General features: G+C 43.6%; 3 protein-coding genes across 3 annotated transcripts; all 3 read left to right on the forward strand.

Annotated features, from left to right (window-relative positions):
• The first annotated feature begins 13,442 nt into the window (after positions 1 to 13,442).
• On the forward strand, positions 13,443 to 37,711 carry pdcd4a (programmed cell death 4a). The gene is made up of 11 exons (XM_083634466.1): positions 13,443 to 13,880; positions 19,813 to 20,112; positions 20,227 to 20,324; positions 23,206 to 23,319; positions 23,604 to 23,825; positions 24,847 to 24,944; positions 25,390 to 25,504; positions 32,514 to 32,621; positions 33,469 to 33,579; positions 33,711 to 33,850; positions 35,476 to 37,711. Exons 1-11 carry the CDS (start codon positions 13,835 to 13,837, stop codon positions 35,525 to 35,527), a joined length of 1,404 nt encoding a protein of 467 aa, XP_083490592.1. The 5' UTR covers positions 13,443 to 13,834; the 3' UTR covers positions 35,528 to 37,711.
• Positions 37,712 to 37,953: 242 nt separating this feature from the next.
• Positions 37,954 to 44,701, forward strand: mogs (mannosyl-oligosaccharide glucosidase). The gene is made up of 5 exons (XM_083634920.1): positions 37,954 to 38,039; positions 38,632 to 38,994; positions 39,894 to 40,117; positions 40,439 to 40,632; positions 41,925 to 44,701. Exons 2-5 carry the CDS (start codon positions 38,646 to 38,648, stop codon positions 43,693 to 43,695), a joined length of 2,538 nt encoding a protein of 845 aa, XP_083491046.1. The 5' UTR covers positions 37,954 to 38,039; positions 38,632 to 38,645; the 3' UTR covers positions 43,696 to 44,701.
• Positions 44,702 to 57,089: 12,388 nt separating this feature from the next.
• LOC310774619 (uncharacterized protein) lies at positions 57,090 to 58,786 on the forward strand (the record flags this gene model as incomplete). Its single annotated transcript, XM_083634715.1, has 2 exons — positions 57,090 to 57,246; positions 57,492 to 58,786. 2 exons carry the CDS (start codon positions 57,090 to 57,092, stop codon positions 58,784 to 58,786), a joined length of 1,452 nt encoding a protein of 483 aa, XP_083490841.1.
• Positions 58,787 to 62,500: the final 3,714 nt, after the last annotated feature.

A 62,500-nucleotide genomic window follows, 5' to 3' on the forward strand; every position in this document is an offset into this window, starting at 1 on the left:
ATCAGTTGATGGTTATTATTATGCATGGCATTGATGAGGCAGGACCCCCTGCCTGTGTAGCTCATGTGTTTCCTGGCCAAACGGTGCTGCCGGCCACCGGATCACTTTTTGGCAGGAAAGTGAGGTGTCCCATGCCCTGCACGCTGCAGTGTCCTGCTTAACCTGTAGCCCTGGGCTGCAGATTGCTTCTTTCACCTAAAATATCATGTGTTATGCAATACTAATAAACACAAGGATACACTGGGTGCGAGGTGTAATAAACACATGGATACACTGGGTGCGAGGTGTATACTATGCACACTGCTATGTCAGGAATATGCTAAACCTAAGTGTCAACTAACAAAGCAGTTATTACTGCTACTACAAGCACACTGAGTGGTGTGTAGAGTGACTCAAAGCTATAGATATGCCCACAAAGTTTTACTATGGCTGGTGCGCCCCCTCCCCCCCCATATATCTCAATGGGCTGACTCACCAAAGGACGGTGCTGTGGCTCTACACTACAGGATTGGGGATTCTAGAGCAGGTACATAGACGTCTGTTCAGACGTGCGTTTACTGCGGTGGTTGAATCACCGATCCTGTCTGCCTGGGCTGGGCTAGCAGCAGCTAAATGCTAACGATGCCGAATGGAGAGAACGGGGAGGGTTTACCCCACCCTGACCACGCCCCCAGCCAGCTACCCCAGCGAGACATAGAGACTGTATCTATGCTCATTTTAGCATTTGAGTAATGGTTTTATTTGTTAGTTTGTAAAGAGGCGGTAGCTGTTGTGATTAGGAACCTGTATGTGTTTGTTTGTTTGTGCGTGTGTGTTCACGTGTGTACACGCTGCAGTGTCGTGGCATGCTGACTACATAGCCACCAGCCTGGAGTTGAACAAAAGAGTGGTGTTTTGCATGGCTGCCTGCTGGGGGCCGGCCCCCCACAGTCTCTGTGCCAGTTATTGTCTCTGACAGCGGCCCCTGCCCTGCCAGCACACAGATAGGCATTTTCTTTTGACTGCGTGACATTTACACAGGCGGGACTGACACTGAGGTTTGGGGTGAAATCGGTACAACAGGGGGGATGGTATTTGGGGGGGCGTTCGTTGACATGCATACAGTACTGATTGCCACTGCAGATATTTGGGCATAGTGGTGGCTCTCTACAATGGTCATTCACTTATGTGGGAGTGCTGGTATTGATCTTTATAGGTAGGCCTGTGTGATGGTTGTTGGTTGCCACAGATGTATATTTGTGTGTGTGTGTGTGTGTGTGTGTGTGTGTGTGTGTGTGTGTGTGTGTGTGTGAGACGTGTGTGTGAAAGAGAGAAAGAGAGAGAGAGAGAGAGAAAGCGCACACACACACACACAAGCTTTCTGCGGCGGTAGTGGAGTGTCTGGGTTTTTGTGCCCTCTGTCTGCGTCTCTCTCTAAAGACCCACAGGGGAGACATAGGCTTTGTTAAAAAGTCATTGACCTCTGAGTGTCCTTGAAGAGCCGGGCGTAGCGTAGAGGAGCACTGTCTGTGTCTACAGGTTGGAGAATGGGCTTGCGATGACCTTTTGACGTGCCCGATTAGGCGTACGAGATTACAGCATGCAAATCTGAACAGGAGACAACAAACGCATGCTTTTGACACAAGTGTCTCTGGCAGTAAATATCCCGATGGAAAATAATAGTTTCAGCGTGATTCGAAAAAGGAGGAAGTCGAATTTGTTGCTCAAGCATTTTTGAAGCGCATTGAAAAATCGGCGGTCCATTTCCATCATCTCACTTCTCTCTCCACTTTACCGCTCCCTCTCCCTCTCTGTCTCTCTCTCTCTCTCTGGTATTGACCTATGACCTTTACCCCCCTCTCAAATGTCAGATGTATTAACTCCTGCTTTTGTGTGTGTCTGCCAGATGACCATGTCCCTGCTGGACGGGCTGGACGGCACCGAGGCTTCTACGGTTACGGTAGGCAGCTCAACCTTTACGCACAATCTAACATTACACACTATCGGATAATGTCAAGTGTGAACTCGTTGACTAGCAAGCCTGCAAGCTAAAGCGCACCCGCCGCTTTGGCATCATCTGATCGTTTGTGAGCACAGATCACTGTCATGTGTGCGGTTAGTTAGTTAGTTAGTATTGTAATGCACGTAATAGTCAGACCTAGCAACCTCTTTGGCTTATTTGCGTCAAGTGCCTGAGCTCATCTGGTCCCTTCTCTGCAGGCACGGATGTTTTCTGTTGTTGTATTATCTGTCAATTAAATGTAATAAGTGTGTTTCAATTTTCACTTGCTTCACTTGCTTGCAATGACTCCCTAATGACTAAGGTGTAACTGTAAAATTCATAGTCTTTTCATTTGGCATTTGACTGTAGGTGACGGTTTCTCAGAAGGACGCTCTGACAGTTTCTCAGAAGGCCGCTGACATGGGCACAGTTAATAAGGTGTGAGATTTGCTTTGATTTCACTTTAAGGTGTAGCTGCCATAAAACATGCTCTCAACTGTCAAAGGGAAATGGCAACTTTCCCCAACAAATGACTGCTAATGTTGTAGTGTGATTATTATTTTGTAATGTGGTGTTTTGTCCACTAGGTGGTGAAGTTCCATGGGGGCTCTGGCAGGCAGCCTATAGTCAGCCCCAAGTACTGTCCTGGAATAAACAACAACCCAGGTTACCTGTGTGAAACGGGCCACTGCTGCGGCGAGACGGGCTGCTGTACCTACTACTATGAACTCTGGTGTGAGTCAACTGATCAGGTCTCCACTGTGTCACTGTGTAGACAGAGACAGAGACCAGAGGCTATTACTTGTCATTTCAATGGGACTTTAGTCACACAAAGGTTTGGGCCACAGCACTGGACAATGGACAACCATTAAGAAGATCAGAGGTTTACTAAGTGCTTGTATTCATGGCACAATTAGCAAGTTCCTATGAGATGACTTCAGAAGGAAGTAGAAAGCAATGCACGACCAAAACAAGCATGTTGTTTCCTTCATCATGTTGACAGTTGGGTTCCTGTGTGTTCTCTGCAGGGTTCTGGCTGCTGTGGACGGTGCTGATCCTCTTCAGTTTTTTCTGTGCCTACCGCCACCGCCGGGCCAAGCTGCGGATCCAGCAGCAGCAGAGACAGAGGGAGATCAACCTGATCGCCTACAACGGGGCCTGCAACTACCCTGCCTCAATGCTGGACCTCAGTAGGTTTACATCACTATCTTTGAAACACAAGCCGTTTTCACACATGCGTACAGGAACATTGCCTGTAAATCAATATCGGCCATTTCCCGGAATTTCCCTTCACACCTCACATGTGTTAATATAGCAGTCAAATTACCTGTATTTGAGGGGGGTCGGGGGGGGGGGCACTGCAGAGCGGGTGGGGAGTGACGTGTCCTTATTTTGGGGGTCGGCAAAACTCCGATGGTGAAATAAGTTTGCTTGTCACACAATAAATCACACTCGTTTGACTTAAGAGGGCATGTATGTTGTATCCTTCACATTCGCTAACCAGTCTTTGAACTGAAATATTTGAAGAAGTTGGGATCCGTGTCTGAGAGAAATAGCCTGGATGGTTCGATGTTTATCCGTTCACCTGTACGTAAGCAAAATACTTCCACATTTCGCTTCGTGCATTTGCTTTCTCAACAAGCGTTGGGCGGCTTGCAAGACTCTCAGCACAAGCCGCTGCCGTTTTCGCTGTCTGTGTCCCTGTTGGGCTGCTGACTGGAGGAGGACTGAAGGACTCTGGCCAGAGCGAGCAGAGAGGGGAGGGGGGAAATCTGCACGCCCACACATGAAGCAGACTTCTTATGACAACCTCCAAACTGGTGATATGTCCGCGATGACGCTTATACCGGAAAACAACTTTCACACATGAAGGCATTACACTGCTTTCTGGTCATTTACCGGTATAAAGTGCGTGTGTGAAAACGGCTATATTGAAAGAGTGCTCTGTATCTCAAATGTTTTTCCATTTCTGAGGGGGAAAAATAGGGGTATCTATCTGGGCAGTGCAGAGATAGAGATAGAGGCAGCGGTATACTTCTGGCTTGGTCAGACATTCCTACAGACACAATTGGCCATGTCTGCAGGTGGGAAGCCGGTGGGGTATGAGTCCTGCACTCGCGCCTCCTGTGATCGGTCGGGGCGCCTGTTTGGGGGGAGGGGAACTGGGGGGATTGCATGATCCTTCCACATGCTATGTCCTGCCGGTGAAACTCCTCGCTGTCAGGTGAAAAGCAGCGGCTGGTGACTTCACATGTATTGGGGGAAGCATGTGGTAGTCTACGGCTCTCCCCAAATCAGCAAAGGGGGTGGAGCAATGACTGGGACAGCAAGGGGAATTGGCAATTGTAGGAGAAAATGGAAGAAAATCTGAATCAATCAATCTATGAATCAGTCTAACTTTAGGGTGTCTCCAGGCCCTAAAAAGTCTGTCTACTTTCCAACTGTCTAAGTGAATATACTCTCTAATCATATGATCTCAACTTATAAGGAATTGAATACAGTTAAGTACAACAGTTCTTGTCTCAAATTCAATTAATTTTCAGAGATCTTACAGTCTTACAAACACGTTCTAGTTTACTTTGTTTTGTGCACTGTTCACTAGCACTAGGTCCACAGTTTTTATTTTCATCTTTATTTCAATTGTAGCTGGCGTTAAAAATATAATTTGAAACTTAGAGACACCCTGAATTGTGTGAAGCAGCTGTACGGTAAATCAGTTGAGTGCAAGACATAACAGACTCCACCTTCTGAGCCGATATTTCCTGCGCCATAGGTTTCCTGGCTTCCTTCAAGCTGCCGTCCTACGAGGAGGTGGCGGCCCAGCCCAGCACCCCTCCTCCGCCTTACAGCTCTGTCTTCGCCCTGCGGGGAGGCGCCATGGGGGGTCCGAGCTCCTCCTACCCGCATCACTACCATCACCACCACCACCCCTGCCCCCCCTACCTGGGGCCCGGCCCGGGTCCCAGCGGCCTCACCTCCTCCCAGAGCTCCGACAACTACACCAGCTGCTGCTCCTGCGAGTCCTGCTCCCTCACCTCCCCCTCCAGCACCTCCTTCTCCGTCCAGGTGACGGACGAGACGTACGACAGCAGCCGTCGCTCCACCCCCAGCGAGGCGGGGGGCGACCGGGCCGTCTTACCCAGGGTTGGGACTCCGTTAGACAGGGCCACCTTTATGCCCACACCCTCCCCACAAGCTCCACCTGATCTCATCCCCGCCACCACCGCCGCTCCAGATGTCATCCCCGTACAGAGATGCTCTTCTAACGAAGGAGTCTCGCCTTCCGCTTCATCCCTCTTTCTTCCTTTACACTCTCTCAATCCCTCCCGTCCTCTGCACCCTCCTCGCCTGACGCTCTCCCCCCTCATCCTCTCCCCTTCTCCCCTCCCTTCCGCTCAAGTCCGTCATGGCGTCCTGTCCGACCCGCTCGGCGCCACGGCTGTCCAGAGAGAGGAAGCGGCCTCCTTGTGCGATCGAAGGCAGTCTCCCCCTAAACAGGCTCTCGTCTCCTTCAACGTGGACGCCTTTGGTGGCCGTCACCGCGACGAGGAGAACAAGGAGGAGGAGGGGGGGCGAGAAGATGAAGAGGAGGAAGAAGAGGAGGAGGAGGACCACTTCCGCCATCGCCGGCTGACGGGCGACTCGGGCATCGAGGTGTGTCGCTGCCACGTGAAGAGAGCGGTGCAGGAGGGCGAGGAACTGCAGAAGGGCCACTCGGATGACGGGGGGAAAGGGGCGGTCGGAGAGGGGGTGGACTCGCTGCACGACAGCCTGGACTGCTCCCTCCGAGCGCAGGCCGCCGGCCCGTCCCCGCTCCCGGAGGAGCGAGGCCACGTCTCCCCGTCTGCCCCCGCCGTGGTCCCGAAGGCGGGCGAGGCCATCATCACTGTGGAATCCTCGTGAGCCAATGAGATGTCATCCAACGAGGGAAGCGGTCAAAACCTCAGCTGAGTAAAAGTCAGAGTGGAGGTGTTTACGGTTGCTTAACGGCATCCTCTGTGGATCGAGACTAGCAGCCGGTGAGCGGCCACATCACCTAACAGAAGCCTGGGCGGTTGTATGTATAGTTTCTAGCAAGTGGTGGAAATATGTAGATCCTCTTGTTGATTTCTATCTCGTTCTGTTTCTAATTAGGAACTAGAAGAGAACACAACGTTGTCAGTTAGTTTTGTTCCTGGCTTGAGAGAAGACAGATTTATTTCAGACCAGAGTGTGTGGTGGGGAAAAGGCTCATGGATCGCTCTGGCTCTCTCTGTCTCCCTCCTCTCCTTCCCTTTGCTGAAGTCACTGTAAGAAGCAACAGCTTCATGTGAAGTCAGCTTGCAAGTGCACACTCAAACACACACACACGCACGCACACGCACACGCACTCGCACACGCACACACACACACACACACACACACACACACACACACACACACACACACACACACACACACACACACACACACACACACACACTTACCTAACCCAGCTGTGTCTTTGGCACAGTGTCAACATCCCAACATCCCTGTTTCATTTTGCTCTTCACCTCTCTTTATGAGGTAACATTTTTGTCAAAATGGCTGTATAGCATTTTGGAGCGAGACCTTATGAGTGACACACACACACACACACACACACACACACACACACACACACACACACACACACATATATATATATATATACCGGTATATACACACACACACACACACACACACACACACACACACACACACACACACGCATATATACGCATATATATACGCGTATATACGCATGTATATATATATGTGTGTGTGTGTGTGTGTGTGTGTGTGTGTGTGTGAGTGTGTATATATATATATGTGTATGTATATGTGTATGTATATATATATATATATATATATATATATATATATATATATATATATATATATATATATATATGCTATCAATGTCTATTACTGTAACATAAACAAGAGAGTGATAAACAAGAGAGTGTGTCATCATCATCTGACATTTTCTTCAGTTGCTACACTGAAGAGAGGTATTTTGTAGACTGTAACATAATTGTTCGAGTCCTTGTCACTGCTCCCTTTACTGTAAAAGCTTGGAGGGGGGATCTTTGAGTGTATTGAATTCAAGATAAAGTTAGTGATCAATTCATTGTGAAAGGAGCAGCTCCAGAAAGTGTCTCTCGATCACATCACATTATTAGAGTCATGTTCTGTGGAGTGGATTCTAACTTTTCGAAAAAGTTTGCGCTTAGAAATATTGAACCGACGGTCCGAGATCACGGTAATAACGAGTGAAGAATTCCGTTGTTGGGTGTATTTTTACTTTCACCAGCCTAGTCCCCTCTGACTGTCAGGTGCAATAATGAAAGCATCAATGAGAGAGGGGAAAAAAACGACTATATGACTACATAATTCAAATTGTGTGTTTTTTTATACTTTGTATCTTCTGTTTCTCCCTCAATGAGAGGGAATGCAAACTGATGACATGTGTGTGCGGGTGACAAAGCTTTATGATGGTATTGATGATTGTCAATTGTTTTTCCAGACTGTTAAATGCATTTATTGTATGATTAAAGACTGACTTTGGATAGGGGTTCTTTGTTGCCCTTTTGCGGCACGATCTAAATCAGATTCCTTCTATGACTGTTGAGTTTTTATGAGGCAGGAACTTTACACCTAATCTTCATCACTGATATTGAATGTAAAGGTTATGCATCGCAACAAAAAACCCAAATTGTTTACGAACAAGAACTTGTATAGCATGACCCTTAACAGAAACCTCTGGAAAAGCTTCCGAAACCGCGGGAAGGCAACGCAATCCGTCAGGTGTGGGCTTTGACCGATAAAAGCATACAACGAAGATATCATTTGATATCTGTCTGGGTCCAGTTCTGCAATCATCTGATATTAAATGTGCAAGTGTATGTGCTTTAAAAGGAGAGCCATGACAATGATTTCTTTAGTCCTATGCGATTATTACTGTGGCTCGACACGCGGTCACTTCTTAGAGATGGACTGTTTTTCTCAAAGATCTTGTGTATTATGGTTCATTCTGTTTTTCTATGTGAAATAGTCTACCAATCTATGCCCCGTTGTACAGTATCCATCACTGAGTTGTCTCTGCCTCACTTCTGCTCTCAGTACTTACTGGGAATAAAACACACATACTGTAGTTTCTGCACATTACTCCCCATGCAGCGAATTGGCTCAAACAAACTTTGGCATAGAACAAGGTTAAGAAAGAGAGAAAGTCGAAAATCTCATTTGAAATGTTTGTCTCGCTTTTTCTCTTGTAATTACTAGAAATATCGTGTGCGCTCGATTTCTAGGCTGGAGACTCTGGAGATGATGTGCCATGGGCGCAGTTATTGTCTGTTATTCCCTCCTCATCACCTTCAATAAGTACTTTCACGCTGCTGGCTCGCTTTCCCCTGGAGAAGGCTGTGTAGAGCTGGCCATGAGCAAACACTGGCTGAGGTAGGTAGATGCCAACTCAGTCATTCTCTTGCCCTTTGACCTTTGTTGATGGTAAAGGAGAAAGCCAATCTGATTGGGAACTGCCGTCTGACAAAGGTGAAGGGAAGCTCATCATGTCTGTCATGGTGAGGAATTCTTGGCAGGAACATCCTTTCACCTTGTTTGTCCCTACATAATTCAACCACCCTGTCCATCATCTGCACCACCACTGGGTGCCGTTCTTGAGAGTATGGTCAGGACCTGCTTGTAGGTTCCTTAGCAGCGGTGAGGCAGTGGTAGCGCTGTCGCCTCACAGCTAGAAGGTCCTGGGTTCGATTCCCTCCTGGGACGCTGTGGGCACTGAGGATGCCCCCCCCCCATCCTCCCCATTTCTTCAGTGCCTACTGTCCAGGTGGGCTATCTCATCAAAAGGGCCTTTCTGTGTGGAGTTTGCATGTTCTACCTGTGCTCCCCTGGGGTTCCTCCATACAACATTGGCATGAACCCCCACTAAAAACATGCAGAAGATCATCACCTGACCAGTGACAACAACGTTTGAAGATGGTCCCAGGGCGCAAAAACGTAAAATATCGCTGTACTGCCCCCCCCATGTGTGGATTTTCTTCAAGTTCTTTTTGCGCCAGATTCATTCCAGACCCCTGAAAAGTGTTTTGCCAACTTTTGGGGGGCGATCGGAGCAACAGTGTTCCAACAAACAGACAGCTCTCCAATTATAGTAGTGTGACAATAAAGACGGGCTGCCGTCTGAAATCGTGTTTTTTAGTAAGACATTGTAAGACAAAGGTCTGCTATTCACTGAGCAGACTAGAGGCTACTTGATAGAGACTGTTGCTATGAGGACTTCCTTGTTTCCTTGGCTCGGTGCAAACCCTGTCCAAGTGTTCAGAGGTATAATGTCTAAAGCCCAAGCCTTCAGCTCATTTATAATGTCTAAAGCCCAAGCCTTCAGCTCATTTATAATGTCTAAAGCCCAAGCCTTCAGCTCATTTACAATTAGGTGGACAGAAAGTGTTGCCTCCGTTCATCTTTATATCGTTATTTGTCAAAAACAGATTGTGTGTGTGTGTGTGTGTGTGTGGGGGGGGGTTCTCGGTTGTACAAGCAGGTGTGTGTTGCAGTTTGGTTAGGTTATGAATGTCACTTTGACATCCTCAGACCAGATTTGACATTCAGAGGTCTTGTGCACTGCAGTGGCATATTTTAAAGGTGACAGAGTGTTCTGACGGAGCCTTCTCAGTAGAGGATGACTGGAGGGAAACTATCGTTTACTGCTGCTATGTGTGTGTGTTTTCTGTCAGTTGTGTATAGTTGTATACCAAATGGGCAAAGATTTTCTGGCAGTACTTCAGAAGTCTCTTTATAAAATATACACAGTACATGTGAGACTTGCAAAAATGATATTTAGCAATAGCATATTATTCACACTTTTTCCTTAACGCTGGTTGATAGGAAATGACACGTTGTGAAAATGACTTTTACCTCTTAATACTGATCCATAACCTGTGCTGGGCAAAGGCCCTTGATTGTACACAACACAGCATTTGAAAGGCCTTTCGGGCTCAAGGTTGCTCCCAAGTGCAAAGTCAGATGATCTGATCTGGTCTTACCCCAACTCTGATTTCAACTTGTGAGGATAGAAACCAAACTGGTCTCTGATCTGATTTGATCTGGTCTGGTCTGGTCCTAGCCCAACTCTGATTTCACCTTGTGGGGATAGAAACCAAACTGGTCTCTGATTTGATCTGATCTGATCTGGTCTTAGCCCAACTCTGATTTCACCTTGTGAGGATAGAAACCAAACTGGTCTCTGATCTGATCTGATCTTAGCCCAACTCTGATTTCACCTTGTGAGGATAGAAACCAAACTGGTCTCTGATCTGATCTGGTCTTAGCCCAACTCTGATTTCACCTTGTGAGGATAGAAACCAAACTGGTCTCTGATCTGATCTGATCTGGTCTTAGCCCAACTCTGATTTCACCTTGTGAGGATAGAAACCAAACTGGTCTCTGATCTGATCTGATCTTAGCCCAACTCTGATTTCACCTTGTGAGGATAGAAGCCAAACTGATCTGAGGTGTGTGGAACTAATTTAATCTCTCTTGCCTTGTCAGCAACTTGTGTGTGTATATACTCCCAATCTCCGCCTTCATTTACATTATAGACCAAGGCCCGATATAAGACTGTTACCTCGCTGAGTTATGACTGGAAAGGACTGTTTACTTCTCCTTATCAAGATAGTATTTAATCTATATTTGTACTGACTTTATTTTGTAATGCCAAGAGATGCGTTGAAGAATTGAAAAACAGAGATAGAGCCCACATCAGTTTAGGATAGCTCATGACTGGTCTCAAAATGTTCTCCTTTTACTCCTGCACCGGCCGTTGAAAGACGGCAGAATCTATAGCAGTATCTATATGTGATTGTAAGTGGAGTAGATCAGATGAGTATTATTACAACATATATAGTGTTCTTTGGGGGGATCTTATTGTACAATTCGAATTGCAGCTCTTATCTGTGTAGTACGCATGTGTGAGAGTCAACCGTATTGTCGTGCTGTTAAATCATTGAAGCTTATTAAGAGGCCAAAGTTGATTGTTGTTGATATTTGTTAACATGATGATATTTCTCAATATTAATATCCAAACATTTTTAAGATGATCTCATAATGAATTTCACATTCATTTTGTATCCCTGTGTATTGCATAGTAATTTCTAATGGAAATCCTCATAATGAGATGCTCTCACATCTTGTAAGTACTTGTTTGGTTGCATAACTTAGTGCTTTTTCAGAACGCTTTGTATTCGCTTCAGTTTTGCCAATTCTTATTTCTTTTCACAATCTTTCATTGTTGTTTTCTACCATGTTGGATATGGACATCTGCCTCAATTTATTCAACAAAAACTGTGGATGTTGTGTCAAAATAAATGTTACCGAGTGCTACACAGTTAAATGTCTATGTTTTTGTATAGAAACATGCATTTATTTGACAATTACAATCTATCAGTATCCTAGTATGTCAATACGTCTCAAGTATGTTTTGTTGTGACATTATACAAATCTAGACAATATTCTGGTTTGAAACACTCATTTTTAGGCAGTGAATGATATTAACACACCTACTCATGGGTTTGTGTCACTGAGACATGGAATGAATCATGCTGGGGTCACTCTGAAAGCTTCATGTTAATTTTTTCAGAGTAAACATTAAAACACGAGTTGAAATCAGTGTCAACATCCAACTGACTGCACTGTGTATCTGCAATGACAATATTTGACAACATTTGAGTCATTCTCTTAGCAGTCTTCCACACTAGCACTGTTACCTAGGCTACAGTCATACATGTGTCATACATCTGTCATACCCAAACATTATCTGACTTTGACATGAATCTCGTGATTCTACAGACTAGGAACAATTTATTGTCCCGTCTCCCGTGATAGTTAGCACAAGGCTGGTAGCCTTGTATGTGTTACCTATGTGTTACATGTACAGTATGTGTTATGGTCCTGTGGTGCAAATAATGCAGTAGAGAAAACCCAAGAGGAAAAGAATGGAAAGACCCCAATATTGAAGTTTCTAAATCTGTAGCCATTTTAGTGGAGTGAATGGATAGTTAGCTGATATTGGTAAATACCAAGGGCAATGGATCACTGATCATACCCGTCACCAAGCAAACACACAGTGGTAGGCTTTCAACACCATCTGGTGGTGTGAATCTGGACAACCAAAATATGTAGTGTATTTTCTCTGCATGCACAATACAAATGTACTTCTCCGTCCACAGGACATAGACTCATGAAGAACATTTTGAAATCATCAAAATTCACCTGGGTTTATAGTGGGTAAGGGCCATATCCATCTTGACACCAACACACAATTTTAAAATGGAGAAGGCTGATGAGATGATGCTCCATGATGGATTCAGGGGGAAACACAAACATCTAAAACCAGCAACAGTTTTCCATCCATCCATTGGCCAATCGACATGGACCTCGCTCTTAATCCAAAAAACAATAGACAGCTGTGGAAATAAACACTTTAATATGGGAAAGTTAACAGAGGCCTTGTGTCTTCAAATACATATTTGAGACAAATACATCAAATGTAAAACGTTTCTATCAGAGTAAGTGGTGCACTGGGTCACAACAACAACACATGGCCAGACTGGACCCAGGGTCTGTGCTGCTAATCCTCAAGGTCTAAAGAGGTTATAGGACTGTACGGGTCACTGTTTTGACCCCTGACCCCGACGAAACCCAAGCTGTCTCTCTCTCTCTTTTCTCTCTCTCTCTCTCTCTCTCTCTCTCACACACACACACACACACACACACACACACACACACACACACACACACACACACACACACACACACACACACACACACTAGAGATCCATGATACATTTTAAAGGATCACAGCCTGCTAAACAAACGTTGCTGTAAACCTAGTCCCTGAAGACATGTTATAGTAATATCAGAGTGATTTATTTAACGTTGGGGTAGAAAATATATGAATAATTCACATACTCATATGATATTCTGTTTTTATTGTTTTTAGTTGCTAGCTAGTTAGCTAACACAGTTAGGCCTACAGTTTTGTCTCTATAAATGTAAAACATAAAATAAAATAATGCTGCTGCTACTAAATGATAAGAGATTATGAGAGGGTTGGGGTAGTGAGTGTCTGGGAATTCTGATATGGTTTTGATTTTTTTTTTTTTTTTTGGGGGGTTTACATTATTATTACTTTAGTATTCTATAGTATATTGTGTTTCTATATTATGCTCATATCTATACAAATTTGAGGCACTGTATGACTGTGTACACTTTGTTGTTTCACAAAGTTGTGCTGGCAATGTTGTTTTTTGTTCCTGCTCTGTGATTGGTCAGACACGACCAGTACCCACCCCCTCTTCTGACCACTCCCCATGCGCGTTTTCTCCACGTGACTGTCTGCTCGCTCCTTCCAAAGTTAAAAACAGACTTTGTTTATCTTGCAGCAGGCTGCTCGTTGAAATGCTCTCTGACTAGTTAGCGAATTTCCACCAAGCTTGTCTTCTCTTTTCAGAAAACCTTCTGAGAAGAGTGCGATAGTCTTCAGTTACTCTTTACATTGCTTGTTTTCTATTCATTCGTATTTGCATTTCATCAGTCTGTGTTTTCCTCTAGAGCTGAACACATTCTGCACGAGATATTAGGCTAACAGAGGGGAAAAGGCAAGGGGGACTCGAGGTATTTTCCAGCACGTGCTGTTTGTCAAACGACAAGGTAACAGTAGAAACGCTGTTTGATTGACGCCCACTCTGCTGCACGCTTTTGAGGATTTGCGGCCACCTCGGGAGAGCGCACGGCGACGATTTTAATCGGTAAAACAAGCATTTCCAGAGCGCCATGGCGACCGAAGTGGAGACATGGGCCACCGCTCCGAAACACGACGGTGAGTGGATTCAGGAAGTGCGCCAATTGCCAGATGTTGTGTTGCATTTGAGCAAGCAACTGGGGGGGCAAACTGTGGCTTGAATGTGTGGAATTGGCTCTCCTGTGTGTGTGCCCTCCGTGATCCATTGTCCCTGCCTGCACGGGGCTGGGCTGCAGTAGCAGCCATGCTCCACCATGTGCTCCGGACGAGCAAAGGACCCCAACAAACACTCGTGCAACGTCACACTCGCATTTCAGAGACACACACAGCTCGTCAAATTCGACGTGCAAAACGAGCACCGACCTAAACATCGTGCACATTTTTGCTTGAGCGCTTTGATACGTGTTGTTTGTCTGAATCTGCTCAGCGTTTTAACCCTTTCGCGCTTCTGATTGGTCGAAGCCACCCTGCTCACTTCCGCTTTGGCAAGTGTTTGGGTACACTGCATGGTACACTGTCGGTCGCAGCTGCAAGCACGCACGATAGACTTAATTTGCAATGTGATTTATTCATTTATTCCCCTATATCGTAGTTATCAAGACTTTGTGACAGCCTTGTCTGTAAATGTAGGCTTTAGCTTTACATGTCGTGCATTCTGTGTACCACGCCCCCACCCCCCCCAGCACACTTTTTTTTATAACGTTAAGCCAGAAGCTTTCAGTATATCTCCTCGGCCAGTTTTAACATTGTGAGAAGATGGAAGATGCATTGCACTCAGTATGCAACTATGCATCCAGTCAGTCCATCTCGCAGTGCTCCTGTTTGCATCCAGCTAACGTTGCACCGTGCACAGTGCTATTATTGTTTACTGTGGCCATTCAGCCTGGCGATGACGTCGACATGTATAGCTTACTAAGAACCAATAGAAATGCCTTACATAATCTTAACGTGCTTCTGTATTTAAAGGTTACATAAGTATTAGCCATAATAGTGCAGTAACCACCCAGCCATTCAGCATGAGCTGAGGTTTTGGTTGCATTTACGGTTTCATAACTGTAATAGCATGCTAATATGTGTTTTTGCTGATATTTGTTTACTCTGAAAATATGCATAAATAAGTGCATGCTGCATGCAGACAATGATAGTGTGTGTGAGATGCCATGCTCTGCCCCCCTAGAATATGATTAATAGTACAGTTCTACAGGTTTATTGTTGGTACGCCAAAACATCTGACTGTGCTGATTTATCATAATAAAGGAAAGGCTTGTCAAGTGAATACATTATGAACTTCACAGGCCTTTTCTCAAGAAGGGTCAGCCACGCTCAATCAAGCAGCGCTGTTGATGTGGTGATCGCACACTGTCAAAGCCTCCATTGTGTGAGTTGGAAAAAAGGGGGAAACAACAACACGTTACATTATTGACTAGCTAGTCCACTGAGCTCGCACAGCAGCGTGGAATGGATAACTAAAACCCTTATAATACTGTAGCTGAAGTGGCCGATGCATTGCAAGCAAATGTAATAGTTTTATTGGGTGTGTGGATATTAGCTAATCAATTATCCACATGCTTCGAAGACTGAAATGTCCATCTGTTGCTTCACACTGATCCATTTGGCTTCAGGGGTGGCTGAGGTTTTGAGTGGCACAGCTCTCTCTGATGGGTGTTCTGTTGCAGTAATTGAGGAATACATGCTAATACCAGCGTAGGGTTCTACCTGTTTGTCTTAGTCTTTATATCACTCCTTGGATAAATATAGGCATAAGAGCATCACGGAGTGCACCCATGATAGCCATACATGTCAAGCCTGATCACGTCATGGCCTGCTGAGTGCACATAATGTAACGTTATGGTCTTTTGTTAAACGCACCCCCCACCCCTCTCAAATCCATGCACAACATCCACTAAGGAACCAAACAAACCATACTTGGATACACTAGTAGTGCTTCACAATACATCAGTGAATACCGTATATGGGTCAATTTTTATCTGGGTGGAAAAAAGCGTATCAGACCATTGACCAACTGGCTCATACATCAGCTCTAATCTTTTATATACAACTACCCTTGCACTCTATCTGTGTTGTTGGACTGCAGCTGTTGCACAGGGGGAGTCAAGCAGAACAGTCAGCAGCACATCTACATGCCCCTCTGTCGACCCAAGTTATTAATTTTATGCGGCTCAACACATGAAGCAAAGCTAGGTAGGCCTAACTTTTGTGTCAACCCCCCAGTCCACTTTCTGTTGTTGCTGTTGTATTTTTAAACACACACATCCATTTATGCACACAGGTTAGGGCTATTTTATGCACAGATTTAAAAAAGAAGAAGCTTAGCTTAGCTTGGTCACTTTAGTTGGAAATCGTGGAGCATGTCCCAAGCCTGTTTCAAATTGTACTCCCATGCCACGTGTAATTTTGCCCCGGGTCTCTTTGCATTATAAGAAATGACAGTTGAACCCCTGGGTACAGTCACACCCACCACACCCCTTCCTCCCCTCATTAGCTAATCACCACACCATGCATGCCCCCCCCCCCCTTTCATATCATTATGTAGCCTGCCTCTTCTTTGGCTGTTTGTTTAGGACATCACACATGTCTTTACTTAAAAATTATGACATTTTGTGTGTGTATGTGAAGAGAGAGAGAGAGACTGATCCCTCCAGTAGATTGTCACCTGAGTGACCACCATTTTCAACGGGTCAGTCCCTCGGGAGCTCTGTTGAAAGTTTGCTCTACTGACCCCCTTCTGTTCACTCATAGCAATCTTCTATCTGCACCTAGACTGAACGTCTTCATACTGTTACTCAGGTTTGCTGGCTGTGGTCAACTGCAAAGGTCATCTACACACAAACTGTGGGAGCATGTGGCTCCTGTGTTTGTGTGGGGGAGGTTAGGAGATCCATTATGATAGTGTTTTAACGTTGTGGGCTTCGGTAAGCCTTTGGGTCTGTGTTTTGGTGGGATTTCAGGCTTAAAGACAGAGCAGAAGGGGACAGCGGTGATGGCTTCAGCTGCACAATGAGAACTGCACAGACACACAGACCTAACCATTCTAGAACAAATCTTTAACGAGGGTGAAGAGCAGAAAAGTCTTTCAGAAGTTTCAGTTCCTCCTCCACGTGCTTACAATGAGCCCACGTCCCTCAGCGAGCGCTGTGTTACGGAGGTGGCGAGGCACACGGCGTCACCGGGGTTAAAGAGTTGTGTTCGCTCGTTGGCAAAGGTAGGCTGCATTTTTGTTGTGCTCCTTTTGCAACCCTTGCGCTGGCGAGCCGCCCCAACTTTTCCTGCCCTCTCCTTTTCTGCCGTTTCCAATTGGCCGCTTGTGTGTTTGGCTCGCTGCCATTGGTTAGTTCCTGATTTACTGCCTGTGGCGGGGCCTGTAGCCTACATGAGGGAAAGAGGAGGGGCTGAAGGAGGAGGTGACACGTGGGGCTGGTGTTTACCGATTTTGCAGGACATGGGCGTGGTGCTGCCGTTACAGCAGTTTAAAGTGAGCGAGTTGTGCTTACCTTCCTCACATACCTCACATACATGTACAGTACAGGAGGCCCTTCTGTTTGTTCCATTAAACATTTTGTAATCCAGTATTTCTGCCTTTTTTAGTGTAACTTGAAAGTGGGTCACGGATTGTTTTTGCTGTGCCAGAGAGGTGTGATATTTACACAGGATAACCAGTTTTGATTATCTGATCGTTTACAGGGCCAGTGTTTTTCAGGCACTCTTTCCCAGAGAGCCAGGCCTGTCAGGTTGGCAACTTGGCTCTGCGGCTTGGACATTTTCCCCCCGTCCTCCCACTCCACCATGTCTGCATGTCCTGTAATCTATAGGGCCATAACTTCTCACACTGGCATTTAGGCGTTGCAGAAGCCACCCTGAGTATTCATTACACCCTCAGAGATTCCTACTCTGCCTTCCAAATCTCCTCCGGTCCCGCTCATGTGACCGCCCGAGCGGGCGCGGCCCCCCAACACTGCCATATGTAGTCAGGTCTACTGTGGCTCGTACGGAGCGCGAGAGGGAGGAGGGAGAAAACAAACTGCTGTCAGCGTTTCTCCACCATGTGTTCCCCTCCGCTGCCCTCCGCCTCCCATGTACAGTTACACGCCACTCCCCTTTGTTGTTGTTGTTGTTGTTGTTGTGTCTCTTCCTCCATACCTAGAAGAAGCAAGATGAACTTTGCGGGCAATTTGCTTTCCTAGACATTTCTCTTAACACAGAATAATATAGCATTACGTTGTGTTACGTGTTGTGTTGGGTGGTTGTGTGACCTTTGGCTTCACATGCAGAAATTGATATTATATAGTCTCGGCTGTCATACATTGGGGAGTGCCGTTTGGGCTACTGTATATACACTATATGGAGTAACTTACCACAGTGCAACTAAATCTAGGCTGCACAGTCTTAAGAGAGAAGACTCAAACTGCTGCGACACCTCCACTATATTGTTGCCACCATCTGTGAATGACCACGTCTTCTTGTCATATCTTTTCAGATCAGGTATCAACAGAAACATTGTAAGGGCTGTCTTATCAGTATCACCACAATGCATCCCCTTTCAAAGGCAGATAAACGAACCCTATTCACCAGCTGCTGTTGTTCACACATTTTCTGACGTGGTGTAATAAGCTTGTCCTACATAATACAACATTTACCTTGTTAGACGTATGGCTCCAGCTCTGTGCTCAATTAGCAGTCGAATCTGCATAAAGATTCAGCCCACTGCAGTTTTGAGACATTGTGTAGGAGTTTCTAAAAATTGCGTAATTCTGAAAACGGTACACCAATAGATGAGAAGGTATGAATTCCTCTGACACCATCTGGGGTTATTTTTTCCTCAAGATTTCAGTTTATTTGGATATGGAATCAACATTCATCTTTAATGGAGATTTATCTATTTCTACTTTATCCAATTAATATATATATTTTTTTAGATCGTTTGTAATATTGTTTCTATGTATACATATTTTTTGAGCTGTATTCCTACACAGTGTAGGAAATTTAAAACATATTTTGGAGGCAACTTTTTCCCCCACTGTCACAAAAAAATGGGGGCATTTACAAAATCTTGAGGCACTTTTAAAACTAGTGTATAAAGTTCATGGTTGCCACATGTCTGGAAAGTAACTGTGGCAACCCTGAAGTTGCTAAAGCGTAGTGTGAACAACACAGCTGTTTGTGTGAGTGTGTTCTTCATCATCTTCTGGCAACCAGCTTGCGTTAGAGATGGAAATGGAAATTAAATTAATTGAAGGAAAGTAAAATGACTAAAATCTTTTGGGTTACTGGGCTGGGTGCTGGATCAAAAAATATACCTTAAGAGATTGAAATGGTGTGCGTCCTGGTAGCTCACCTGGTAGCACGCATACCACGGCGAAGGCTCGGGCCCTTCGCACGGCCGACCCGAGTTCGAATCCGACCTGCGGTCCTTTGCCGCAGGTCATCCCCTCTCTCTCTCCCCACCTTTCCTGTCTGCCTACTGTCCTATATAAAAAATAAATGAAGGCGAAATGCCCAAAAAATAATCTTTAAGAGATGGAAATTAAATTAATAGAATGAAAATAAAATGACAATCTTTTGGGGTAAATTTTTGCCCCTAGATCACGGTTTTTGTTGGCATTCTGAGATTTCTTGTTGCATTTTTGCCCTGGCCCCTGGCTTCTTTCCTACACTGTTCCGACAGAATGTACAGTAATGTCTCATCACCACAAGAAAGAAAAATAGTAAAGGCACGCACATCACATTGCTCACTGGGCTGCGTGCTGGATCCAAAAAAATATACCTTAAGTCTTAAGGTATATTTTTTCTCTTAAGGCTTAAGAGATCCGCACACCAAAAGAGCTCCCGTTTGAAGTTTTATTTGCGTGACGTTTCGAGCATCAGCTCTTATACATATATATTTTTGAAAGTACAATAGCAAAGGAGGTAAAGGAGACGAATAATTTTCCGTATCCACGTAACTGGACACATCATGAACTGTGATCAACCTTTTCCATTTGTCCGATCACAGGGACGTTCTCCTTTGACGGCAGCCAGGCCAATGACGAGCGTCCCTATAGTGACGAGGACGGGCTGCTGGAGGCGGAGGTCAACGGCAACTGGACGCCCCAGGAGAAAGCCCTCCACGAGGCACGGCTCAAAGCGAAAGCTAAGCGTCGCCTGCGCAGGACCTCGTCCCGCAATTCCACCAGCGACTCGATTTCCGAATCGGGGGAGTTGGCGGGGGGCGATCCACACAGTCCCAAGGGGAAAGTCAACGCCAACGACCGCAAGTCCAGGACTGGCAAAGGCCGGGGCCTACCCAAAAAAGGTGGGTTTTGGAGCTACGTCAGTGTTGGTCCAGCAAAGACCAAGCTTTGTGCTCTTTGTTTGCCCATGTCCCTCACGCGTGGCCTCACATTTTGTGTCACTTTGTGTCTCCCAGGTGGGGCGGGTGGTAAGGGAGTGTGGGGGGCTGCGGGGATGGTCTACGAGGTCGAGGAGCCAGACTTAAAGGACCCCAACTATGATGAATCTTCTCAGGTGAGTGAGTGTGGGAGACTGTGCATTTAAAACTGGTTGCACATGAGTATGTGTCTGTTTACATGTTTATCTGGATGACTTGGGACACACCCCTTACAATAACCCAGCTCATTGAGATCAGTTCATTAAATCTTTCTTGCAAAGTGGTTTTACACATGCTGCCAGGAATTGAACCCGGGTCTCCACGGCGGTAGGCGAGTGCTTTTACCTCGACACTACCCAGACGCCCCTGGGATATAATTTTTTTTTAAATTGTCATTATGTTAAAGAGAGAAAATTCTTAGGGTAAAAATTATGAACACAACGGTGATCGCAGTTATACACAATAAATTGCGGTTGGCTCATACAATCGCAGTCACACAATTATTCAGTGATGGCAGTCTCGTGTGGCTAACAGACACACGGATGGTGGAGGAGCTGTGGCCGCGACACGCTGGATGTAACAGAGGCTTTACCCTCTGAACAAGCTGATTGTCTGCGTACAGACAACAAGCATATGTCTGCCCGTTCTTCTGATGAATCACACAATGCATTGTCCACTGTGTTGAATTCAATGGTAGTGTGTTGGATAAAACAATTGTCCTCCACTATCGAAGAATTGCTCATGGACAGTTCAATTTAATGCTGTATATTTGATTAGAGCACTGGGAACAAATAGTTTTTAGAGCTTGTATTGAATTAGCCGTGTAATCATGTTATCCGTTTGGAGATCCTAGATTCGATTCTCTTGTGCCAAAGTCCATAGGAATTGGCCAAAGCACATTTACAGCAGGTGTGTCAGATTCTCTTTTGATCCAGGTGGCTCCGTCCCATCACAATCGACAGTATTTTCAACCTTTAACCCTGTTATCAAGCAAGCGCTTGGTGCGTGACACTGACGCAGACTGGGGCAATGGGAATGGCGCTTCTGTCGAGGCAACTGTCCCAGTTGATAAGGGATTGGGGGAAACTCAGACAAGCCAGTGTCATTTGGCCTTGAGGACCGGTGTAGAAACGCCACTGAATGGGAATGATAGCAGTGTGGTGGAGAGTAACTAGGGACAAGTTGCCACAGAAAAAGACACACTCTGACTGCACGTGTCCAGACAGTAGCATATTGAATCAGTGCAGGGCTTCCACAGAGTGCTCTGGGTGGTGAAATGGTAACAGCCAATCTTCTTCTTGGGGAAATTACAAAACCTTTTTTCCACTTTTTATATCAAGTCTTTCCCCCCGTATTTTTCTCCCCAATTGTACGGTCGTTGCTCCACCCCCCCCCTCTGCCGATCTGGGGAGAGTTGTAGTTTAGCCCATGCTTCCTCCAATACATGTGCAGTCGCCAGCCACTTCTTTTCAACTGACAGCGAGGAGTTTCACCAGCAAGAGTAGCACATGGGAGGATCATGCTATTCCCCCCAGTACATCTCCCCCCCCGAACAGGCGCCCCCCCGACCTACTAGAGGAGGCGCTAGTGCAGTGACCAGAACACATATCCCACCAGCTTCCCACCTGCAATTGCTGCCGGGAATTGAACCCGGGTCTCTGCGGTGGTAGGCGAGAGCCTTTACCTCGACACACTACACAGAGGCCTGGGACCAAAAGACCAAACTTCAAAATAAAACTTAAATTTAAAGGTCACTAGCACTGCATATGGAACTATAGCATCCTTACAAACCCCTCCCTTTCCTTCTCTTTGACCCCTTGAGAGAATGTGTGCAGAAGTGTTTCTTGGTACAGGTGATTGATATTGTGCCATGTCTTTGGACTGCTGGCCTAAATCCTTCTCTATACTCATATTTTCCCTGTTCTATGAACTTGGGCTCGAACTCTTTTGAGTTCTCTATGGAGAACTCTATGGTCCTCCTATGGAGGAAACCAGCTCTTCTCTCAAATGAGCCAAAACACTCCTTCTCCTATTATAGTTTGTAGGATCTCCAAAGTGTTGTGTGTTCAATCAGTTCCAAGGCTATTCTTCCATCCGTGCTTGCTATTGTTCTTTCCAGGTCTGGCAAAAACCTCACCTGAAAAGTGAGTTGGACCAGTTTGGGCTGGCACTGTTGACATTGAGAGATGCAGACAGGAAACGTATGATCTTGAATCGGCCATCATTTGACATTCACAAATATATAGGGGACATACAATGGTACAGTTGTTGATCAGCGCTATTAACTATTTCTGAAGCGATTCGGAGTAAAATGTATTTGTGCTTGTTCACTCTGTATTCGATTCTGTTATTTGGCCAAAATATTTTTAGTAGGGATGCACCGATATATCGACGGTATATCGGTATCGGCCCTGTTGACTGCAATCGGCTGTTTGCAAAAAAGTGGGCTGTTCACCAATTACAGTGGCCGATATTTAGTATATCAGTTGGGTCACATGATTTGTTGTTTGTTTCATAATTACGTTGCAATATGATTGAATTTGTGCTCATTCAAAGATAGTGTGATGAAGGGCTCAAAAGACTAAAACAGGTCAGTTATTTGTTTATAATGAAGATTTATGTTTCCCTCTCAAAAAAGGCGTCCGCTATCGCCCCAAATTGTTATTTTAAACAAATGTTGCTTGCGTATTTATTTGAGAGCTTTGACGATGTAAATTGAGTTTTCTGGTCATACGATGATGGTCGGCAGCTCTAATCGAAATATTGATGATTCAATCACGAAGCTCTTGGTAAGGGATGATGAACATGATGATGATGGTGGTGATGATTAAAATTCAATTGACGGTGTGGAAGTGAAGATGACGTGAGAAATGTTAAATATTTGTGTGAAGTTGAGGAATGTATAAGATTATTGGATAACTTTCAGGATGTGTGTGTGTGTGTGTGTGTGTGATCATGATCGTTCATGTGCATTGTCTGTAGATGTTCCTTGAATGTTCTACATGTGTTCTTTCTAAGGGGGACACAGTTTATGCAACAGTTGTACCAGAGCTGGATGAGAAGGAACTGGAAAAAACGGTCAACCCAATTGTACAGGAGTACTTTGAGCATGGAGACACAAAAGAGGTCCAGGTAAATGAATCTGCATGAAGGAAGTAATGGAGAAGTCACATGTACAGTACAGATCACTGGGAAAGTGTGGATATTTGTAGGACCCAGTGGTTGTAGGCTCAGTACTTCTGTACACATTTGTCAAGCTTGTACACAGTCCCTTACAAATAAATAAAACATTCCATATCCTTATGTAAGGTAAGGAAATGCACCATGCATTTCCAGGTCAACATCCGTTAAATCGCCTTCACAACTGCCTGGTGGAAAAAAGAATCCTTAATCTTCATTCCGTGGTCATTTTTCAGATGTTGCTGAAGGAGCTGAACCTGGGTGCCAATAAGTATGAGTTCTCCTCCTGTGCCGTGTCGCTGTCCCTGGAAGGCAAGGCCAGCCACAGAGAGCTGACTTCCCGCCTGCTGTCCGACCTGTCGGTCAAGGTGATGTCACAAGCAGACATGGCCCGCGCCTTCGACAAGATGCTCAAAGAGCTGCCAGACCTCATACTGGACACGCCCGAGGCTCCACAGGTACACCCCATCAGCAGAGGGGAAATTAGTGTTTATTAGACACCAGATTAAATTTATGACTTGTGTTGTACACATAAGTAGGGATGGGTATAGTTTTCTCAATACCGGTGCTAAAATGATGTTTTTAAAACGGTACCAGTGCCTGAACCCATGACTTTTTATTTATTTAAAGTAGTGGATTTTTTTTAATTTAAAGAGATTTCAAGCGGCGCGCTCCAAATGATAATGTTAGTGAAGGTGCGTGCAGCGGCGGTTTCAGAACACCAGAGGGCGGCTATTTCACTCAGCAGCTCGGGCATGGCACCTAAATGAGGCACCTAATTCTGCGTTGCAATTTGGTCCCGGTCTAGTATTGGTTGTAAAGGTACCGGCACCAAAGTGGTACTGGATTTTGCTACCCAACCCTATACATAAGGCTGGCTACAGGACTGAACAGTCTCATTAGCCATTGTCATTGACCCGCTTGTACTACAGGAGTGGAGGGTCTAGAATGGACTTGGTCTGATCTTAGCACTCAGTCTGGATGGCCAAATCGTGGCTATAGCATAATTGGTCTAAAAGTTGTGAAATGTGTCTCCGGCCTTAGATGTAACTCAAATTCAAAGAGTGCTTTCACATATTTAGAGCAGTTCCTTGAAACGTTCCTGTAATAGACCTAAGAAAAGGGCGATCAAAGGATACATTACTTATTTGTGTCATAAATATATATTCTTGTCATCTTAAGGACTGCAAAATATGCATCAGCGGGATCATATGTAATGGTTGGCTCAGAAATGAAAGTGCTCTTAAAGGAAGTAATTTAACAAACGGCGTATGATTTTCAGTGTTCATTGAAAGGGCGCGCCATTTAAAATATGGATTTCTGTGATCAGTGGATTAGACTAGAGGATGAAGTAAAGGACAGCCAAATCCAAATGCACCAAACCTGCCTGTTGGCATATTGCTTTATACATTGCCGTTAAAAAGAAGTGTGAACACGCGCACGTTTTAAGGATATAATCAGTTTTCTTTCGTGTCTCAGATGTTGGGCCAGTTTATAGCCAGAGCAATAGCAGACCATGTCCTCTCCATGGCTTTCCTGGACCGCTACAAGGGCAAAGTGGACTGTGACCATGCCAGGTGAGCCCAGACTCAAAGTTAAACATGTCAATAAGATGGCTGCTGATTGATGAAGAATAATTGAGAAAACAGCCTTAAATGCAATTGCTATGTCATTTGGTTTAGGTTATGTTTCTTTAGGCTAAGGCAAGCCCAAAATCTCCTCGTTGATTTTACAATCAGGTAATCATTTTCAGAATCTCCAGATAAGGAAGCGAGCATTTGTCCCTGTTAGCAGGGCCAGCTGTTGCCTTTCAGTGGCGCTTGTCAAATGGCTGTTCCTTCTCCAGACCTGTTTACCTGACCAGCACTACAGGGAGGCTCTTCAGTTTCCTCTCCTCGCTTTGAATTGAAGAAGCATCTCTTTCAAGATGAATAGCTTACTTCATCACCCATGCATCACGCTGCGGGTTAACAGATACCGTTGAAATGGTCAAAGTGTTTGTGCTTCTGCTTCTTTCTCCAGGGCGGCTTTAGACCGCGCTGCAGTGCTGCTGACCATGAAGAAAGAGATAGTTCGACTAGATAATGTGTGGGGCGTGGGCGGAGGCCTTCGACCTGTCAAACATCTCATTAAAGAGGTAAGCTCTGGCCATTCAACTACAATAAACTATGATAAATAATTGAATGCACACTTGCTTGTTTTGTGCCTTTGCATATGCAAGAAACCATGTTCATGTTGTAATGCGCAACTTATATTTGGAGAATACAACACCTGAGATCGAACTGTTTGTATTGACTAGCTCTGCTGCTCTTATGTAACGTAAACAGAAGGCAGAAATGCATGCTGGGTGAAGAGCCACAGGCCAGCCCTCTGCTCGCTTGCTGTGTCAGCAGAACCCTTTTCTCCCTCATCCAAAACCCAGGGCAGAGGAGGGGCCGACACACACACACACACACACACACACACACACACACACCTCAAACTGAAACGCGCATTGCAAACACACCCCACAAGCCCCCCTCTTTCTCTGTGTATATTTGCAATTATTGTTCCTCGATCTAGCAGGATTCTCTGGCATTTGCATGTTAATGTGGGCGTGCATACAGTAGGTGCGTAGGAGTTTCCAAGTGAACATGTTGTAAAATTGCAAGTTATGCAACATTTAAAGGAACACTGTGATGATTTTCAACCAGTTGTGTATCATTACAAAATCAGTAGTAGATCCAAAAACTGCAAACTGTTTTGGGGTCATTCATTTAGTTTGACAGTTATTGAGACTTGATTTGAGTCAAGTTGTGGACCAGTGATGTCATTTGTTCATGAATTAGATCACTGGTCCACAACTTAAGTTAAATCAACTCTCAATAACTGTCAAACTAAATGAATGACTGCAAAGCAAAGCTGTTTACAGTTTTCTGATATACTACTGATTTTGTAATGATACAAAGCTGGTTGAAAATTGACAGTGTTCCTTTAAGCAATTGTGTGCGAGTGAGTTTAGGAACGCGAGTGTGATGTATCACTCCGCCCTCGGCCCTAGAGTGTTGCATAAGCCTCAGTAGCCCTGAGACCCTTGTCCAGTTTGGATTTCCTGCTTTCCCATCCACTCCTTTATCCTCTCGTTTGTCCTCTTCTTCTAATCCTCTGACACCGTCTTCTGTCTCCGCTCTGCTTCCCCCGCCGGTCTCTGTTGTTCTGGGTTCAGTGCATTCGGTTAATGCGCTGAATGGCATGTTAGTCGACTCTAAGCTGTTGGTATCAGCATGGTTTTGATTTTGTTCATCATATCATACTACGTTCGAAGTGCAAGTGGCATAAGTGCCATAAATAATTTTATGGCGAAACGTTGGCTGTTGGTGTCCACTCCACTCAGCAGTGGGGGGGACATAACCAAGTAGTTGCACCAAATTAGACCAATTGTGTACAAGGCTGCAATGCGGGGGGGGGGGTGGGGGATCCACATTTTTTAGGGGTCAAACGGTTCACAAAATTCACTTTTCAGTTCGATACGACGCAGTGGTGTCACCGTTCGGTACGTTTTCGTTGCAGCAAAAAAGTAGAAATGCCAGAGAAATGTTGTTGATTTTAATTTGTTTTATTATGCCTCCAGCTAGGCCGGAGGCATTATGGATTCGGGTTGTCCCTCCATCTGTCCGTACGTCCGTCCGATGTTCATTAACGCGATATCTGAGGAGCACGTTGACGGAATTTCATCAAATTTGCCTCAAACGTCGACTTGGACTCAAGGATGAACTGATTCGATTTTGGTGGTCAGAGGTCAAAGTTCAAGGTCACTGTGACCTCATGAACGTCATTCCCAAGTTCGTTAACGCGATATCTCAGGAACGGCTTGCCGGGAATTCTTCCAATTTGGCTCAAACGTCGACTTGGATGCAAGGATGAACTGATTCGATTTTGGTGATCAAAGGTCAAGGTCACTGTGACCTCACAAATGCAATTTTCAAGCTCGGTAACACCATATCTCAATAACACCATGACGAAATTTCTTCACATTTGGCTCAAACGTCAAAGTCTGTCTGGACAGACATGCATGTCGACTGCTCACTTGTTGGCGGAGGCATATGTCCGCGGTGCGGTTGTTCTAGTTTATTTTATTGTATTATTTTCACACCTACAATTTTCTCGCATTCCCAGAAAACATGGGTGTGATCTTTATCTTTATCTTTATCGTTTATTGAAGCAGGGACAGTACACAATAAATATATTGCACCAGAGATAGCTAAAAGCTAATTTGCATCTGTAGTCCCTGGGCACACAGAGTCCTGAGCGCACACAGTACATATCAAATACAGCAATTAAAGGAAAATCTTAATGTCTAAACAATCAAGATACATGACAAAAAATGATACTTACTATTAGCAAGATACAACATATACAATGCGCATAACAGTAAAAATAGAACATAGAGGTAGATAGCAATCCACTAAAATCACACATTGGCAAATGGTAAAAAATAAATAACAGCACAGAAAGAAACAGTATATGAGGCCACACCAATGACTATAGGTGGCCGCAGGACTGACCCTCTCTCAGCCACTTCTTAATGGAGGATCTACATTTCTCTCCCCATATAGTCTGAAAATGTACTTTTTGGCTTGGGAGTAATAAAGAATCTATATGTTTTTCCAGCAAAACACTTCCTGGAGCTGGGGGTTGTTTGTTGTATTTTACAAATATTATACCACTCTTCTTCAGTTAAATTGCATGTTGCTTTCTTTTACTCATCTATCTCTAATATCCACCTTATTTTTGAATGCCCCACTGTAAAAAATAATTGTGCGTACAAGGTCCGGTTTAACGTGACTCATTGTTGCAGCTTGCCATTTCCTAATGTATTCTACTTGATTTGAAAAGATGGCTGCCTACACTCAGTCTCTTGTACCCTGGCTGAATTGAACATAACTTGGCCAATAAGTATGTAACATACCAAATAAAACAACCCGTAATATCTTAATTTTATGTAGAATGCAGAGGACATGTAACTGTTAAGTTAAACTCGCGTTCCAGGAATATTGTATTTACTGCGCTGCTCTAAAATAACGTTAGTGGCGCGAGGCTCAGAGAGCCTGTTCGTCCTAGAAGCCACTCGCTTTGCACCAGAAGACAATCGATTTGGCGGTGGAACACGCCAGGATTGGCCAACGCCAGAGCCGTATAATAGAAGAGTTCTGACATCTCCATTCACTCCAATGGACCAGTTTTTTTCCAGGAAGTAGAAAGTGGAACTCTTCAGTAAAAAAAGCAGCACTGTCGAGTTGCATCAAAATAGACAGTGTTGTACTTTGAAAGGGTTTTTCATCCCTTGAAATGAATCAAACTGTACATTATCTGCTTTATTTTAGCATGCAAAAGTAGCGCGAGACCCATTCCTGGCTGTTCATTGGCTAATGATTCTTGCATTTTGGTCCTCCGCTGACGCCACTCTCTTACTAGAGGACACTAGCCAACGCCAACGCCAGTGCCCAGAACTGTCGAATCAAATCATCGACAGAGATGCTATGGCCCGCCTCCCAGTATTCTCAGTGTGCAGAGATAGATAGAACGTTAGAAATATAGCCAACCACGTTATAAACAACTAACCAACGCTGATGGGTCCGTATGGAAACGGTTGTGCCCGAAATGGTTAAAAGTTATATCAATTTGGTCATTCAGTGGCGTTTTACTGCCATGTAACATAACTAACTAGCGGCTAATATTAGCCACGATTACCCATGAATCAATGCACTGCGCTCTTAAAGAGATATTTATCGACGAGATTTTTGCCAAGCTGGACCTGATTAGTGATTTGCTCCGTTCGCCCAGACGGGTGTCAAGCTGTCAGCAACAAGGCTGGGAGGATCACACCGGAAGAAGCACCCATCAGCTAGATCAGGCAAAAATGGCCGCCAAAAATAAGGTGGATACAATGTGGAGATTCCTCTGCTCATCACTAGGCCATGTTACAGCACCGATATCTCTGTGTTGTTCTTATAAGCATTACACAGTAACCCAATCACTCTGATTGTCTCATCAGGAATATCTGGGTTTATTTCTTTATTGAAGAAGTCTCTGACCTGCAAATACCTAAATTAATCTTGGTTCTCCATGTCAAATTCACTCTTCAATTCTTGAAAATCTTTAATTCACCCCCTTTGTCGATTACTGCTGTATTATTGCTGTAGTGCCCTTGTTTGCCCAGTGCACAAATCTGTTATCGAGGGTCCCAGGTTTAAATTTGGAGTCATAAGCTTATGTGTATTCAATAGTAACCAAAGGATCGCTCCTCATGCAAATAAAATGTAAATTTTCTGTACATCATTTCTAATAAAAGTTTTGATAAAAAAAAGTACTGTATGCATATTTTTCACATTACTTTAAAACAAGCGCATGCCAGGCAGCATGTGTGTTACTGATGACATCATCCGTCATCTAACCTTGCAAGCCAGCTGGCTCCCGGGCCAGCCACTGAATAATGATGAAATAAATCTGGCTTCTTTGTGGTCATAAATGTATGGTTTGATATCATTCATATTGGACAATTTTACACAAAGTTGATCCCCAAAATAGTTTATCCGGGCCAGAAAAATGGCGGCCATCGTGGAAAAATCTTGGTTTTTGCGTGACTACGGTAATAGCTTTTATCAAAAGAACAATCTCCAAGGAGTATTTGTGGCAATTTTGGTGCTTCTTTCCACTTGTGAATGATTTTTCTCTAATCTGCTCCACTATCAGTATCAGCAGTGAAAGAGTCTAAAGCCTCGTACCTAAACGGTTCAGTACGAATATGCATATTATTACACCCATAATATTCTCATTACTGCCTGCAACTTGTCAGGTACGGCTCGCCAGGTTTTGTTTCTTCCCAAGGAAATCTGGTTAGAGCCAGCGAGAATCTTTTATTGAGTTAATTGAAATTATACCCTGGCTTTGCCTCAAAGCATACAAATTGTATTGGTATTATTAATATTGACAGCTTGATGAGATTCTCATGAGGGAAGGATGCTTTGAGCCATTATGGACCTCTGTATGTTCAACTCTTCCCACCTTCAAAAAAAAAGCTACAATGTAAGCTGCTGTCTTCACCAGTAAAAAATATTTGATATAATATAATGTGTGACACTGATGCATACAGGTTAGTTTGCAGTGCCTTGCTCAAGGGCATGCTAATGGTAATCATTTGAAGGAGGGGATTTGTGAAACTTCCCTTTTTTAGTATTGGATGATGGGCATCTGGTAAAAAAAAATGCATTATATATTTTACAATAAGCTCTATTAGTTTATACAGTCTATATATTATGGAAGAATTGAACTTTGTTTTGTACAAATGACAAATCTGTATGTACAGTATGCATGTTTCCTGACCCTCACACCCCCTGTAGAGTCATATGTAGCAGCAGAGCCTGTTTCTTGCAAAGTAAATACATCTTCCTGTTTTATCGACCCCCAGTTGTGTGTTTGTGTGTGTGTGTGTGTGTGCTCGTGTGTGCGCGACAGACAGGCGCACCTGTGCCTGTCTGTACATCCTGTACATTGCTCCTAGCAAATTCCAGAGGAGATTGAATTTGACAGGCTTTATAAGCAGCCAACACCCCCCCCCCCACACACACACACACACACACACACACACGCACACAGACACACACACAACAGCCTTGTTTTGCTCCAACTTACAGTGTGTTTTGTGCAAGGTTGCACACATCAGAGTTAATGTTAAAGGTCCCAATTCGTGTAGCTGTAACCTCTTAAAAACGTGTGTCTCTGGTCCATAAAACATGATTCTGGATTAATTTGTCGAAAATATAGCAACCCCGTTCATTCTGACGGAGTTCTCACTTCCTCATCTCGTCGCTTCCCAGGAATGGTCTGTTTCTATAATATATTCAGAACTAACAGTTCCCATTGGCCGCTGGGGAAGAGCCCAATCAGATTAGCGTCCGTGGACCAGCACGCGAGGTTGTGTCCACAACTAACGTTAGCAACGAGCTATCGCTAACTTAACGGTTGCTACGCTAAACAGGACATCTCAAAATGCCTAGACTTACCGAATGCACCTCCGCAGTTGCTGGATCACGTACAGGTGGCGTCGCTCCAGCTAGAAGTGTTAATTTTGTGGCTAAACCTTGATTGTACTGCCCCAGATTGTTGAAACATTCTGGGCTGAAATGGTTAGCACAGACCAACAGGCCATGATGATTCTCGCGCTGAAACAGCTTGCTATGGCAAACAATAGACAAAATGGCGCAGATAGCTTGTGTGAGAGAGATCGCGCGCAGTGTGCTAAAGGCGCGGTGTGACGTAACACGAAACCCTCTGGGAGAACAGAGTGTAAGGGGGCGTGGCTTGAAGGAGACCGCAGGAGAGAGCTGGATAGGGACAAATCTAACTCTGGCAGTTCTGAGGTTGTGAGCACTCATTACAGCATGCATTTCGAAGTAAAAACAGCTTTTGCACGGAATGGGACCTTTAATTTGTAAACACTTGAACATCCCATATTTAAAAAAGGAATACTGTAGAATTAAGGGTCCTGATCTCATCAGTTTATCCAGTGACTGAATTGAAGGCAAGATTCCCACAGGTTCTTGAAATCCTTGAAAGTTTGTGAATTTGAGAGAGAGAGAAATCAAGGCCTCAAGTTTTTGAAAATAGACATAAATAGACACGGGTCATCGAAAGTGTTTGAATTTATATATTTTGTGCAAGAAGAGAAATTGAAGATTTAATTTATTTAATTATTTGTTTGTTAACGTTGGTATGTTTAACAGCACAGTTGAGAAAGCGCTCACACATTCAAGCCTCTCTCTTTTTAATTGTCTGTGAGATTCTGTAACCCTGCTAGTTCTCATTATAAATAATCGGTGTTATAACTGTAATTAACATCGATCCCTGTCTCAAACTATGCCGTGTTGGGTCCTTGAATTTGAGGGAATTGGGCCTGGAAAGTCCTTGAATTGGATGTTTAAGAAGGTGTGAGAAGTTGAACCCTGTGAAAGATACGGTGTGATTTACTGCAAGTGTCACTTTGAATGGCCCTAGGGGCTAAAGTCAGATGTCTTAACGTTTGTCAAAGCCAAATGTCAAGTCCGCTTCCTTCCTCACATGTCAGGATGTCTCCATCATGTGACCGTGTTTGTTTGTCTTTGTTCCAGATGAACCTCCTGCTGAAGGAGTACCTGTTATCAGGAGAGGTGTCCGAGGCAGAGCACTGTCTGCGGGACCTAGAAGTCCCCCACTTCCACCATGAGCTGGTCTATGAGGTATACGAACCTGAAGAGAGTCAACGAGATTTATAAAATATTTATTTAAAGAAGGTCAAATCTTTGATATATCTTAAAATGGCTGCTGTTACTGTGAGAAGGGTTTTGTTTCATGCAAAGGTGTGTGTGTGTGTGTGTGTGTGTGTGTGTGTGTGTGTGTGTGTGTGTGTGTGTGTGTGTGCGCGTGCGTGCGTGCGTGCGTGCGTGCGTGCGTGCGCGACTGCGTGTGTCATGGATGCAAACTAGTCACCTTTTTGATCCTCAAATAGGGCACTTATTTGTGAGTGGGTTTTGTGCCTGCCCTGGTATCGGTCACCTTTTTCACACTATGAGTCTGCTGTGTGTGTTTGAGATAACTCTTGTTGTTGATGCATGTTGATTTGGCGCTATATAAATATAAAATTGAATGTTTTGCATAACATGTATTGAGAAAGTTTGCAGTCATGAATCATGATCAATTCCAAAAAACAGAGGCACATTATGTAACATGAGCTTGTCACTAGTGCTCCATAAAAAACAAGTTGAATTCCTCAGTGAGATTTCTTTACCTTATGTTGTCCCTTCAGTATTACAGCTCTATTCTGCCATCATGTCTGATGCAAACAGCTCTCAGGAAATGGCAAACACTGCCACCATGTGGCGGAATGGACATCTTATGCATGTCTAAAAAGTCACATTTCGATCGGGGCCTTAATCACTTAGCTTCACTCTAAAATAGCAAATGAATATGAGCTTTTCTGTAAGAGGAAAACTTATGGTGGTATGGATATTGGACATGTTAATTAGATGATGGCACATGGTGCAGCACCTCTCCTCTCTCTTCTCATACATCCCTGTGGTTCTCCAGGCTGTCGTGATGGTGCTGGAGTCCAAAGGAGACACGGCCATCCAGATGATGGTGAAGCTGCTGCAGGCCTTCTGGAAGACAGGCCTCATCACTGTGGATCAGATGAACCGGGTCAGTCCCTTTATGTCAAGTACTAGTTGCTATGAATTAATGACTTGTCCCGTGTCGGTTTATTCTAAAAATGAATATGTGTTTAGCCTGTGATGACATCTGTTTTTGTGTGTGCACCGTTTCTCCTGCAGGGTTTCCAGCGTGTGTACGATGAACTCCCTGAAATCAACCTGGATGTTCCACATGCCCACTCCATCATGGAGACCTTTGTGGATCTGTGCTACCAGGAGTCTGTCATCACCAAACAGCTGAGGGATGCATGCCCCTCCAGGTTAGTTGTGAAGCGGATGCTGAAAGTGGCACATCATAACTGTTGATGGTGAACAGATATTCATGTGTTTTTATTAGACGATAGCAAGTGGAGTACGGCAGAATAGACCCGCCTGTTGTCAAAATGGACTGTTGCATTTTAGTGCATTTGGCCCTTTGTGTGTAGTAGTAGGATAGTTAATAAAAGTAGCAGCCCGTTTGCTTGTTTTGCTTATTTCCCAGAGTGACTTGTCTGTCTTACATAATCCCTCTAAGTTTCTACATCCGTCATCACAGAAATGGTCATGTACCATTTGTTCCCTGCTTTCCTGGAGCCAATCACTACTGTTAAAACAACCGTTGTTTAGGGAAACTGCACCGCGTGCATGTTTTCTTCCAGCTTTCCTTCATAAGGCTGATGTGAAGGCCAGTTTCAATGATAAAGTAATTCTCTTATTATGAAGTCCAGTCTTTTCAAAATGATGTGCACATTCACAAATCCCTATTGGGAGGAGAGGTGCAGATATCATTTCCTGAGATGACTTGCTCTCATGTTTTCACTTTTTGGCTAACATCCGTTTAAAGTCACATCCAAAATGGTCAACCGTGACATATTTCAAGTCTTCCACAAGGAACAGTGCCTTTCCACCAGAAATGCCCAAATGATCGCATATAATAAATAAATGTATCTAATGTATTAAATGTACACCAGGTTCACAATTCTGTTCCACATAACTGATGGTATCTCTAGACTAATCTTTCTTAAAATTGTCAGTGTGTAAAAAAAGGAAGGTAAACTAAGGGGCATCTTCCAAATGCTTGCCTTGCATGGGGAAATGGTCAAATGAAATATAACACTATTTAAAGCAGCTACGAGCAACTTTTTCGATTGTTATTAAACAGTATAAATTTAATATCAATGCATCACATCTTACCTCTAATAGTCGACGATACCAACGCAGAGTAGTCTCGCTTGAACCCCGAGTGAATCGGCCAGTGTTAGTGTGTCTGTAGCCAGGGCAGATCAGGAATTGAAATGAAACGGTTTGCAGCAGCCACTTCGGCCATAACCACAAAATAACTTCCAAAAAACCTGTTAGAATATAACGAGAGATGTTCCCGCGAGTATGCGTGGCGTTCACATTGTTTATGTTATGTTGCTAGGCAGCGCAAACGGCGTAAAAAGGCAGCTGCGTTTCACTTCCTGGTTTCACTTCCGCGTTTCACTTCCGGGTTACCCGGTCCGGTCGCTCTAGAGAGCCCCCTGTTGGCGCGAGTTTAGACAGACTATAGACTTAATAATCACCTAAGGGAGCAATCTCAGATACACACGGCTTTGGTCTCGTCGACTATTAGAGGTAAGATGTGATGCATTGATATTAAATTTATACTGTTTAATAACAATCGAAAAAGTTGCTCGTAGCTGCTTTAACACAAACACAATTTATTCGAAGGATAAACCCCTTGAGATGAACCATCTCGTTTTCGAGGGGGTCCTTAACGTATGTGGGCGTTGTGATTACAGGGCCGAACACCCCAACATAGCGGTGTTTTCTTTCACTACTACCTGCCATGTTTACCTCTCTTGATACATTGCAGTATAATTCTTGTAATTCCTCTCAAACTCTTCTGTTTTTTCTCCACTAGAGGGCGAAAGCGTTTTGTGAGTGAGGGAGATGGAGGCGTGATCAAGAACTAATCCAGAGGAGGAGGAGGAGAGGGGGGGGGGGCTCTACAGGTTCTTACACCCTTTCTCTGCTCCAGCCTGTGGTCCTCAACTTCCCTTGCTCTTCTCCTGATTACGTCGTCATTAAACACACACCAACGTTGACGTTCGGTGAAAGTAGACTGAAGAGAGGCCCAGGCGCTCAGTTCCCTTCACGTGGTTTTCACTTCTTCTCTTTTTTTTGACATTTTTGTAAGAAAATTCTTTATTTCTGGGGTTGATCGCCGTCTTGCCTCAGTCTTTGTACTTATCAAGAATGATTGGAGTCGAAGCTGGCGAAGAAAAGCAGGCGGTCATTGGGTTCTATGGGAGATGAATCGGGGTGTTACATGCTTTTGCTTCCTGCTGTGCTATGCCTTTCGCACTGTCCCTCTGTCTTGTTTTGTTATCCTCCCATATATTGCGCTATGAGATAAGCACTTGTCAAAAGAAAAGACACAGCATACTGTAATGTTAGCAAGCGCTTAGAAAACTAGATCAATAACCAGGATCTATGCATTTATTTTCTGCCACAAATGTTTTTTGTAATTGTCCATTTCAAGGGGGGGAGGGGGGGGGCGTATCCTTCAATAGGTCCGTTTTGATGTACAGTTTGTTTTCTGCCCTCTTTTTTTTCCCTTTTGCAAATTGTTCACTTTGTGAAGCACTGCAGTCAAAGCAGGAGAAGTTTTGGTACTGTTTGGGTGTTCATATGAAACGTTGATTAAGGCATGTTTGTTTTGAAAGCCCGCTCTCTTCTCTCAGAATAAGAATTAATTGGGGTTAGTGCTTCTAAAAAAAAATATATATCTCAGGCATTTGGATTTTGCTTGAATCCTTAGCAGGCACATTAGTGGAAACACTGCCACACGCTCGTCAATGGAATCTGCGTAACGCAACCTTAAACTACGATAAACCCAAACGTGGTGTAGAAAGCAGAATCAATCCAGAAATGAATAGTCTCTAAACAAGGAGTGTGTCTGAAATTGCTACCCCAATTCTTATCATACATCAAGAGAAAATGTTAATGATCTATGTTGAGAGTTTTCTGCCACTGTTATGGTGAGTTTTACATATTGACCAAAGTAAGGGATGTTGGTTAAGAACATATTGCATTGATTAAAAAAAAGGCAACAAAAGTAAGTGTCTGTTCTTTGTCCATGCCAGCAGTATTGGAAATGGGGGCGTGGAAGGGAACCGGGAAGGCACCGTGGAGATGCATGCCATCAATCACAGCTGTTGGTTTAAAGCAGGGTTTTCAAAGTCAGACTCCCACACACAAAGCTTGGAAAAAGGAGCCCCTCAATTCCTGGATGCTTATGGGACCATGATTATTGATCTCATAGGCACTCAACAATTGAGCCAAGATGGCTTGATATTGCTGTTTGACATAAAAAGGTATGTCTGAAGGCATTTATTTGTTTTTGACTGGGAAAGGGGGAAAACTGTCAAATTCCCGTACTGTATCTCTGAACTATCTTTACCAAATCACTCACATTTAGGCTCATGAGATCTCCTTTTAATAACAAATGTAATGTTTTGTTGCCACTTGCATTCACTGGGCCTCCCTTGAAACTGCTTGGACCCCCACCCTCACACACTCTGAAAACCTCTGGTTTAAATTCAGGTGTAATCCTTCATGCATGTTTCTCTATCATTCGCCTTCACCTGTACCTCCTCAGTTTCTCTCATCTCCCATATTTATCTGGCTTTTTATAGTCTGAGCAGGTGTGGAAATGTCATGTTGTTGACAATTGATGCCTGTAAAAATGAGAAGCAGCTTGAGGCCAAAGTGTCACTGTTGTAATTTTTCTCAAGAATATATTAGGCCCTGACCCAATTTTATGGTACATTGGCTATATTTGTCTTAATAGCACAGCCGTATTATGCCTGTAAATAACTAGTGTACGGAAATTTGGTTAAAACACTTGAGTTTTGTAACATTGTATGTTTCAGAACAGGTATAACCACACAGGACACATCCATACATGCATGCAACTGTCATCTGGATACATCTTAAATAGAGGCAAATGTATTTTTTTTGGTACATATATTCATAGTCATCTTTTTACTATCGACAGATCAGTGAAACACATTTATTTTTGATTAGCAAACTGTTCACATCTCCCTGCCTTGCACAAGAATCTCATCTTGACAATATTTCAATAAAATTCCATATTTCCCTCTGCAGTGTTTGCATTTTTCCCATCTTGCACATTCATAACAGGGTGCTTTTTAGCTTGCAAAAAAATCTCATATATATATATACCGGTATATAATGTGTGTGTATATATATATATATATATATATATATATATAATATAAGTTAACTCCTGTTAATTCTGTGCGTGTGTGTGATGCCCATACGCAGAGCAACCCATACGTAATGACACATACTCGCGAGCATTCTCGGGAGTACACGTCAGTGCAAATGGGTAGTAACCAGGAAGTGGCTAGTAAAGCTAGCAACGGATAATGAGCAGCTGAGATTCTGGTATTTTGACAGGTTAGTAGCCACCTCTCGCAAAATAAGATTTTTCAATGAACATGTATTAACTGTAACTTCGCCCAACAGTATTGTAGCTGTAGACCACTTTAACTCACATTACACATTGTAACAGCCAGTCGGTTTAGCAAAAAAAAAACTAGCATGACAGCACCACTAGCGTGCAGGCAACGTTGCATTGCCGCCGGGGCGTAACGTTATAGTAGTAGCGAATGAACTAACGTGTAGTAAAACCGATGTATTTTTTTTTGTTGTATTTAAGGGAGTTGTATTTTGGTGAGACATTACACATAGGATGAAATTGAGTTTTAAATATGGGCACATTAATCGCGATCACAAGGCAGCCAACCTGTCTTACCATGCAACATTAGCTGGACAGTGGACTGCCTCCCTGCTCTGTCAGGAGGACACGCCACCTGCCGTTTTGGTCTAATCTCCTACAACACAAGTGAATAGTGGATTGAAAGTGTGTGGTTTATACCGTTTGAAGCAAACGACACCTTTGCCATTTCGTTCCATTGATATTAACGCACAGAAGCTAGACTATTTGGCTTGACTTAAACATACAACCCCAACCATCTCTTCCTCTCAGCTCAGCAGGGCAGGATGGGCAGGCAGAGGAAGAGGGTGGTGACCGGTGAAGCTGCTCCCCCTCCAAGGAAAGATGAGAAGCCTGCTGCATTTCACCGCAAGGAGAAGAAGAAGAAAGTAGACATTGGCAGAGTCTTCATCAACATTTCCATCGGCCTTTGCATATTCAGCCTCATTTGGTTCTTTTATGCCCTGTACATGCGCTCCAGCCTTGCCAAACGGGTGGTGACTCTGCACCCTTCACCCAGTGTCCTTGATGCCAACAGCACTGATGCCAAGGTGTCGCCTGAGAGGTTCTGGGGTTCATACAGGCCTCAGGTCTACTTTGGCATGAAGACCAGGAGTCCCAGATCACTTGTGACAGGTAGCCTGGCGCTATTCTTTCTCCCTTCCTTTGCAGTCAGACATGTGGTGCTAGCAAATCTGTCCTGGGAGGGTTAACATTTCATTGATTACATTGGGAAGTACAGGAATTAGCTAGTCAAATGTTACCGCTAATGTGTGCACAGTTGACATGAAATTCACACCTCTGCCTGTGCAGGGGAAGCAGGAGACTTAATTAGTTTCGGATGGGAGACTATAACACCTCCCTTCATATGCGTTTTAGGAAATGTAATGGGGTATCGGTATAGCAAATAATTAGAGCTAGGAAAGAATGGCATAACGGCGGCCTAGGCTACTACAGAGTTGACAATATGAAAATACTCATAAAACGCACAACGTCGGCCACACAAGTACAGTCATATGCATCACATCAACAGCTGCAAAGCTATGTCAATCGAACAATGCCAAACTACTGAAAGCGCAGTGCATGTCAGCCAGACATAACGATATCCAATATCACTGCTAAAATATGACAAAAGTAGAAACAACTGAAGGAATAACCTTACTTTTTTTGGACAATGTTTCTTCTATATTTACATACATTGCATTGTATGTTTTCTTATTCTGCAAATTAACCATTCAACTTCTCACTGTTCTCATCAGCCATTTGAAAAAGTGGTGGGGACAAGACATGTCCCCAGTGTAAATGACACCTGTGTCCATCTATAATTAAGAATAGGGCTTAATTATGAGTTGGCTGGTAAAATAGAACTTGGCCAATATTGAGACTAATTGGAAACTGTAGCCAATAAGTTACGTTTCCTACAAGACTGGGAGCCCATTTTCAAATCTATGTATGGGATATAATTTGACAGCTTTGAACATTTCTGCATCCTCTGTGCTATTCAACCAAATTTATTTGACACCTCTTTTGCCTAGGCTTGATGTGGATGCGTCAGTTTTCCGACATGGACGTGAACCTGAGGCACACTTGTGAGCAGGGTGACCGTTTGCCAGGCTACGGCTGGCTGATGCATGATGGCCTCAGCTTTGGTGTGCAGGAGGTCCGCGAAAATGACTTCACCCTGACCACGGAGTTTGTCAAGAGGATGGGTGGGGACCATGGAGGAGACTGGACCTGGAGGATCACTGCCAAACAGCATGTGAGGAGGACAGAGGACAAGGCTTTTATTTAGACTCTTTTGCAGATGTTGAGTTTCCCTTGACCCCTGAGTGAGGACATTTCTGGCCAATTAATAAATCCCACAATTTCAATTGATATATTTTTCAATCGGATTATCTTTTTATATAGCAGTTGATGCCCCAAAAACTTCCAAGCCATAGCCATGGTTGTATTTAGTTTTATTTCATATTTGTTTCGAAGCACTATATCACTACGCCCATCCCTCAACCATGGTTCTATTTAGTTTTCTCTCTCCAACACTGAATATTATTCAATTTCCCTGTGTTTGTTTGCCCACCAGAGTTCTGCCCCTCATGCGCCAGTCATCTCCCTGATGTTCTACGCAGCGACAGATACTCAAGGTTCCCTGGAGGCCCACGTGGAGGAAAGAAACCGCTTGGGGTCCATCACAGGGTTCTCCGAAGAGCTTGGAAACTTCAAGATCACCTTCCGCAAACCTGTCACTGGGGAGTTATCCAGTGTTAAATATGCCAGGTAATTGTTTGAATACATGAGAAAAAGGTAAGACCATGATTGTGGTAGTTGTTAATGATAAGTGGACAAGGAAACTCTGGAGGGAAGAGTATTCAGTGAGTGCCAGTGCCTCAGTTTGATCACAATTAAATATGAGCAGCAAAAACATCTGACAATAAGATTTGGCAATGCATATTGGCAAGACTGGGTAACTATGAATAACTCTTCAAATGAACACAATATGGTAGAAAAGTGCACAATTGCTTTAATTAATCAAACAATAAATGAAATGAGGAAAAAGGCAATAAAAAGCTTGATGCAAAGCTTGGGATAGTCACATTTTTGTAGCAAAGATGACTGTTTCTATATTATTATTGTAGGGCAGTTCCTAGAAAACGTCAGTTTGAGAAACCACAGATAGCTTAACCTTTTGCATTTGGGCTCCTACCCTTCTCCTTAAACGGCTGCCATTAAATGAGTAAATCCAAAAATGAGAAAGAGGAGATCAGAAGAAAACAGTCGTTACATTCATTCTTAATAGAAAGTGGATCAAGACTCTGCCAGCAACATTCAGAGGGAGCACCAATATTTCACGGTTTCACGAAGGCCAGGGAGGAGCAAAGTAACAAAATAGAAAGGTATGCCCTCATACGAATTATAATAATTGTATGAATTATGATTGGTATGTAGGGAGATGGATGATATGCACCATAATAAGGCTGCAGTTTAAGTAGGAGTCTGTGGTACAGGTTTGATTTTATATCGTGTGGCAAAAAGCTGTTAACCTCTAAGCCTTTGTTCACACCAGGCGCTTAACAGAAGCTGAGTGTCACGCTAAACCGGTCACACAGCGCGCCTTGCTCCTGCCCACAACTTGTATTGACTTCACGCCTGGCAGCTTTACACTTGGAAAATAGAACAGAATCCTGAACGATGGCTTCAGCGTGGCTTGAGCGTGGCACACGTGTGGCTGGTGTGAACGGTCTCGCCTGTTAACAAGATCGCCGAAATGAAACTGCGTCGCTTCAGCGTGGCTTGAGCTTGGCTTCGGCGTGTGGTGTGAACGAAGTCTCCAGTATAGCATGAGTGACAGAGCAGAGGTTTACACCAGACTCGTCTTGCATCTCAGTATACATTATGTTAAGACTTAACAAGCATAGCTAGTGCAGTTAAGGTTACTTATGATAGTGTTTGACCTCTTATGTAACTTTTTATTTTGACTGCTATGCAGCAGAGACAGCATGAACAGAATAGAAGAATAGACACTAAATGTGCAGAGTGGTTGACTAATTGTTTGTTTCTCATCTTTTCAGCTATAACTATCTGTCGACCGTTACTCCCGGCTTGGAGAAGCTGACGGACATTGTGAAGAACAGTCTCAACCGCAGGTTTGTCTACAGTCCTCCTTCTGGCGAGAAGAGGCATTACATCGCTGTAGACACCTACAAACCTCCCCACCACCAGCACCAACAGAAACCTGCCGACACCAGGAAGGAGAGTGACTTTGTGGTTCACCAGGTGACCGTCCAGACGCCTTTCCAGATCGAGGTTCTGTTTGAGTCTGGAAGCTTCCGCAGCCGCCCCAACCAGCTGGTGGGGCCCACCATGACCGAGGAGCTGGAGAAGAGGAAGGCGGCGTTTGACGCTAAGTTCGAGAAAACGTTTGGCCTTGAGAGCAAAGGTTTCGTCCAGGCACAAGTCAAGTTTAGCAAGGCAGCACTCAGCAACATGTTGGGTGGAATGGGCTACTTTTACGGCCAGTCGGTGGTCCAGTCACTCTACAATGAGTACCCGCTCCTGTACCCTGAAGGCGCCTTATTTACTGCTGTTCCGTCACGTTCTTTCTTCCCTAGAGGATTCCTTTGGGATGAGGGGTTTCACCAGCTGCTGCTGAGCAAGTGGGACCCCCAGGTGACACGGGAGGCCACCGCCCATTGGTTAGACCTCATGAACATGGAGGGCTGGATTCCCCGTGAGCAGATCCTGGGGGACGAGGCTCGCAGTAAAGTCCCAGCTGAGTTTGTAGTCCAGCGGAATGAGAACGCCAACCCACCCACTCTCTTCTTGGCCCTTCAGGAACTTATCGAACAGCTCCCTCCAAACCCCGACACGGCAGCATCTCAACCGACGCTGGCTTTCCTCCGACGGCTCTTCCCTAGACTCAAAACCTGGTTTGAATGGTACAACACCACGCAGTCGGGGCCCCTACCCAACTCCTACCGCTGGCGTGGCCGTGACAAGGACACCAATCTGTTCCTCAATCCCAAAACCTTGACGTCCGGGCTGGATGACTACCCACGGGCCTCACACCCCTCGGCAGACGAGCGCCACGTGGATTTGCACTGCTGGATGGCATTGGCCTCAGGCATCATGGCGAGTGTGGCACGGCACCTAGGTGAGCCCCATGAGGAGTACGAGCACACGCACCAGGTGCTCACCGACAACAATCTGCTGAACGAGCTCCACTGGTCAGAGCAACTCCGTGCTTTCAGTGACTTTGGCAACCACACCCAGTCTGTGTCCTTGCAGCAGGAGAAGGTATATGTCCCTCCTGGGCAGCCGCGCCATCAGTTCCCTGTGGCACGCCTGGTGCGCTCTGTCCGTCGGGCCCCCAAGCTACAGCATGTGAACGCGCTAGGTTATGTTAGCTTGTTTCCCTTCTTACTGCACATCCTCAAGCCTGACTCACCTAAACTAGAGCATATCTTTCGAGACATGGGAGACACTGATAAGCTGTGGACACCCTACGGCCTGCGCTCACTCTCCAGGGCCGATCCCATGTACATGAAGCGAAACACTGAGCACGACGCCCCCTACTGGAGGGGACCGATATGGATCAACATCAACTTTTTGGCAGTCAGAGCCCTGCACCACTACGGCAACACCGAAGGGCCACATCAGGAGAAGGCAGCTGCCCTATATCAGCAACTCAGGACTAATGTTATCAACAATGTTTACAGACAATATGCTGAGACTGGGTATATCTGGGAACAGTACAGTGACAGCACTGGCAGGGGCCAAGGAAGCCACCCGTTCACTGGCTGGTCAGCCCTGACAGTATTGATGATGGCCGAGCAGTACTGATTCTATAGAGCTCATCTCAAGTACTCTAAGACACTGGCCCTCATTCATCACACCGTCACTGAAACAACAGCATGGTTCAAGTCATGTTTTAAGATGTATATAAAATACTCTACTTGGACTAATAATTTGTGTCTGATATGGTTTTTCCACACAAAAAAGTTAAATTACCTTATTGAAATTCATTGAACAATGACTTCCCCTCCTTCAAAAAAAATCCAGAATCTGTAAATATGCAAATATTGTAGATTTTTTCTTTCTTTAGTTTAACTGCTGAATACTAGTGTCAAACGCTGACAACGTTCTGCACAGTGAAGCTCAAACATTCAACTGAAGGAACAAGAAGAGAAACACTTTTTTTGAGTGGATGTGGGTGTTTAAGTGTTAAACTGCTTGTGTGCAACATGCCTTGTCTTATTGATGAGACTTTCCTACCCATTGATGTAAGTAAGCACAGGGTCCAATGGAAAAGCATGTTCTCAAGAACACATCACAGCCACATTTAGCAGTGCCCTTTAATCGAACAAATCTACAGGGTATCCTACCAATTAATTTATTTGTATCTACTGTATATGTACTGTATGTGTGAGGGATGATTGTATACATGTTTATAGGGAGGTGCTGCTGTGTGGGGCCGAACACTTTACCATATTGTATCTATCAAAAACAAACTGAAAGAAAGTTATGGCATTCCCATTTTTTAAAGGAATACATTAGTAGCCAATCTATAATAATGCGAAGTGTCTGTGTGTGAGCAGAATTGTGTTCGGCCACAGCTATGCCATTTTATGTGCGATCGGGCTAAATCTTTCAGGAAGTGTAAAGTGCGGGTGACCTAACAGTGCCTGATTGCCCCAATTACCTAATGATGTGATGTCACTCGAGCAATGATGACATTATCTGGTGACATCATCATTGAGTGCACGAGCGACATCACTGGTGACATCACCAATTCTATACTGGGATATCATCAGTGATTTAGGATGAATCTGAGTGTGTCCCGGAGGCATTGGAGACCACTGTGTTCCAGCCCTGGGGGAGGGGGAGGGGGAGGGGGGAGGGGGCGTCCACTAGTAGTTATAGTATTGGTAAAAAAAAATATGATTATAGATTGACACACATCAAGGCACATTTTTTCATTTGTATTTCCGTAGCATGCAGAAAACCACTGGTCCGTCTCTCCAAAAGAGGTTCAATGCTTTCACACTATGAGAGGATGACATTACATGTACAACTGTGATTACATTTATAGCAATTTTCTGGGAGAATGAGCACGAATGAGTGAGTGGTGCATTCACTTGACAAATGAGGGCCATTGTCTTCAATAGTGCCATTTTCTGTCTTCTTGCTATGTCTTCAATTATCTGCTGTCTTAATGATTGGTCATTTTCAATCTAAACTGTTTTGTCCCAGTCTTTCTGACATTTATGGCTATACAGTTTTGCTCCACTTTTATAATGTTTTGCGCCTCTAAAAGCAGCAGTATTTTGTATATTCAACCTGTGGTTTGACTGGCAGGGAACATCATGAAATTTGACTGTGGCATTGTCTTTCTTTTGTTAAGAAACAATAAATGATTTAAAAATTGTACTTTTATGTTGTACTGTAATGTGTTTGTTGGTATGTTGCCTCCTTTGAGGGAAATCTATATTGAATCTAAAGGCCTGTGTCCACCAGCTGCGGTACAGTTCCGTGCAGCTGCCTGAACAGACCCACACACATGTAATCTTGTCAGACGCATGCGCGATCTGACAAAAATAGAACAGATGCGTATTTTTGCAATACAGTGTGAGTTGCCCATCTATTAACATGGTCCAGAGTTTGTTTCCACAGCGGTACCGGAGCCGCACAGAGCCGTACCGCAGCTGGTGGACATTGGACGTTAGCATGCATCTACAATCATGCTTGGAAAGGAGGAGCCAGAAAAATACCTCCTACCTCTCTCCTTAGTTCTTAGTTTATTTTCTCTCCTAGCACTTCTCTATGGTCACGAGGACATTGACATTATAGCATTATAGCATATTCATATTGGGTGCTTTGTAATTGGTCTTAGAATTGAAAGCGTATTCTTTTGTTGCACTTATGCAAGTTCCACTGGGTGAGAGCATCAGCGAAATGCCTCAAATGTAAACATAAATCAGAAATCACACATTTCAATCTTTCTTTTTGACTTTTTGAAGCAAATGGCCTCATTGGCAAAAGGAGTGCAAAGAACAAAATATCCAGAAGTACATACATGTAGCCTATTTTATTAACCCCTCAATTGTTGGACTCTCAGTGATATACATGTAATAAAATGTATTTTAAATGGCAGGCAGTTTCTGACTGTGTGCACGTTTGTCTGATGTTTTCGGTAAGCTTTCAACTTAAAGTGATAATCCATAAGATTTCAGTTTTGTTCTCTTGGGTGACACCTATTGGTGATGAGTGGTAATTTCAGGTGAGATCCAAACTGTAATTATGTGACATTACTCAGTTTGTTTGGCCATAGTAACCACCCGTAATGCTAGCAGAGCCTGGAAAAAAGTAGCTTGTTATCCTACTTCACACAAGAGTTGTCAGGACCCTACAGAGTGAGTCTATTGTGTTAGCTCCGCCCACCCTGTGTCACCACCATAGACTGTAAGGTCACCACAGACACCAAGTTCATAAATGCTGCAATAGTGAAAATGCAAAGGCTTCCATCAATGGGCCATACGCTCAATCACCATTGTGTTAAGTCACTATCAGATAGATAGTGACTTAACACACATTTATTTCGATGAAAATCTTCTGTATTATCACTTTAATAATAGCAATCAAATGCTCAATTCCAGAGGTTTTTGGATTTGTGAGGTTTTACTCGTTGACAATAGATGGGAGATACTGTTGATAGAGAATAGTTTGTTTGTTTGTTTGTTTGTTTATTTTGACTGCTATCATATAAAAGAAAATAGTGGAATGGCTTCCCAGAAATGTGTTTAAGGTTAAAGGAACACTCCGCCCATTTTCAACCAGCTTTGTATCATTAGAACATCAGTAGTATATCAGAAAACTGTGAACGGTTTTGAAGTCTGTCATATAATTTGACAGTTATTGAGTGTTAAAGTGTGGACCAGTGACATCACTGGTCCACACTAACTCAAATTAATAACTCATTAACTCAAATCAACTCTCAATAACTGTCAAACTAGATGAATGATGAATAGTTTGACAGTTATTGAGAGTTGATTTGAGTTAATGAGTTATTAATTTGAGTTAGTGTGGACCAGTGATGTCACTGGTCCACACTTTAACACTCAATAACTGTCAAATTAAATGACAGACTTCAAAACAGTTTACAGTTTTCTGATATACTACTGATGTTCTAATGATACAAAGCTGGTTGAAAATGGGCAGAGTGTTCCTTTAAGAGCTAAATGTCTAATATTTAATGCTTTGATGGCAGTGGAGAGTGAAAGGAAGAATAAGGAAAAGGTCCGGGCATGTCATGAGTTAACCTCTGACTCACAATATCATCAGCACATGGTAGATATGTGCTTTCAACATTGTTTACGGCTTCTTAGATTCCAGTTATTGACATGCAATGTGCATATATAGTATTAGATTGTACATAATATGTGCTTATTTAACCATTGAGAATACCATATGTTTTATTCATCTCGTGCTTAATACTCGCGTGTTCAGCAGAGATGTCAGCACTCCTCTGTCAGTCAAAGCAGACGGTAGCTTCACTGCACTGTGTGACCTTAAGTACAGGAGCCTGGGCCTCGTCCTTTTGTCAGATGGCGCATTCGAAGGCCACTAGCTGACGTCAATCTGCCGCTACTTATTTCTTTTACCTGCATGGTTTCCATGGAGCGCAGTTGTTGTGAGGTCTGGCTGCTTAATTAGCTCAAATCAAAAGGCATGGGAGAGTGCACGGTTGGCAAATTCTTTTCACTTGTTGATCTGTACATAGTCACACACCTGGGCATACAGTGGAACATTGGAACATTCTTATTAATACTTTGACACAGACACACAAACACACACACACACACACACACACACACACGTCTGGGTGGCGAGAGCACCGATGTGGCCTCTCTCTGTGTGTGTGTGTGTGTGTGTGTGTGTGTGTGTGTGTGTGTGTGTGTGTGTGTGTGTGTGTGTGTGCACGATCACTGGGTTCCTTGTCTTTTATGAAGCCTGTGAATAGGCTAGATGTGCAGTTGTGTCGTTGAAGGCAGCGGATGGTGCATGGCAAGGTTGCATGGCTAAAAATAGTGCTTCTATCAAGCAGAGCAGCAGTCACGCTGCGAAGCCACAGTTATGAGAAGATATGGTCAAGACTCTTACTGTATTCATCAAGATGGTGGATATTGGAAATTGGTAATAGCATCTGGCACGCTTATGTCAAGGTGTAGGCTATATACCTATATATCTTTGTGCATGTTTCTCTCAGAAACGTTGCCAGACATTCGTTTAACCGAACTGTGGCGAGTTGAGATCTCTGAAGCTATTTACCAGTGGATGATGTTGTATCAATGTGCAATCATTGCCCTCGGGTTTAGTCGTAGGAGACACGAGCTCATCGCTTGACCTTTTGCCCTATTAACGCAAAGCGCACTATCAAGGGATTTGGACACAGATGAGCCATATCCTCTGCCTTTTTCTCTTTCTCTCAGAGGAGATGGATTCTACATCCCCTCGATGCAACTACAGTCCAAAAAAAAAATGCATTTATTCTTTTGAAGAGTGCGGACAATCTGTGTGACTAAAGCACTCACTGCGCAATCCATCCCCCTCACCCAGGACCCTTTCCTCACAGTGAAATGGGATAATAGCCAAACAGCATCAGAGCTAACTAATGTGACTGCATAATAAACAGATGAGTCAGGGGACTATTATTTATTTATTTGCATATTACCTCAACCTTATCAGAACCTCAATATATGGACTATTTTGTGACTGTCCAGTGCCACTTAATTGGGCCGTGAGTGCAGGGAACACACAGTGAATACAGTGTCCAAATGGCCACTGCTCAATATTGAAATAAAGAGGGTGAAAATCTCAGCAGAGTAATCATAAAGTTGTCTAATATCCCCACTAGCAGCGAGTGCTCTGTGGAATGTAATTACTGGGAACTTATGCTAGAGGGAGCTAATTAATAAGGCATTTGTGAGTGGAAAAGAGCCTTTTTGAATACAACTCAGCTATCATTTTACTTACAATAGAGAGCCGCTGAGAATTAAAGCAGTATAAGTGGATAATTATGCTAATGGCTCCATTTGGATATAAGATATGGTGGCAGGCTGTATTTCTAGGAAATCACGTTGCCCGCCTTCCACACAGGTTCTCTCTGCATAATGTGGGCTTGTATATTCCCATCGTCTGCGGGGAGATGTCAGAAGTTTTGTCCCGAGGTTAAATGATAATGTGTGTGTGTGTGTGGGGGGGGACGGGGGATTAAGTTCTCCACTGACGCTACTTTTTTTTTTGCCCTCCCAGACAAATAGACAAGGCTTTGGGCAAGCTCTCTGTGAGCTCATGCATCATGTCATGTGACATACACATTTGAGTCTTTCGTCGTGTGTTCAATGAATCCCGGGGCTATGAACTGTCTAATGATGTGTTCACTATCAACTTGTATTTGCTCGCTACATGTTCATGTGAATTGGTGTTGGTGGAACTCCTGCATTGACATCACTGGCCTGCCAGGGGACCCTTGAATATCGCAAGTTCAAAGTGTTTGTCCTCCCTGACATCAAAACAAATGCGCCTGCCTTCCTCTCTTCTCTTCAGCTGTCATGTCGGCAGCATCATCATCCACACACCACTCTAACTGCTGTTTATATTTTACATCGGTGATTCTCAGGCCTTTTCATATTGAGGCCCCCTAATTTAGTCCACATAAGAGCCACAGACCCATGTGATGAGATGTTGTCTCTGACCGAAATCTGAGAATATTATTATTGTTAGATGTGATTTTGTCCAGAATTCCATGACTATCTGTATTGTAGGTAGAGAGATAGCAGAGAGACTATGATCATCAAAACAGTCGTTCTACATTCTCTAATAATAATAATCAATAATTGTGTCAATTTATTGTAAATGAAATAATGGTGAAGTTGAACAATTCATCAATTTGCTGGGGACCCCCTGGAACCCTCTCAAGGACCTCTGGTGGTCCCCGGACCCCATGTTGAGAACCACTGCATTATATGTTTCTTTAAAATATCCTGCAGCACCTACCGTCCACCGTCTGCCCCCCCCCCCCCCCCCTCCCCCTCCCCCTCCCAACATGCCTCAACCAACATAGGTCTGTGTGTATGTTATGTAAGGCCCACTATAAATAGGTTCACCCGGGATCTTTTGTCTTTACCTGATTCGCTCTTAGCCCAACAGTTTTTATTTCTGGAGAGAGAGAGCTGTGGAAGCTAGTGCAATGTGGAGCTGGCCGTTTCCATAGTTACTTTTGTTAGCTGCGAGCTCTTAACATTCTTCATCTGTTTCCTCACACGTCTGTTGCAAGCCATTTGTTTGAATGTGTTTGTATTGCTTCTCCTCGTGATGACTGTGCATCAAAGCAATGGCGGAAACAATGATTGCTAATTATCAACGTTCATATCTTTCCACAGATATTACATGGTGCTGTTCACTGGGTAAGAATGGGTGCAACAGACAGAATTCAATGTGGGTGCAGAATATTGCCTGAGATGTATTAGATGAGAATTTGACTTATTAACTTGTGGTCAAAACTAAAGTAGGCCTACATGCAATTAGTCCCATGCTGGGTGATAATAATGATTTTGTGTGGAGGGTGTTATTGAGCATGCATCTTAAGGGGATTGTTGCTGCATCTGGCCAAGCAAATATGATATTTGCATTTTTGACAGTGTAATAACTATTACCTGCCACACCATCAATCATCTAGGACTGAGAGCATTCTATTGTGCAAATCCAAACTCGTCTTTTGAAGCAGCAGGCAAACAACACTGTCTATGATATTTCAAAGAAAATAAAACAAAATAGGACAGCGTGTTATATGTCAGTGTTACAGGTTCATGGATTTATCATGTCAAATCTGCGAGCCGTTAGGTAAGAGCAGGTAGTTGGATCGGGCCCAAGAGTTGATCTGTTGAGCATGTATCCTGCAGAGAAGAGGGCAAGGTGGGAGCCATGCTGGTGCAGCGCGTGTGGGGGAGTCTGGGGGCACGGTGGAAGAAACACTGGGGCATTCCGCAATCACGATTGGAGAGCTGAATATGATTCTAACCTATCTCTGTTGTAGAGCCAAAGAGTACAGGCGGCTGGGGACCGAAGTGGGCGAGTGCGGAAGTATTTTTGGAACACACGGGAAACCTGCCACACCAACAGCAGCATCGGGGCCTGGTACCGGGCTTCCCTAACCCACTCCCACTCTCAGAGGGAGAGAGAGAGAGATGTTCCTTCAAAAGCAGAACCACGCTTCCGCTCCCTGGGTTTTTCTTATTTGTTCTATTTCTCTTTCAATTGTCCAGTGTTTGGAATATATAACCATGTATGGCCCAACATGAGAGAGAGAGAGAAGGAGAGAGGGAGAGAGGGAGAAAATAACGAACTTGGCAGCTGAGGCGAGTTCCTTGTATTTATAGAAAGTCGTGTTTCCGGCAGAGGTTTGTGTGGTTTTAGCACTCCCAATCCATTTTTGCGGTGTCTTACCAGCTCTATTGTATCCAAGGTTTAGATTGAAGATGTTCCCTCATCTGACGCCTTGGGGGGAGATTTGAATGTGAGACATGTTGTCAGAATGTGATTATGTGTATCTTGTACCACCGCGGCGTTTGTAGCGTTGCTCCACAAATCTGCTGTGCATCCGGGAAGTTAAAATGGCATTAGCCGAAAGTGCACCACACTACTTGAGGCTGAATGTAAATGCATGTGTAGTGTGATGTATTTGCATTTCATTACCATATGATTGCTTTTAAAGGCACCTCAATAATTAATGTTAGTTCCCATATCTATGTTATTTTCTTCCATCCAAAACCCCTCCAGATCATGGTAGGTTTGAAGTGATTTTTTTCAACAGCCTCTGCATCTCAGTGGGTATATGGATCAGGTTCTTCTGTTGTTTACTTTCATACAGTGTGGTGGTTAGTTGACAAAATGCCAAGGTATTGAGACTTTGAGGTACTACAAAATAGAGAGCTATTATTTTGAAGTAAGGAATATTAACGTATTCTCTTTTATACTAGAGGTGGAGAATCAACACCAAAATAGTTGACATGTCAACACCTACTTGGGAGTCTGTATCAACTAGGGTTGAGAAAATCAAAGTGTGAAGTTGGCTCACTCGACTGATCAGAAAATTGTGGAATTCCAATTGCAAAATCCACGGTTGAAATTGGTTATTGATTCTTAAGCAGGGGTGAAAGTCCCTGTGCAGCTTATCTGCTTTAGGCTTAATTTGTATAGCAGAGTTACAATGTTCTTTAAAGAGCAAAAAATGTATAAATAATCATTCATAAATAAGTACACAAGCAGCAGATGGCCCTTTGGTCACGTTTGTTTCTGGCCAAGTCTTTAGCCCAGACCTACTGTATACCTGAGGATCTCACAAGCTCATAAGGGGTTAAATCTGAGATGAAGTCGTCAGCTTGACTGAGTGTTAAAAATAAGTAAACATCTTAAAATCAATTCTAAAACTAACCAGTGTAGAGAAGTTAAAATGGGGCACAATGATCCATCGAGGTGCATTTGGTTTTCATCATCAATAACTTGACTGCACAGTTCTGCAAAATCATGTGCCATGCCACGTGTGTGGTTTGAGATAAGAGAACAAGGCATTACAGTAGCCAAGGATAGAAATATTGTCATGAATAAGTTTTGTGTGAATTTTGTTGAAAGAACATTTTTGAACATCCAGTCCTTCCACAGACATGTAACGCCGACTGTCGGCATTATGCATAGCAGCTGCTTTCATAAATAATAGTCATGAAAAAAGCCACGACCCCTGTCCTTGATCTTGTAGGTGGTGAGCCCACAAGGCAGCAGCTCCAAGCGGTTTCTTCAGGCCCTCAAAGGTTACCCACACACCAGGCGCTCTCCTGCAAGCTCCACTCCCAAGCCTGGGTGGGAGGGTGTCCCATGGCCCATTGATAACATGTATGAAGGAAACACTACTGGCCCAAGAATACAGCCTTCCCTCACACACAAAGTATTTATTCCAGTAATTGAAGTAACATTAGACATTTCTATATAAAGCAGAAGAAAAATAATCACCAATATAAGCAACCGAAACTGAAAATGTTCTGTTTGACAGTTAAAATGGGAGCCAATCCCAGATATATCAACCCATCTCCTGAATCTTAAAAGTTGTTTCTTAAATTCCACCACATCTGGGAGTTGCTTTGATGCTCCAGTCTTCAAATTTATCTGCAAAAAGACAGAAAATAAAAATACCTTTCAAGATTAAAGTATGCATTTGCTAGTTATTAGGGACATTTGAAGCATTTGCAAATTAAACTAGCTTGCAAAATACAGACTTTATATTTAAAGCCCTTGTAGTTGCTGTACAGGAAGATTAGTTGATATGCATTGCATTGATAGTAGTGCCATTATGTGATTTGCAACTTTCTTCATTTTGAATCAAGCAGATCTAGCTTGGGTAAAAAACAAAATAAAAGATGCTCAATGAAGGACGTACAATTCTAACAAAATCATCACAAATCTCACAATGTGGGACCAAAAACTTGACCAAAATCGCAGACAGACAGAAAGACAGCCAGGCGCCACTTTGGCAATTTTATGTATCTCATGTGCTCGATTCCTAGGCTCACCCACCCTGCATGTCATAGACATTGTGACATCATCAGTGACATCATTACTGACCACAGAAATCATCACAAATCTCACAATGTGGGACCAAAAAGGTGACCAAAAACGTGACAGACAGAGCCCACTTACTCAATGTTATACTTGTAAAATAAAAACATTCATGGCTATTCTTTCCGCAAATTGATGTATTTCAGAGTAAATCACTGTTATTACCTTTCTGTAGGAGACCAAAGAAATACCTTGGCTAATTAGAAAGACATTCAATATTTCAGTCCAGGACTATATTAATGCGTGTTCCACTTGTGCTTTACTGAAGTTATCCATTGAAGTGTCTTATACTTTCATTATAGCAATGTTTCATCTTCTTTGCATAGCCAACTTTGAGCCTCTTTTGAAGTCTCAATATCCTTGTTAAAACATGGAAGCAGCTTTGTGTCGCTCTAGTCTACATTCTCTCTCAAGCTGTTCCCTAAGAAACAAGAGCAGTTTGGCTCATGTAGTGCTTAAATGCAATGGAATACAACAAAGGTTTTCATTTAACTTTTACAGGTATGGAGTTATCCCGGTGCTGTAATGTCAGTAAGTGCTAACATTACATAAATCCATTACTTTAGTCCTGTGCCATGGCATTTTATGGAGGAGAGAGGTTACAGCCACACTGCAGTTATCATAACAGCATCTCGTGATCTGAACTCTGTGTGAACAGATTGGTTTTAATAGACTCTGGATTACTTGGAGGCAGTTCCTCAAAGCTAAACATCTCTGGGCCTAGAATTAGAGTGCACATTTGAGGTGAAAACGATTTGTTCCAGAGAATGTCAAAGCCGCAATGAAAGAGCTTATATGCTATTATCATACACTAACTTGAAAAGATGACAGGGCAGCAAGCCAGCAACTCGCAGATCCTTTGATATATTTTCCACTCCTCGGTATTGGAGGAGATAGCATAACATTTGGATAGTCTAGTAAAAGCATATGCATATTAGCTCTAGTAGTCTCTTTGCATTTGTGCTGAAATGTATTCATTTATTTCCATATAGCCTGCACATTTTCAAATTTTGTCCATAACAAAACTAAGTCAAATAGTAGGCCTATGCACTGAGCTCTGAGCTCTATCATTATAAGATGTGATCGAAATAAAGAAAACTGCATTCCTTTGGTGATGTGTCTGCAGTGGTGATGAGAAATGCCCTTTTTGAAGTGCATTGATCCAGTCTTCTCCTATGGAGCATTATTTATTTATTTATTTATTTATTTATTTATTTATTTTATTTATTTATTTATTTATTTATTTATTTATTTATTTATTTATTTATTTATTTATTTATTTATTTATTTATTTATTTATTTATATTGTTTAGTGATCATCTGCATGGGGCCTCCATCTTTATGTTGACAGTGGAATACACCATCTCAGATAGCCAAAATACTCAAAAGATCCCACAGAACTCGAAAGTTGTGGAGAGCCTTAGCATATAATGGCTAATGTAATACAAAGGGACCACTGCTCATGTTGTGTCAGTAAGATATATTATTATGCTGACCACTGCTCCAACTTAACTTTAGAAATAAATGCACTTGACTATAGGCTACAGAATCAAGGCGATAGCCCAAAATCATTGTGCCAACACTGACTGGAATTTCCCTATTGCCCTCTGAGGGATGATACGATTGATTTCATGCAAGAGAATGCACCTCACACAGAACTACTACAAGAAACTCATTGAGCGTAGCAGGGCTAGTGTTTTGGTGGTTCCTTGGCCAGATGTAGCCTATTATTATAAGCAGTGGTTCTCAACATGGGGTCCAGGGACCATTAGGGGGTCCTTGAGGCGGTTCCAGGGGGTCCCCAGCAAATTGATGAATTGTTAAGCTTCAGAATTTAATTTATACGAAGTTAACACAATTAGAGAACATAGAAGAATAACTGCATGTTTTTGACCAGTTTCTCTTTCATCTCTCTGCCTACAATACAAATGGAATTCTGGACAACATAAACAAATATTCTCAGATTTGGGTCCGAGGTGGTCCATGGTTCTAATGTTGACTAAATGACGGGCCCTTGATAAGAAAAGGGTTGAGAATCACACAGTAACCCTGGTTGGTTAGAGGCATTGTTAGAGGCGATGCTGCGCCGGCGCTATCCATGGTCCTGAAACTCAAACTTAAATATCCTATGAAAGCGTATCGACTTTTTGTAATGGGAAATGTGACCACGGAGTGCACCCAGCAACAGATGCGAAACTGGAAATAAAAAAATGATTTGGCGTTGAAATGTCATGTGAACAGTTGGGTTCAACCACTGAACACCTCAGGGGTGTTATCGACTCCCTTCGTTCCTTAAAGGCCAAGGCTTCGTTTGGACGCTTTGCAGCTCGCCTTATATAGCCCTTAAGCGATCACATTTTCCAGCGACCACGCCAGAGGCAGAGGAAGTGAAAAGCCGACCTGAAAACTGCTTTATGCCTTAAACTGCAAGCCAAATGTCCCACTAGAGACATTATAGTTTTGATCTTGAACTTGAACTAGACACTTTTTTAGCCTTCATAGTCTCCAGAATCTGAAATCAGAATAAGAGAAATGTCCCCGTAATCACTGTAATATTCATACGAGTTCATAATAAATTAAAGGATAAGACACTTTATGATATTAATCTATCTATAGGCTAACTGCAATATCACAATAACATGATGGGACAGTGTATGACCATAGCGTAGCCTATAATATTCCTAGGACATTATAGCCATTGCTGTGATATAGGCCTATGTAGGCTATATATCTTCCAAATAATTCCCATAGTGTTTTATCTGGTGTTAATTGAATGGGGGAAATTAACCAACTTTTATCAAATATCTTGTTGCTGTGTGAGATGATGACATGAAAAGTCTATTATGTTAAGTCTTACACAATAACCCAACTTAGACCGTTGATAAATCAGTTAATCCTCGGATGTGATAATACACTTTTGGCTAGAGGACGACGTGTCTGACCAAAAACAACCGAGGGGATGGTGATATGCAGTTTGGGATCATTCAGAAAGTTCACTCTTATATTGGAGGGATGGAGGATGGTTGATAACAATAAGAATACTAGTGACTTCATTGTTTTGGATTTGGTGACTTCAATGTCAGAAAGATAAACGGATAGCCCAATTCCTCACAGTGAAAATAAATACCTTCACTAACGCGTTGCATCCATCACTCGCCACTTGTTGCAACGTCAGACTCCATCTCTCTCCAATATGAGGGGAGGGGAGAGAGGGGTCGCCCGTCACATCCTCTTTCCATGTATGGGCATGAAGTTTACACGCAGCGGGGAATCCTCTCACTGGAGCTGATGAATGGGGAGGAGGGCCGAGGGAGCCGTCAAAGTGTATATAAGGAGAGAGAGGGGAAGTCGCTGATGTGAAATTCACAGCAGCATATAACCGAGGAGCTGAGACGAGAAGGAATATCTAAATGCTTTTTTTTTTTTTACACCTTTTGACATAGACACATCATTTCTGGATGATTTGTTGAAACCATCTGTGGGGTTGAAAGAGCAGTTATTTGCGTCCGTTTGACATCCTCCACCTGCTATTATTTCCCTGGGAGAGACGGACTTCTAAGTGCATCATTATGTTGAACAATATGGATTTGAATGCGAAAGATTCTTTCTACCCCCAGTTTGAGAACTGCAACAGTTCTTCCCTGGGAATGGAGAATAGCGCGCGGAAAGATAACCAGGAGGTGTATGTCGATGCAGAGCGGGGAGTACCTGCCCAATTTGGCCACGGTGAGTTTGCATTATTGCAAGCGATAAAAATGTGCATGCGTGGAAATATCAAATTAAATGTGTCCAAATGTGGTATTTCAGAAAGAGATGACACGTAACGACCATGTTTGCTATTACAACGTTATTACCATGTGCCTATTAGGCGTGGATGTTCTGGTGCTTATTTTTGCCCGTTTAAATTTGCACTGATTCTCTAAACGAAACACTTGTGATGACCAAAGTTTTCTCTCTTTATGATTCAACAGAGGGAACACCTGTCACCCTCAAAACCGAAGCATCCAGCTCGGAATTTGCTTTTAACCCCTGCGAGTGCCCAAAAGACACTTACACCCCCTCCTCCCTCGCCTACTCGGGCAGTTTCTATGTTGAAGCATCTCAGGGGGCGCCGTGCAGCACCGAGACACTTCTCAACATGATCACAGAGATAGTCGGTATATCTACAGTGCCCATCTCAGAAGTGCAACAGAGCGGCAATGGCAGCCATGGCAATTTTGGAGACCCCGGCTGCGTCAAGAGGCAACCCTACACCTGCTCCGGACCCACTCCCCCCGGGTTCTCCCCTGGCCAGACGTGTCCGAGGTACGCCGACGACCAGGCCGGGAGCCAGACTCAGGACCCCGCCTCTTCACAGCTGGGCTTCGCCTCCTCCCGAGCTCCAAACCAGAAGAAGATCGAGCCCAAGTCGGAAGCTGCGTCCTTCCCCGTGGTGGTCAAGAACGAGTTTGAAAGCAGCTGCTACGAGTGGGGCACTTTCAACAAGTCGGACTGCTTGGAAACGAGCTTCCAGACAGAAACCTTCCCCATGTCAAGTGACTTCCCCCCTGAGCAGCCAATGGATGTAAAGGAACTCTTGGACACATTCCCCCCAATTTGCCCCAACCCAGACATGGAGTTTAAAGTGGAGGGGGGTATCAAGCAGGAGCCGTGTTTCTCTGACACCTGCTCCCAGAGCTACTCCAGTCCTCTCTACAATAACTACCCAATGGGCCTCTCATCCAACCTGAAACCAGTCACATTCCCCATTGAAATTCCACAACCGCCCAATCAGTGCGATTCCTTATACGCATCACCAGCTTTACCCAGCACCATAGACTCCATCCTGTATTCTTCCTTGCTGCCAGACTCATTTGCCCAAAGTTACACCCGCGTCACGAAGCCCCCCCGGGCCAGAAAGACCCCCGCCGCGGCCTCTCACGGCCCGGCCAAAGAGAAACCCTTCACCTGCCCCATGGAGAGCTGCGACCGGCGCTTCTCCCGCTCGGACGAGCTGAACCGCCACATCCGCATCCACACGGGCCACAAGCCCTTTCAGTGCCGCATCTGTTTGCGCAGTTTCAGCCGTAGCGACCACCTCACCACCCACACCAGAACTCACACCGGTGAGAAGCCGTTTTCCTGCGACGTGTGCGGCAAACGTTTCGCCCGCAGTGACGAGAGGAAACGACACGGACGCGTTCACCTGAAACAGAAGGAGAAAATGGAACTAAAGCCACAGGTGGCCGCAAGCGCATGGCCGTTCACTCTGCCCGAGGGAATCTGAAGAGAGGAGAACGTCCCAGAATACTGTTTCCACACAATATTAGGATCTTTCCGTCTTGGAAGATAAGCCAGCTGATTGCAAGTTGATGTCTCAGTTGGTTTGACTGGCAGGTCCAAGCCTGATGAGAACAAGAGGTTTTGCGAATGTTGCAAGATGCTGGAGAGGCAGAATGGAAAAAGAGATCTGCTTCGGCCCTATTGCCTGCTCTTGATGCTGCGGACTCTATGCAATGATGCATAAGTTGTAAAAGTGGGTTAACAGCTCAACAGGGACTTGTTGCTGTTATTGTCAACACAGCCACACACTTCACTGCGCATTGCATGACTGCTGTTCAGCACCACTCCATCTGGACAGCTCCAACCTCGAAAAGAAAACCATCCGCGTTATGAGCCTGGGATGGATTGCACTTAAACTTAAAGATGATCAATCTTTCCACTAAAGATTATTAATATTTCCACTTAAGATTCTTATTTTCTGCTTTTAGCATTTTTTAGAGCAATGGTTTGGTTCTTAAAATGCACGTTTATGTCATTTTTTTCTTCTTCTTTTAACGGATTGTCAACCACTGTCAAGGTAGTCCTTCACTCCACAGTGAAGGTTTATGACATGAATGTAGGCGAACATATTTATGGCTTTGACCATGAAACTGTCCATCTTTGCCCATGCAGATTTATAGTGTTTGTTTAACTTTTTATCATTTTGCTGTCAGTGTTTTTGTCATTGGTCTTTGTGTTGTGTTACAATTGTTGGAATTATTGCAATTGTGAAAGATATATCATAAATGGGAAATAAATATATTTGTATTACTGTACTTCTTTGTATTTTTATAGCTAATAACTGTATATTTTACATTTACCACATTTGAGCTTAATTTTTAAAGTGAAATGCATTCTAAGTCATTCACAATGTTTGGATTTGGAGGGCTATTGTTTAGCAACACATTTGAAATGTTACAATTTGATTGAAAAAAAAATCGCATTCCACCCATTGTTGATATAAGAATATTTCCTTGAACTGCTGTAGATCTGAAAGGGACCAGAATGTGCACTAGTTGTAGTATGGTTTTTCAAGTATGCGATTTTACAGTATGTACAGAATCAAGCTAGAGAAATAACTAGCAGATCATAAACATTGCTTTTGAGTAATCAGGTAGCACACATTGCTGCGAATTTCTGTGGACTTTACCTTGGAGATGAAAGAGTTTGGCTCACAGTGTCATTTGCTGAAGATTATGCTGAAATGTTCACTTTAGCAAAAAAAAAAAAGTGAGTTTGGTGGAATCATCACCAACAGTCAGGGTACTGCAAAAAAAAAAAAAGTAATTGAACTCGCCTTAAGTTATATTAACTGTTCAAGTAAAGAGTTTGTATATACACCATTTCTACAATACTTTAAATTAATATTGATGTTGTTATTTTTATGAAAAAATTATGGAAAAAAATAAACATTTTCTGGAAGTGCAAGTGTCTTGGTGCATGGTCTATAATTATCTGCATGACTATTCTCCCTTCCTTATTCTGACCATCTGTCTCCTGCAACATTGAATCCTCCCGTCAGAGCAGTCATATGGATGATGAGTGTTTGTGTGTCTTCCCAAAATATACATTCTAACAGGCCACCTGTGGCACCACATAGTGTAGCACTAACATTAGACATCACAGTTCTTCCCGGTGACTCACAAGGCTTTTGACTCAAACAGAAGACCCTATTACTCAGTGCTGTGATTCCAAAGCTCCTTGACTGAAAAAAGAATCACTTTTCATGTGTTCTAAATGTAGAGATGAACACTATGTTAGACCAAAACCCTTCCAACAGGATATTTTCTTATACCATGTCAATGAGATACGATTTTTCTCAGTCCATTCATTCTTTTGTTCAGTAACTCATTCATTTTCACAATACAGGGATGGTAATTTCTCCTCACTACCGTACTCAACAACGTTATGGTCTATTATCAAATACCTTTTTCTCTCAGAGAATTGTGCCAATTAAGTCATCTATTGGCAAAATGTCCTGTGCGTTCTTGTAAATGCAGTTAATGGCCACCGTGTCTACTCCGCTGAATCCTTTCTGCTCAAATGATGAAGCACATACCTGCACATTGTATAGGTCAATGTGATTTCTTTTTCATCTTCAGGTGAGAGCCAAATTGAGTTGACTTTGAACGATTTCAGGTCAATATCCATAGTATTCCCATGATGTCACAAGCATTTTCCTACCAATATGGCACTACAATACACACAGCTCATTGGCTGGTTGTGTCACTTGATTTCAATCACCTGTTAATTGATTACAATCACCTGCTATTTTCCTACCAAGATGGCCGTGTGGTGCTGTAACAGAATACTATCAATAGGGACAGTCCCCAATGTCATAGCATTCCCATGTGAACTGCTAATATCCCCAAATGTGTGAGTGCTATACCAGTAATGTTGAAGGAAAGCAAATGTGCTTGCATAGCTTTACACAAGCTATGCAAGAGAGAGAGCTACAGGTTTGAAGAAGAAGACCACCCTCAAAGTGGGACTCCAACATACTGTGTTTGTATGTATTGGAAGCCAAATTCTTGCAATCTGTTGATGCATAGCGGACAGCCAGACAGGCCTGCTGTAGCAGAGACTCCGCAGTGGTTACGTAGGACACCCCGTGTGCCCGTGACGCAGTCGGCTGGCAGAACACGGCAGTGCGTAAGTGCCTGCGTTGCCTGTAGCTGACAAACATACGGTACCAGTGTGAAAATGCGAGCTGCCACATGGAGCTAGCTCTGAATAGGATGTACCCATCCTCTCTGAGTCCTGTCCGTCACTCGTCATCACTTACAATCGCACCGGGCCAAACAGATGGACATGCAGTCCCGTGCTGTGCATGTTGTTTCAGTGGCAAACATTGTCCAGTGAAGGATAGTTGAGGTTTTGAATTGCAGCGCTGTGCTGTCACAGTGACCATTAGCCACACACTTGAAGACTGAAGAGTCATTGAACTCTGGCCACTGATGGAATCTGCATTTGGCAGCTCAAATTCACACATTTGCATACTGTAAATGGCTCTTGATATATACGAGTTTCAACTTTAATCAGCTGTGTTGCCTTTATTGTATACCTTTAACATCTCCTAAAGCTTTCTAGCACCTGCTTTGATACAGACGACAAACAAACCAGAACTCAGTTCCTTTCCACTGAATGACATTTATGTTAGCAGCTCCAGTAGATGGGGATATGCGTAATGGCTGAAGCCATTAAGTAATTGTGTTGGGAGGGCTCATGACCGCCACTGAGCACCATGCTTTCTCACAATGTGGCTCTCTTCTGCTGTGAATGGTCGCCCATCAAGTCCATTAAATCCTTGCCAGGGCTTCATTAATGCAAACATGTTAACATTAGGACTGTTAGTTAGACTTCTGTTCCTGTGTGACTGACATATTCAGTGTAACCAGGGAGAAAACCATATAAACATTGTCTCCTTATATCATCCAATTAATTGCTTGATTGCTTCTGGTTAAGTCAATGGGACTACAGTATGTATCGGCTCTACCAAATTGATACTTTGGCTCCAGGATTAAATAACTAAAATATAATCCTTACAAATGACAGAGTGAAGGATTAGATGGCCCCAAATTGCGAGGATGTTCTTGCATGTACTACACTTATAGGGACAAGCTGTCTGTTCCCTCTGGTTGGCACACAAAAAGTTCGGTTATTTTGCATACTCTATTTC

The sequence above is a fragment of the Poromitra crassiceps genome, assembly GCF_964638095.1.
Source record: "Poromitra crassiceps genome assembly, chromosome: 4".
NCBI lineage: Eukaryota > Metazoa > Chordata > Actinopteri > Beryciformes > Melamphaidae > Poromitra > Poromitra crassiceps.

Excerpts from the sequence above, each read along its gene's own strand:
- pdcd4a (XM_083634466.1), top strand. The coding sequence starts at position 13,835 with ATGGCGACCGAAGTGGAGACATGGGCCACCGCTCCGAAACACGACG. Across the intron at positions 23,826-24,846 it reads ACACGCCCGAGGCTCCACAG|ATGTTGGGCCAGTTTATAGC; the intron begins GTACACCCCATC and ends TTCGTGTCTCAG. Across the intron at positions 25,505-32,513 it reads TCAAACATCTCATTAAAGAG|ATGAACCTCCTGCTGAAGGA; the intron begins GTAAGCTCTGGC and ends TCTTTGTTCCAG.
- mogs (XM_083634920.1), top strand. The coding sequence starts at position 38,646 with ATGGGCAGGCAGAGGAAGAGGGTGGTGACCGGTGAAGCTGCTCCCCCT. Across the intron at positions 40,118-40,438 it reads GGATCACTGCCAAACAGCAT|AGTTCTGCCCCTCATGCGCC; the intron begins GTGAGGAGGACA and ends TTTGCCCACCAG. Across the intron at positions 40,633-41,924 it reads TCCAGTGTTAAATATGCCAG|CTATAACTATCTGTCGACCG; the intron begins GTAATTGTTTGA and ends TCATCTTTTCAG.